Source organism: Capra hircus, chromosome 15 (genome assembly GCF_001704415.2).
Source record: "Capra hircus breed San Clemente chromosome 15, ASM170441v1, whole genome shotgun sequence".
NCBI classification, from domain to species: Eukaryota; Metazoa; Chordata; class Mammalia; order Artiodactyla; family Bovidae; genus Capra; species Capra hircus.
This window is the reverse complement of record NC_030822.1, coordinates 5,010,343-5,073,923: the sequence shown is the minus strand read 5'-3', so window position 1 is coordinate 5,073,923 and position 63,581 is coordinate 5,010,343. Positions and strand designations below refer to the sequence as shown.

General features: G+C 41.8%; 5 protein-coding genes across 5 annotated transcripts; all 5 read left to right on the top strand.

The window, feature by feature from the left end:
- On the top strand, positions 9,034-9,963 carry LOC102175320 (olfactory receptor 4B1-like). Its single transcript, XM_005690178.2, has one exon. It carries the CDS (start codon positions 9,034-9,036, stop codon positions 9,961-9,963), a length of 930 nt encoding a protein of 309 aa, XP_005690235.2.
- LOC102175603 (olfactory receptor 4X2) lies at positions 16,457-17,386 on the top strand. The gene has a single exon (XM_005690179.2). It carries the CDS (start codon positions 16,457-16,459, stop codon positions 17,384-17,386), a length of 930 nt encoding a protein of 309 aa, XP_005690236.2.
- LOC102189977 (olfactory receptor 4X1) lies at positions 26,492-27,421 on the top strand. The gene has a single exon (XM_005690222.2). It carries the CDS (start codon positions 26,492-26,494, stop codon positions 27,419-27,421), a length of 930 nt encoding a protein of 309 aa, XP_005690279.2.
- On the top strand, positions 47,642-48,530 carry LOC102190247 (olfactory receptor 4S1). The gene is given in 4 exon segments (XM_013969846.2): positions 47,642-48,057; positions 48,059-48,198; positions 48,201-48,319; positions 48,321-48,530. Coding segments are annotated over 4 exon segments (885 nt in total).
- Positions 59,170-60,099, top strand: LOC102175879 (olfactory receptor 4X2-like). The gene has a single exon (XM_005690180.2). It carries the CDS (start codon positions 59,170-59,172, stop codon positions 60,097-60,099), a length of 930 nt encoding a protein of 309 aa, XP_005690237.2.

The following is a 63,581-nucleotide window of genomic DNA, read 5'->3' as shown; positions in this document are numbered from 1 at the left end:
CATAACTAATTATCGGGGAAATGCCAATCAAAACTATCATGAGATATTCCTCACACATTTTATAAAAAAAAATGACAAGGAAAAAACAATCAGTAAGAATGTGAAAACAAGTGAACCCTCGTATACTGTTGGTAGGAAATTGTTACGGCCACTATGGAGAATAGTATAGAGGTTCCTCAGAAAATTAAAAACAAAGCTACCATATGATCCAGCAATTTCATCTGTGGATATTTATCTGAAGGAAACCAAACATTAACTCAAACATATACATACCCCTCAATGCTCATTGCAGAATTATTCACAAGAGCTAAGACATAGAGGTGACTTCAGTGTCTGTTGATGGGCAAGTGGATACAGAAAATGTGGTAGATGTATACAATGGGATATTATCCAGCTGTAAAAGGAAGGAAATCTTGCCATCTGTAATAATGTTGATGGACCTAAAGGACATTATACTAAATGAAATAAATCAGACAGAGATGACAAACATCATATGATCTTATTTATATGTGGAATCTAAAAACGAATGAATGAACCAACCAACCCAAGAACTGAATTCACAGAGGAAACAGGCTGGTGGTTGCCAGAGGCATTGGGTAGTGGGTAGGTTTTTCCCACTGAAGGATTTTATTCCAGCTGCAGATTTTTTTCCTCTTTGTCTCTTTTCAAGGGCATTTTCTTTATTCACCTTCTAGGTGCCACTTTGTCTAACCACCATCCTGGACTCATTCTTCTTTTCTCTGCCTCGTGAACATGTCCCGATCCACACTCTGGATCTGCGTCCATGCATTTCTTACAGTAACTCCAATCTCAACAATGGTAACTCCATTTTCCTCGCTCAAATCTACCTATTCAGGTATCCTTGAATTGTCTCTCTCCTCTCTTCAAAACCTCAGCAAATCTTTGTTCTATCTTTAGGATGTCTAGACTCTGACCACTTCCTAAAACCTTCAGTGCTACCATCCTGGTAAAGACAAGCAACTATTGGCTGGATTATTGCAATTGGTATTCACCTAATTGGTTTCCTCGTATTTCCCACCTCCCCTTGCTGGGAATATGACAGATATAACTGCTTTGGGTTAGGGACGTTGTTTCCTCATGGCCAAGTCTTTAGCACCCATGCTTGACACATTAAAGGACACAGTGCTGTTTCTTGAATAAATGCATGCGTGACTGGATGGATGAATGACATCTCTTGCTGAGGAAATTCTTACTCTATTACATTATTATCACTGTCATTGGAGAGGCTGAAACACAGGAAGTCTAAGTGGCTTATCTGTGTGTGTTAGTCACTCAGTCGTGTCCGACTCTTTGCAACCCCCAGACTGTAGCCCGACAGGCTCCTCTGTCCATGGGATTCTCCAGGCAAGAACACTGGAGTGGCTTGCCATTTCCTTCTCCAAGTGGCTTATATAGACATGTTACTATTGGAAGGTACAATGGGGGTAATCTAGCCCAATTCTGTCATTTTATTTAGAAGTGGAAACAGGGAGAGTGAGAGGTTGAAGGTGAAATGACCTGGTTAAGATAGAAGTGAGTCAGTTACTGAGCCTCAGCCAGCGCCCAGCTGTCCTGAGCCAGTGCCCCAGCTCCCTGTCCAGTCCTCACTGTTCCTCTAGTCAGTTGTCCTTTTCATTCTCAGCAGTTCAGTCTGGAAAAGTTTTCCCTTGATGTCTTACCTTCAGCTTTTTCCTTTTATTACTTTGTTTTTGGGTACAAACTTTATGGACATCTCCCTAAGCTAATCGAAAAGATTTTGAATCTCTCCTAAGTCAAGGTTAGTTGACAAAGTTTCACCTGAGAGAAAAGAAATTCCATGGGGAAGTTGTTCCCTTGATTAGAGTGTGTGGATTAATTTATTTAAAGGATCTTAACTTATGCAAGGAACTAATTATAACCATTGGGGTTTTGGTGGGTGGGTAAGTTTCCTTCATGAAAACCAAGGTCTTAAAATTTCTTTTCTGCTTTCTATGACATTTGTTTATTTCCTAGCTATTATAAATCAACTCCGATCCAGATCCCTTGAATTCCCCCCCCCTTTATTTTTTTGTGATTCATCTTAGACATCATCTGCTTTGTGTTCTAAACCTCCCAGGGACACTGGTGCTTTTCTTCAGGGCAAGGTTTGATCCTTGAGTAGCAATAACAACCACCCTCCAGTCCTCAGTGCAGAAAGAGCACTGACTTCTGAATTAGGTACCTGGGAAATAGCTGGTGTTCAGCTTGGGAATCCAATTACCCTCTCTCCTCCTCCTTCACCTCATCTATAAACTAAAGAGGTTAGAGTAAAAGGTCTCTAAATGTTTTCAGCTCTAAGTTAGAGTGACTGAGCTGGGTATGAACTGAACTTTGTTCAGGGGGACTTGAGTGAAAAAGTGAATGAGCTGGTGGTATTAGCAAAGGCACCTGTCTTGCCAGGATTTAGGATTCCAAGGGGGGATTTCAATTCTCTACCCTATTCTAGTTTCTCCAAACCAGATCATCTCCTTGAGTAATGATCGATTCTAGCAGAGTGGCCAACTTCAAGATGACTTGGATATGCTCAGGTGCATTTGAGATCCATCTGACTCAATCCTTTGTTCTGAGCTAACTACACGAGCTATTTTGACTTAAAGGTAGGTGATATGACTGGAAGCCATACGATGTTGGGTGAGTCAGTTTCTCTCTTAGAGCCTCAGTGTTCATTTGCTAAATGAGCTCAGTTCAGCTCAGTCACTCAGTTGTGTCCGACTCTTTGTGACCCCTGGGACTGCAGCACGTCAGGCCTCCCTGTCCATCACCAACTCCCAGAGCTTACTCAAAATGAGCTGGTTGGGTTTAAAGTATTTGCTTTTTTTGGTGGGGGTAGTGAATTCAATTTATTTAATTTATTTTTATTGTGGTAAATTATACAAAACATAAATTTGATGAATTTTAAGTCCTTTACAATTTTGGGATTCTGTGAGGTACCATTCGGGAATTATGAAGTGGGACACTGTGATTGGGATGGGGCTTCCATTACCTCACTCTGCGATCAGCCCCACTGGCACATGGAGATTTCTATTATATTTCCTTTGGGCATTGTCTCCACTCTATCATTACGCTCTGGTCCAGAGTCCAGCAGTTTACCTGATGTACAGTCTAGGCGTTCAAAGACTGATTTGGGCTTTTTTATGCTGATCGCTCCCCCCACCCCTCATGCTTCTAGGTGAGGCAACATTGCGTTCAGAGAGGAGGTATGTTTTACCAGCTCAGTGGGGGAGATGGTGGAGGTGGCTGAGGGGTGGGTAGCAGAGGCAGGAATAGATACTGAAAGGCAAAGATGACAGAAAAGGAAAATGTAGTTTTCCAAGTTACCAGTTATTCTTTCTGCTAGGGATGAAGACTGGAAAAACTGGACCCTCCTTGATTTCTCTCCTGTCTCTGAGTGAGCTCTCAGATTAGCCCTGGAATACTGTCCTTAGTTTCTCTAGTGAATAAAAAACATTGAGTTCATGCTCAAACAAGAGATATTTGTGTTGGGGAATCAGTATGCATTGGATTTCTTTATTTTTTTTTTTTTGAGGTAGGAATATATTTTTATTTTTATTTATTTATTTATTTATTTTTGAGTAAAATAAAGGCTTTTTTCTTTTAATATAATTTGTTATACAGCAGTGTAATCAGGACACTTAGTATGTTGCCTCCACTTTTTTTTTTTTTTTTTTTTTTACTTTATTTTACTTTACAATACTGTATTGGTTTTGCCATACATTGACATGAATCCACCACGGGTGTGCATGAGTTCCCAAACATGAACCCCCCACCCACCTCCCTCCCCATAACATCTCTCTGGGTCATCCCCGTGCACCAGCCCCAAGCATCCTGTATCCTGCATCGGACATAGATTGGCAATTTGTTTCTTACATGACAGTATACATGTTTAAATGCCATTCTCCCAGATCATCCCACCCTCTCCCTCTCCCTCAGAGTCTGCGTTGGATTTCTTATAGAAGAGAATATTTAATTTTAACTCTTCAGTATGTGTTTATGGGCCTAGAAGTTGTATAGGGTAGTGATTAAAGAACATATGATCTGGAGTTAAATTGCTTGGGTTGAAATCCTGGCTTCACTGCTGTGTAATGTAAACCTAGGTAAGTGAATTCACTTACCTGTGCTTCTTTTTATCCCCTCATATGTGAAAAATGGGGTGATAAAAATTTGCACATCACAGGTTTGTTCTGGAAATTGAATTAATTAACGTATACAGAATAAAAAGCCCAAACACAAAGAGACTAGTAGATACAGAGAACAAAATGTTGGTTGCCAGAGGGGAAGGGTGTTGGGGGAAGGATGAAATAGGTGAGAGGGATTAGGAGATACAAACTTCTAGCTACAAAATAAATAAGGCATAGGCATGTAATATGTACATAGGGAATATATTCAGTAATATTGTGACAACTTTGTATGGTGACTGATGGTAACTGTTCTTATTGTATATTGAGTCACTATATTGTATACATAAAAGCAATGTAATATTACATACAATGTAATATTGTATGTTAATTACAACTAAAAAAACCTGTGTGACATATGATGCCATTGAAATACTGCTATTATTGTCAATTAAAATGCAACTAATAATAAAAATTAATAAAAACATTAAACAGATAATTTTGAATACTAGGATATGAATTTCTTGGTAGAGATAAAGAAACAGTATTATAATTGTAAAGAATTTATTAACTGCTGAAAAGAAAGCGGTATGATGAACTACTTACTGTAAGAGGGCAAAGGTAGGACTATGTTATTTCTATAGTGATCAGATTCTTCATGCAATCTAAAAGGAAAGGAATACTAAGCACTGTGAAGGAAGAAAGGACATTTTGGGTTAGGAAATAGCTGTATAATGTTCATTTTGGTGATGACAGATGCAAAAATAGGCAATGGCCAGTTCGAGAAGAACCTGGAATCCATGCTAAGAATTCTGGAATTTGTGCTGTAGGCAATGCGGAGGTGTTGATATATTTTAGGTAGAGTAGTAGGCTGATTTGCTATGCATTTAAGAAAAATCACTGAAGTATTCTTTTAATGCTCAGAGAAGATACATATGAGTTGGAGTGTTAATCATGGGAGGGCTTCCCAGTGGCTCAATGGTAAAGAATCTGCCTGTCAGTGCAGGAGATGCAGAGACTTGGCTTTGATCTCTAGGTTGGGAAGATCCCTTGGAGGAGGGCATGGCAACTCACTGCAGTATTCTTGCCTGGAAGATCCCATGGACAGAGGAATCTGGAAGGTCACAAAGAGTCGGACATGACTGAACGACTGAGCATACACACACACGTTAATCACAAGAGTCATTGAATGCACAGGACTGGAATTAGGGTTAGAAGGTGGATAGGACTGGGAACACGTGTATACCCGTGGCAGATTCATGTTGATGTATGGCAAAACCAATACAGTATTGTAAAGTAAAATAAAGTTAAAAAAAAATAAGAAAGAAAGAAAGGGACAAGGAGAGGGCATTTCGGATGAAGGTGGCTCTGTGGCGGGAATGAACAGCGTGGGCTTGTGGGAGGAGGAGAGGACCCTGAGTTGAATAGAGGTGAGTTGAAGTTTAGTTGGCTAAGAAGGGGACGGTTGAGATGGCTCACTCTGTGAAAGACTTTGAAAGTGAGCCAGAGGCGTCCAGGGTTTTCCCTGGTTATTCCCAAGCAGGGGACGATCTGAGGAAGAAGGATCCAGGAAACAGTTTTCTGGCTGTAGTCTGCAGGATGGATGGAGTGGAAGGTTGTAGAGACTAAGAGGCTTTGCTAACTTTGGCATCAGCTGACAGCAGGTGTGAAGGTGAGGTGGCAAGGTTGGAGCGAAAGTGCACAGGAGAGATGATTAAAGAGAAAATTAATGGACTGTGGTGACTGGCCAAATATGGGAATGAGAGGCACGAATCACATATGACATCAAAGCTACAAGCCTGGGCCTCTTGGAGGCTGATGGTGGCATCACAGTTGCTTGAAGGTCTCCTGTTATTCCGTAGCTTAGTCTTACCAGCTCCAGTCTATCACTGTCCCAATCTTTTCCTTTGTTTCAAGTGAGGATGTGGTAAAAGGAGATTTTTGTGATGTCTCACAATCTTATCTTTTAACCATTCAGCGACTGGATTTTCCAAGGTGTTGTGATGCTGACAGGTATTCCTGATTCTGAGAGCCTCATGTCCACAACACTGCTACCAATGGAAAGGGCGCTGTCCTATGATGAATTTATCAGTATTGCTCGCATTTGGTCATGAGCACCAATGTCATTTCTATACTGCGTGAATCAATATCTTCCAGGAAACTGTCTCTTGACTAGGAAATTTCTTTTTGTTTCCATAAGTGACTGAACCCCCCCTTTTTTTAACCCCTGCAGAAGGAGTTTAGTTTAGTTTAGGAGTTTAGAGTTGAGGAGTTTTGTCATATAAATGACAAAGAAAAATTTCATTGGATTTTAATTGAGGTTGCCTAAATTTGTATATAAAGTTAGGAATAGTCAAAATTATTATGTTAACTTTTACTATTTAAATATAATATGTAAGAATTTGGGGGGATGGATATGTTTTCCATTTGACATATATATTTTCTGGTGTTCTTGTGGTAGTTTTATGGTTTTCTCTACATAATTGTATTACATTTTAAAGTACTTAATATTTTTTCCCTTGGCTATCATAAAAGGAATATTTTTGAGCTGTGTTTTAATTAGTAATTGTATTTAAATTTTTTTGTTGTGTTAGCGATGTTCAGATTTATGTGTGTATTTATTTACTTATTTATTCATATTTTAGGTTTATGTATTAGGAGGTTTTGCTTGCAAGAAACAGAAACCCATTAAACTAGCCTAAGCAGAGAGGAGAATTTATTTGAGGAATAAGGGGCATTCTCAGGTACACAGGGACTGAATCAGGGATGGAAAAGTCAAGGATCATGGATGCTTTCTGCCATAAATTTTTTATTTCAGGTTTAGTGACTTTACATAATCCTAAAATTTTTAAAATATTAAAAAACTTTGGCAAAACCAATACAATATTCTAAAGTAATTAACCTCCAATTAAAATAAATAAATTTAATCAAAAAAATAAAAAACAAAAAAATTTAAAAATTGTATCTATTTCATATTTATCACTTGGTATTTGACGGTCATATACATAATGAAGTGATGACAAGTGTTAAGCCAATTAACATATTCATCTCTTCCTGTGGTTACTCTTGGTGTATGTGGGTGTCAGTGAGAAAACTTGTAATCTGCTCTCAGGAAATTTTGAAGTTCAGCACATCCTGATGTGAGGAATTCTGACATTAATGACTGTTTCCATCTGTCTATATCATTGACTTCTGTTTTCTCTCTTGGTTCTAGTCCTTATTGACCAGGTACAGTTTTACTTTTCCAAAAGTGTATTTCTTGAAAATTTCAGTGTGAAATCAGAGATAAGGGGAAAAGCAATGGGTAAAATTTAAAGCAGAGAATCAAGGTCTTCATACTGTTTCTTCCTTATTTTTCATGGATCCTATGTGGCAAAAATACGCCTTAAACGGCACATTACTCTAAGAGTGTTGTTTTGAATCTGATGTTGTGATCCATATTTCTCTTGTATTCTCTGAGGGAGTGTGTGTGTAAATGTGTGTGTGTGCGTACGTGTGTGTGTGTGTGTGCTCTGTCCCTCAGTAGTGTCTACTCTTTGTGACCCAGTGGACTGTAGACTATCAGTCTCCTCTGTCCATGGAATTTTCCAGGCAAGAATACTGAAGTGGGTTGCCATTTCCTACTCAGGGGATCTTTGAGATCCAGGGATCAAACCCATGTCTCTTGCAGGTTTTATTTTGGCGGGTGGATGCTTTACTATTGTACCACCCAGGAAGCCCACTCTGAGGGTGTATAGATGCATAAAAGGTGCTCGGTTAAGTATCTGCTCAGGGAAAAAACTCGCAGAGAAAATCTTCATCTTGTTATCATATACTTTGCTGCTGGCTGCCAACCGGGACCCGGGACAGGCGGTCTGGTCCTGCACAACAGTGCTCTTGGAGGACCAGCTCTGCGGGTTCAGGATCTGTGGGCCATCGGAGCAGTGTGCCAAGAGTTGTGAGAGTAAAATGATGCAGACACACTACTGAGCGGAACTCTCTACAAAGTGTTTGAACACTTGTTCTATAAGCGCAGTTATTAAAGCTGCAAGGCTGGTGAAGGACTCTGACCTGAGTGAGCTGAGGATTAGAATGGAGTGAAGAAAACGATCCAGAGGACCTTTTGGAAAGGGAAGGGTTAACAATGGGAAGATAGTTCCCTGAAGAGTAGATGAGGGATAGAAGGAATTCAGAATTTAGGAGTAGCAGTGTGTTATGGCAAAGGCAGTGGCACCCCACTCCAGTTCTCTTGCCTGGAAATTCCCATGGACGGAGGAGCCTGGCAGGCTGCAGTCCATGGGGTCGCGAAGAATCGGACACGACTGAGCGACTTCACTTTCACTTTTCACTTTCATGCATTGGAGAAGGACATGGCACCCCACTCCAGTGTTCTTGTCTGGAGAACCCCAGCGACGGGGGAGCCTGGTGGGCTGCCGTCTATGGGGTCGCACACAGTCGGGCATGACTGAAGCGACTTAGCAGCAGCAGCAGCAGCAGCAGCAGCAGTGTGTCATGGGGATTTCCCAATAAGACAGATCCATCAAAATGCAATGAAGATGCTAAAAATATAAGAGCTGAACTTGAATGACTCCCTAAATTCAGAATATCTGTGGTGGGTTAGAAGAAACCCTATGAATTCAACCTGATTCTGAGTCCTACAGTGGGCTATTTTCTGCGTGATCCTGGGTAGATGGCCCATTTCTCTCAGCCCTCATTTTCTAATATATAAACTATTGTTAGATTGGTCATATTTAATGCTCAGTGAGCACATATTGCCTAAATAAATGAGTTCATGATAAATTTTTGTTGTAAACTGATTTACGCTGTCCAACTTGCTATAAATGAGGTGAATGTTATAATCAGTGTTTATTTTATTGCAGATGTCTGATTATCTCTGGTCCAGTACATATAAATCAACTCCATGGCGAGGACCAATAATGTAACTGAGTTAATTATCAGTGGTCTTTTCCAGGATCCAGAGGTGCAGAGAGCGTGCTTTGCGGTGTTTCTGCCCGTGTACTTGGCCACGGTGGTGGGCAATGGCCTCATTGTTCTGACGGTTAGAGTCAGTAAGAGCCTGCGTTCCCCCATGTACTTCTTCCTTAGTCACCTGTCGCTGGTGGAGATCAGTTACTCTTCCACTGTTGTCCCTAAATTCATCACAGACTTACTCTCCAAGATTAAGACCATCTCCCTGGAGGGCTGTGTGGCTCAGATATTCTTCTTTCACTTCTTTGGAGTTACTGAGATCTTCCTGCTCACGGTGATGGCCTATGACCGCTACGTGGCCATCTGCAAGCCCCTTCACTACACAACCATCATGAGCCGGTCTCTGTGCCACCATCTGGTGGCTGCTTCCTGGCTGGGGGGGTTTGTTCACTCCATGGTGCAGATCATTATTACTCTCCAGTTATCCTTCTGTGGTCCCAACGTGATTGACCACTACTTCTGTGACCTCCATCCCTTGTTCAAGCTTGCCTGCACTGATACCTCTCTGGAGGGGGTCATTGTGTTGGCCAACAGTGGATTATTCTCCATCTTCTCCTTCCTCCTCTTGGTGTCCTCCTACATTGTCATCCTGGTCAACTTGAGGAACCATTCAGCAGAGGGGAGACGCAAAGCCCTCTCCACCTGTGCCTCTCACATCACGGTGGTCGTCTTGTTCTTTGGACCCGCCATCTTCCTCTACATGCGGCCCCCCTCCACCTTCACTGAGGACAAGCTGGTGGCCGTGTTCTACACAGTGGTCACCCCCATGCTGAACCCCATCATCTACACACTCAGAAATGCAGAGGTGAAAGTTGCCTTGAGGAGGTTGTGGGGCAGGAAAGTAAACTCAGGGTTGCAATAAAAATGAAAATATTAAAAATTTAGTATGTATAGGGTGACCAAATATGCATTCTGACTTTAGTGAATATGAGCAAGAGAGGAAAAGTTAACCTGTTCATACTTTTTGTTGTATTTTATTTTATTAGTTTTTACAACACTGCCCTATGATGATGAGAGTTTAATTTTCCTTTTCCTTTAGACACCACCAGAAAATTCCAAACTTCCTTGTACTTCAGTGCTGCCATCCTTAAACCCAAATTCCGCACAGAATTCACGCTTGTAAATTTGCAGTAGCTTTCTTCTATTCTATCTTCATTGTCATTAAACAATAAAATATATAATTATTTAGGTACTCTAGATATATGTGGTTGTTTAATTTCTATAAAGCTTATTTTATAAATAAAGATTTGTTGTTGATGATTTAGTTGCTAAGTGGTGTCTGACTTTTCTGCAGCTCTGTGGGCTGTAGCCTGCCAGGCTCTTCTGTCCATGGGATTTCCCGGTCAAGAACACTGGAGTGGATTGCCGTTTCCTTCTCCAGGGGTCTTCCTGACGCAGGAATTGAAATCATGTCACCTGCGTTAGCAGGTGGATCCTTTACCACCTACCCACCTGGGAAGCTCAAATGAAGACCTAGGTACCACTAATAAATTTACCAAATGACTGAAAAAGCTTGTTTCCAAAATAGTAACTGACTTGTTCCTGAGACTCCAACCAAGCTTGTCTGTCTACTGTGAGTGATGGCATAAAGGCACCCTTTTATCAGCCTATGTGGCCTCAGACTTCCCTGGCAATTCCAGAAGACCTTGGCTCCTGCTCTGTCTAAACCCATCTAAGCCTTCACTATCTCAGTCTGGTCAGAACCGGGCCTTAAACTTCTTTCAGATACTATTCTTTTCATAAAACCTGTGCCAGTTTCCTTTGAGTTGGGAAGACTTGACTTCCTCTGAAAACTTATTGCCCTTTGCTTATATGGACAGGTTTTGGGTATTTAATCCTGTGTATTTTATACTATTGCTCTTTCTGGATGTGTATACCTTGAAGTCTACTTGAGGGCTGAACATTACTTACCTTTATGCTCTACTTCAGTGCCAGCATAATTTTATGCACATACTATATCCTCAGCAAAGTTGAATAAATGAATACAAAATTAAATAGATTAATGGATAACAGAATATGTGAATAGCATGTAAACTCTGGTGTCAAGGTTGATACACAGTGATGTGAAGAATAAAGAATGTCCTATGGTCTCAGCATCCAATCCTAAACTTCAATTGCTAGCGTATACTTTTAAAATTATTTTCTTTGCATAGAAATGGTGAAATTTTCACTTGGCATTATAGCATCACTCCAATTAACAAACAATCCACATTAACCATTTTAATGTTAACAGATATGCTATCATTCACTTCAGTTCAATTCAGTCACTCAGTTGTGTCGTTCTGTGACACTGTGGACGGCGGCATGCCAGGCCTCCCTGTCCATCACCAGCTCCCGGAGTTCACTCAAACTCATGTCCATTGAGTCGGTGATGCCATCCAACCATCTCATCCTCTGTCATCCCCTTCTCCTGCCTTCAATCTTTCCCAGCATCAGGGTCGTCTTTTCCAATGAGTCAGTTCTTCGCATCAGGTGGCCAAAGTATTGGAGTTTCAGCTTCAGCATCAGTCCTTCCAATGTATATTCAGGGCTGATTTCCTTTAGGATGGACTGGTGGATCTCCTAGATGTCCAAGGGACTCTCAAGAGTAACACTGATGCTCTCATTAGAGAGTAAAACTTGTTAATACACTTGAGTAATGATGACAGAGAAATATCGCTTCAAGTCATGATTTGGGTGAGATTAAGATAGAATTGCCACTTTGTTAACTTTCTGTATGGAGCATCTGAGATTGTGTTTTCACCCAAAATACTTTTGGTTTCTCATATACCATCTTTTCCCATATAAGACCTGAGTAGTTCATGTCACGTTGTGTTTTAGATAAGCTCCTTGTACTCCTTGGTAGCAATCCTAGCTCTTTCTGAGCTGTCCTTATCTAAATGCCTTCTCTTCTTTGGTGACCCAGAAGGCAAAGTGCACAGATTTTAGGGAGGAACAGCTGGACTTCAATTCCCACCCTGTCATCTCCCGCCTGCACAACACTGGGCTCATTCACTTTTTCTCTTGGTGTCAGCACGCTGTGATGTGTGGAAAGACTGTGGCATGTGGAGAGAGATCATAATTAAAAAAATAATGTTATTTGTTTAATTGATGGCTGCGCTGGGTCTTTATTGCTGCGCGGATCTTCTCTAGTCGAGGTGAGCAAAGGGCCGCTGTCTACTTGCGGTGCTCGGGCTTCTCACTGTGGAGGTTTCTCTTGCTGCGGAGCGCAGGCTCGAAGGCACGGGCTTCACTCGTTGCCTCGCATGGGCCCTTGGCTGCGGCTCCTGGGCTCTAGAGCACAGGCTAGTCGTGCTGCACATGGGATCCTTCCGGATCAGGGACTGAATCTGGAAACAGAAGATTACTGTTTTGTATGATCCCTCCCTATCAGTGTGATAACATAGGAGTACCAGGAAGGCTTTCCTAACTTCCTTGGTGCCCTCATCCCCTTAATATGATTCTAATGTCTGAAATTCCCCAGTAGGAGCTTTGTTTCAGGGCAGTAGGGCTTTGCTAGAAGGGAAACTATTGTTAATCACTAATATCTTAATTTGGATAATTTTACAAGATGGTTTTCTTTTCTTTCTAGATGGTTGTTATCTGGCCCCTGAAATACGGTTCAGTCCAAATCCAGTTCATCGTCTGCTTTTGCTGTGAGCTAAGAATTGTTTTTACATATTAAATGTTTGAAAAAAATTCAAAGTAGGGTAATGCGTTGTGATACATGAAAGTTACACATAATTCAAATGTTAGTGACCATAAGTAAGGGTTCATTCGACTATAGTTGTACCCGGTATTTCACTTCTTATTTATGGCAGTTTTTGTGTTAGTTTGCCATGAGTAGTTGTGACACAGTGTGGTCTATATAGCCTAAAATACTTACCATGTAACCCTTTAGAGAAATTTGCCCATCCCTGGCTTAAGCCATAATGATATTTATTACTTACTCAACAGGAAGTTGGGAGGTCAGCAGTCCCCGGGTTGTTTTGTTATTCCTATGACGCCCAAGCATCTGGCTGGTGCCCCTTGGATTCTGCAGTCTGTCCCATTATGGCCGCTAGGTGTCTCTAGCAGCTCTTGGTGTTATCTGCTCCCATGCAGGGAGGGAGAGGCTCTCATTTTATTGTGGGAAATATTTCCCAGAAGTTCCCCAGAGCATCTCTGACTCCTATTGACCAGAACTAGGTCATATGTCTATGCTGAGATGCAAAGGAGGCTGGAATAGTAAGTAGTGAAAATAAGAATGAGATTATAATATGAGACCAAATATTGTGTTTCCTCTGAACTGGTCACACTGGTGTTCAATAGTATCAGAGTCCTTTCATTAAATAAGGGAAGTCTCCACGGGGAGTTTTGGTAGAGGGAACCCTGGGGGATAGTGATGTGGGCACAGTGAGGTTGTTAAAAGGATTTGAATCTGGTGCCAGAGTCTTCAACTGAAATTGAGTTTAACCTCTTAGAGATTGTGCAACCCCAAGTAAGTGACTAAAACCTGTAATTCAGTTTCTTTAATTAGCATGAACGTTTGGGCCAAGTGCAAGAAGCATTTTATTTTTTTGGCCATGCTACACAGCATGTGGGATCTTAGTTCCCTAACCAGAGATTGAACCTGTGCCCCCTGCATTGGAAGCATGAAGTCTTACCCAGTGGACTACCAGAGAAGTCCCAAGAACCATTTTCCTAGCAACACTGTTTTCCTGACAGCACACCCTGGTTTTTCCCCTGATGAATGATAAAGGATCGAGGCCCTAGGATGAGAGTTCTTTTGTGAAATTTAAAGCATCTCTTGTTACAAGGAATTTAGACCATATGCAGTTGTTATCATAGCATGGTTCCTAGACTCGCCTGTACCAGATACCTAGTTTCAATAACGATCAATTTAGCAGAAATCTTGCTATGTCTCTACCAGGGCATCTCAATGGCAGCATTGCTGACATTTTGGTTCAGACACTTTTGGGAGGCTGTCCTGTTCATGTAGGATGTGTCCTGGAATCCCAGGCTTTGACCTACTAGATGCCATTAGGAACATTCTCCACCCAAATTGTGACCAGGACAAATGTCTCCAGATATTGCCAAATGTCCTCTCTGAGGAAGATTGCCCCCAGTTAAGAACCACTGATTTGTACCAGTTTCTCCTTCTATCCAAAATTAAGAGTGTTCCTGGAACGTCCCTGGTGGCCTGGTGGTTAAGAATCCACTTTCCTACGCCGCTGATGCGATTCCATCCCTGGTCGGGAGTTAAGATCCTTCATGCCTGAGGGCGACTAAGCCCGGGGCCAAAACTGGAGAGCAGCCCAGGCATTGGAGAAAGCCCACGTGCGCAAGGGAAGATCTCGTGTGCAGTTAAGGCCTGACACAGCCAAGCAAGTAAATAAAAACAGGAAACACCCCAGATTCCCAAAACAAAACAAACAAACAAAAAACTAGAGTGTTCCTATATGATCCTCGGTAAACCGAAATGAGGTAAAGCGAAGTGGCAGTCACTTTAGGACGCATCTTGCTAACAGACGCACAAAACAAGATAAACCACCGATGCTCACAGACAGAGCTGAGTTATGGCAGCTTGATGCTGAAATGCTTAGCAGTGTCAGTTGCTTGGGGTGTGTGCTGCCTCTACAATGCTCACTTGTTAAGACAAATGCTGCTGTTTCCCCTTTTTATCTTTTCCTATAAAAGGAAAAATCCTCTTCGGGAAACAGGTATCAGTGGAAAACAGTGGTGGTGTAAAGTGAACCTTTGAAACGTGTGGGATGCCTGTAACCTCGTCCAAACCAAAGGCCAGGAGAAGGGCTATCTCTTTCCTGACACATACCACCCATATTCCTTGGACCCATCCTTTGAATGGTGTCCTGTCATGTGAAGTCACATGACTGAGTTCATGATAAGCAAGAGCTGGATCTAACTGACCTCTGCATGGTATAGGGACCCACAGCCCAAGCGCCCTGTGAACACTGGGTGAAATTACTTTAATATATTCCCTACTGATTCCTGAAGTTATGTTACCTACAAGGAAGTTTGGAATGTTAGTACCCAGGTCCTGCTTCCCACGAGGCAGGTGCCTGATGAGGAAGGGTAAAGCACGCCTCTCTGGGGACCAATCTTCTCTCACTTGATCACCATGCCTTCCCCCTTAGCAGGGTGAATTCAAGGCTGAGCTGCCAGAATTATTCTTCTCTGTGGAACATGGACAGACAAGAGTTTTGTGTTCTTCTTTTTAATCAGGTGGAGTAGACTTAGGCTTAGTAGAATCAGGCTTAGTCTTAACATTCCCAAGCCTAAGGCTGGAAGGGAAACCGATTTCCCATCTGGCAACTCCTGAGCTGTATGAGCTCTGGTTGCGAGCTTTGCCTGACTGCTTTGAAATTGTACAACTCCAAAACCTGCACTAGGTGAGGGATGTTCTCGGGGTGATATTTGCCTCTCTGTGATCAGAGCAGAAAAAAGATCTGGGCTGAGGCACCAAAGGCACAGAAACTCTGGGGTGAGTTTTGTTTTGTGAGCATGTGATGATTACAATTCCACTTTGAAAGTAAAGGGGATGCTACCAGGAAGGCCGTGGTATTTTACAGAGTGCTCTCCCATTGGTCTGGTCTTTGCCTGAAATAAGCACTGAGCTAGATGTGGGATTCAGGGATGGAGAAGGTGTGGTCTTGGTCCTTGGTGACCTTTGTTCTTTCAGTATCTGCTGAACATCTGTGACTTACCAAACCCTGCGCTAAGAAGGCTAGGACGATCTATCTGCACTATTCCTCCATCCTATGTGCATTCGGTGAGTGTGATTTTGGGCAGGTGCTTCAGTTAGCACTGGAGATAGAGTGGTAGTAAGAAATAATATCTGCTCTAGAAAGTTCAGCGTGGTGAGGCAGATGGTCATGTAAAACAGTTACAGTAAATTCAATGTGTGTGTGCATGCTAAGTCGCTTTAGTCATGTCTGACTCTTTGCGACCCCATGGACTGTAGCCCACCAGGCTCCTCTGTCCATGGGCTTCTCCAGGCAAGAACACTCTAGTGGGTTGCCATGCCCTCCTCCAGGGGATCTTCCCAGCCCAGGGATCGAACCCACGTCTCTTGCATCTCCCACATTGGCAGGGGGATTCTTTACCATTAGTGCCACCTGGGAAGCCCCACAGTTCAATGTGCAAAGTGCTGTATTTCCAGAATGTTCTAAGAGAGGAGGGTCACTGAGCCTAGGGGTCTATGGATTGCAGACATGGATTTCCTATTTCTGAGAAGGTTCCAAGTTTGCAGAGTTTGAATGGTAGCATTTCAGGCACGCAAGGGACTATTATATAATTCACGCCTTAAGGAAGGAGTCTTGTTTTGTATCATTTCAGATCACCCTTCCAAATTACTGCCTCCTGGTGGCTACCTCATGGCTAAAACACACAATGTGACAGAATTCATTTTCCTGGGACTTTCTTCCAATCCAGAGGTGCAGAAAGCCTGCTTTGTGATATTTCTGCTCCTGTACACAGCCATTGTGCTGGGGAATTTCCTCATTGTCCTCACTGTCATGAGCAGCAGAAGCCTTGGCTCCCCCATGTACTTCTTCCTGGGCTACCTGTCCTTTGTGGAGATCTGCTACGCCTCGACGACAGCCCCCAGACTCATCTCAGATCTGCTGGCTGAGAGGAAAGCCATCCCTCTGTGGGGCTGCATGACACAGGTTTTCTTTATCCACTTGTTTGGTGGCACTGAGATTTTCCTTCTCACTGTGATGGCCTATGACCGCTACGTGGCCATCTGCAAGCCCCTCAGCTACACCACCATCATGAACCGGCAGGCGTGTGCCGTCCTGGTGGGCGCAGCATGGGTGGGGGGCTTTGTGCATTCCTTGGCCCAAATCCTTCTTGTCTTCCGCTTGCCCTTCTGTGGCCCCAGGGTGATCGACCACTATTTCTGTGACGTGCTTCCCCTGCTCAAACTTGCCTGCTCTGACACTGTCCTCATTGGTCTTCTGATTGTTGCCAACGGGGGGACCCTGTCTGTGACCAGCTTCGTGGTCCTCTTAGCCTCCTATGTGGTCATCTTGCTCCATCTGAGGACCCAGAGCTCCGCGGGGCGGTGCAAGGCCCTGTCCACCTGTGGGGCCCACGTCACTGTGGTCACCTTGTTCTTTGGGCCCTGCATCTTCATCTATCTGAGACCCTCTACCACCCTGTCTGTGGACAAGACGGTGGCCGTGTTCTACACGGTGATCACTCCACTGCTCAACCCTGTCATCTACTCCCTGAGAAATGCTCAAGTGAAGAAGGCCGTGAGGAGGCTGTGGATCAGAGCAGTGAACGCAGAAGAGAGGTAGAGGCTGAGCCTTGGTGTTGATCCTTGGGTTTACAATGATGCTAAGACCAGCATTTAAAAATCCTATTATAGAGGGAAATAAAAACAGAGGAATGCTCACAGTAAACATTTTAATAAAAATATATTGTTTCATTTAATAAAAATGTAAAAGATTATGTCTAAGTAGATGTAAAGACTGGAAGGAAATCTACTCCATCTTTTCAGTAGTCAAAAAAAAAAAAAAATGCCTAGTCCAAACTGAAGGGGCAGAATGGGACGAAGTTCAGTTCAAAGGACTTGTTAGTTCTAGAGTATTCTCACTGGTTTCCATGCTCAACAACTTCATTATAATTACTTGTAAAATATTTCCTCTTATGGATATACTGTTACTTAAGCCAACCAGTCCATTCTGAAGGAGATCAGCCCTGGGATTTCTTTGGAAGGAATGATGCTAAAGCTGAAGCTCCAGTACTTTGGCCACCTCATGAGAAGAGTTGACTCATTGGAAAAGACTCTGATGCTGGGAGGGATTGGGGGCAGGAGAAGAAGGGGACAACCGAAGATGAGATGGCTGGATGACATCACTGACTCCATGGACACGAGTCTGAGTGAACTCCCGGAGATGGTGATGGACAGGGAGGCCTGGTGTGGTGCGTTTCATGGGATCGCAAAGAGTCGGACACAACTGAGTGACTGAACTGAAATGAAAGCCATTGTTTTGGTTCAAATGATAAAGTGTGATAAAATATTAATATTTGGGATATTTGGATCAAGCATATACAGGAATCCTTTGTACTATTATTGCAACATTTTTGTAAGTCAGAAATTATTTTAAAGTTAAAATATTTTCAAAATTAAATAGCTTGTTGTACAACTTGCATTTTTAGTTTTTTTGGTAAGTGAATAGGATAGTTTTAATTATTGTTTAGCTTCGAGTCTTATTTACAAAGTTTTTAATGTTTAAAGCTTTACATTTCCACATAGTAATATTAATCAGTTTTTTCTTTTGATTTTTTGCATTGTGTCTGTTTAGATTATCTTACAAGATCAACTAAACTTACATATTTAAAGAAATTAGTTAAAATTTTAACTTAATTTTGTGGACTAATAATATATTCTTAATATTAAAAATCATCAACAAAATAAAAAGACAGCCAAGTGGAAAGTTTCATTCCATTCTTTTCCACATTCCCACATCTGCACTAGATAAACAATTTTCTTAGTTTTCGTTTTTCTTTTGGTGTTTCTTTAAGCAAATACTAGAATATATATATGACATATATTATATATTATATTTGTATAATATATATTACATATTAATAATAATCCAATCTAATATTATATAAAATTTATGTCAATTATATAAATATAATTATATCATATTATCATATATAAATATTTATATTATAAATATTAAAATATATAAATATAATATAATAACTATAAGTTTAATATATATTATATATGTATGTATATATTATTATATACATATATTATTATGTATTATGTTATATATTATTATATATAATATTATATATTATATGTATTATTATATATTATATACATTATGATCATATACATGCATATATACATATATTATTATATATATACATTTTATATATTATATTAATATATACTAATATAATTATTATGTAATTGATTATTAATATTTAACCATAATTATTAATATAAATAAAATGTAATTAATGATATATTTCATATCATATTATAATTATATATTATATTATATCTATATATATTTTAGTATTTGCTTAATTAAAACTGAAAAGAAAAAAGAAAACTAAGAAAATTGTTTATCTAGTGGGTGTATATATATATATATACATATATATATATCTTTTATCTCTGTGTTTTACACAAACATGCTATGTAAATGAATCTGAAATTTTCTTTATTTACTTAACAATATATCTTGGGAAATTTTTGTGTATTAGTACAAGGAAAACTTCCTCTTTCTTGTAGTTTTTCATGTTCATTGAACAGGTATACTGTCATTACTTGTCCAGTCTTCCACTGATAAATATTTGGATTGTTTTGAAGTGTTGCAGAGAATAACTTCAATTTAAATATGTGCAACAGAACTACTGTGTAGTTCTAGAAATAAAACTGCTTCAGATATTACCAAACTGTCCTTCACCTATTTGTACTCTCACCAACAACTTTGTTTTTCTTGTAAAATGTTTTGCTGAATTTTGGGATTTTGCTAATACAATCATTGAAAAAATGGGAAGTCAAATAATTTTAATGTTCATTTCTCTTATTTGGAATGAGGTTGAACATCTTTTGGGGAACTCCCTGGCAATCCTGTGGTTAGGACTCCACGCTTCACACACACACACTTTCACACGCGCGTGTGTGTGTGTGCACACGCATGTGCATGTATACGCATGGGTCTCTGACTAAAAGGAGTGAGGTAGGGCAGAAAGGAAACTCTGTCTTCCCATGTCTTTGGCCACAGAAATGCACACCGTGGACCACTGTTTATATCACTTCACTTCATCCCATCAGCCTATGTTATTCCTAGAAGTCCTTCCCAGGTTCTGGATGTAAAAAAGCTGTTAAACATACAGTGGTTTTACTACATTTGTTTCCTTTTCAGAGTTATAATGGTGAGAAGGTAAGAAATCCTGAGCCTATTACAGTAGCCAAGGCCGTTTAGTTAAAAAAAAGTTATGGAGATAGGCATTGATGGAGAAAGGTTTAACATAGGTTCCTTTAAGTAGCGAGAAATCCTGGGGCTTTAAAAATAGAGTTTCTGTTCTTGACGCATTTAAGATGAGTTACAGGAAGAGGCCACACGCATTACACCACTGTTTCATAATGTATTTGGCCAAACATACAAAGCTCCAAAGTAGCATGGCTGCAGACTGGGGGCAAATTCTAGTTTTATTTCCTTCTGGCCTCTTTGCTTCATAGTGAGGCACCAGCTGTTGGTGACATATTCTGTGTGGATGGGAGATGCTACAGGAGTCATTGGACACAACGGGGAAATGTATCATTTATATAGGTCTGAACCATTCCCATCATCCTTCTGAGCCCCAGTGACCTGATCTGCCCGGTGGGAATGCTAGTTTCTGTAGTAGAGTGTTACTGTGACTGTATGTGAGATGTTAGGAGTTGAAGGACACAGATGTACTGTGCTGTTACTTATGAGACTATGCCCAGAAGTTAGGGAACTGCAGTCTTTCTGAAGCCCTTGCACATGAAAACCATGTGCTCACAGCGGTAAAATGCTTAGAACTTTAAAAGTGAGTCGTGGTAGGACCTCTGTACTAGGAGTTAGGAAAAGAGTTTAACTATGCTATCAATGGACAGGGTGGCTTGGCACAGTGATTGTCCCTATTTGACTGTTTGGGCATCTTTAAAATGAATGAGCTGGGCAAAATGATCTTGAAGGCCCTTCAGTGACTAGCATTCTGTGATTCAGTAGTCACATGTGGACTATGTGCGTGAAGTGGTCCTGGTCCTCTTGGTTACAGTCTCCCTGGAGCTCACTGACTTCACTGAGCTAGTGAGGGCTGAGGTCAGAATCAGCCGGCAAAAGCCTCTTGTGGATGTCTGGGGTGGGACAGAAGGATGCTGTGATCCTGGATTCTCCTCCATCATTTGCTTGGGATGCAGATGGAAACCTCTAGGGGTCAGGGCAAGAGGTGGTTAATTATACAGGGGCGAGTAGAAGTCCCAGCATTGTAACTGGATTAATTAGAGAGAAGTTCCTTAACCTCTGAAAGGAAACAATTGGGAAGTTGACTTTTGCTCTTCTCAGAAATTCCCCAGACAGGGGATGCCAGAAAAGTTCAGGGAATTCAATTCTCTTGTCTCAGTTTTCCATCTCATGCACTTAAATACATACAGTTTCACCTCCCAGCAAATATTTTTCTAAATCTTCATTTTACTGGGTTTTAGGATAGATTGATCTTGTTCTATTCGCCTGTAACTTTCTTCATGAGAAAGTCATTAAGTGCTGGAATTGACACATGCAGATATTGGCATGGGTGGTGCCTTGTGAGTCCACTGAAGAAGGTGAGCATTAACCGGTGCTTTTTTTTGGGTAGAACAGCTTCTGACTCAGGCAGGGTCTTCACACACATCGCACCATTCATTTTTGTTACTCTAGCTTCCATGTATTTCAGTCACGGGCAGTCTTTCTTAGATTTGTCCCCTCTTCCAGCAGATGGGTCACACTTTAGATATCATCCTATTACAGTCTCTCCTGCCACCTTCAATGACAGGAGGAGAAAGTGACTCTCTAGTTTGACTTAGAGCAGATATGACAGTCACCCTCACCAGAACCACTTGTAAAATGGTCACTGTGGGGGTGTTAAAGCTGGTTTTGATCTCTGCTGAGTCATGTACGAATATCCTTTTGAAAAATTCAAGGGGGCTGGCTAAAACATTTTCATGCCTGAAAGTCTCTGGTGAAAATGAAGGCATTAGCTTCTTTCAGACCTGGGGATAGAACTACACAGAACCTAAATATTGCTGAGGACCAATCGTGGCCCGAGATTCCCAAGTTTTAGATCAGTGCAAACTAACATACTATTTATATTTCATTGTGTCTATGAAACAAAAATCTCTGTCTGCCTGGAGTGACTTGTGCAAGTGAATCAGTTTTCTGACTACGGAAGTTTCAGAAGATAAAGTTAAGAATCAAGGCAATAAGCAATATTCAAGGTAAGCTTATTCACTTAATCTCTATAGGGGCATACTTTGGAATTATTTTCAAAAAGCTTACTTTTTATACTACATACCTTCATATACTTATATATATATTTATAAGATACTTGCAATGATATCTTAGTTTTGAAATAAGGGTAGCAGCAGATGCAGAGTTCAGGGGTCAAACCTCCAGTATTTATTAACTCTGCTGAGTTCCCTAACCTATGTGAGGTGTAACAGTAGAACCCTGTAAAGATGGAAAACTGAAGCAGGAGCCCATTATTGTTCACATCGTTACTGTTATTTGTTTTAGAGCTTACTCTTTAGCCTTGCTTTGCCTTTTGCTATCAACACGACTCTTCTCTCTCCATGCTCCCTATTCAGTGCGGAAGCCTGCTGTCTGTGGGCACCAGTGGGAGGAGTCAGCGGATGAGATGTGTAAGGGAGAGAGTATTGGACAGGAAGCTGTGCAGACCTATCGTAGTCCAGGCTCTGCACCAGCCCGCTGTGTGAGTCTGGGTCTTCTGTAAGAAGAGGAATCCCCGAGCTTCCTTCCAGATCTAACAGTTTATTTCACTCAGTAAGGGACACTAGTGAGGAGAGGCTGGGCATCTGATTCCTCTGGTGACAGAATATCTTTGGAAAACAAGTAGGATAAAATGAGTACTGGAAAAGTTAGTCGGACCAGTTTGTTTAAAATTATACTTTATTTGTTGGACTTATTGAGGACTTAAGCCTGGAATACAGCTACTCAGATAGCTCTGAGGAACTGTTCACACCAATCTTATTTTTCAGAAGTCCCAGGACCTAGAGTGCTATGATAGGAAAATTATAATAAGAAATCATAGATGAGGATGAGAATGAAGAAGCTTCACAGAAGTTGTTTATTGGGTCTAATGTGTCTTAAGCTTCTGTGTTCATCCTTGTTTCAGTTTTCTTAACCGTAAACCCTGGAAATGTGCAGTTACTTACTGACTGATAAGAGTACGTTATCTTATCTTTCAGACTCTCTTCTTTGGTCCTGCCAGTTAAAATGTCGGAATTGAAATTAAAATTACCCCGCAGGTAAAATGTCACTGCCGCTGTCAATAATATACAGTCTGATGACCTCTTTATGCAACTCTTTCCCAAATGTTTTGAAATGTCAACTTATTTGTCTTCCTTCCGATCTAAATACTTTAAAAATTTAACTTTTTAGAGAAAACTTGATTGCACCAAATATACATGTTATTCTGTTAACCTTCAATGACGTTTGTGAAATTAATTTTTTGTGAAAAAATTATCCATTTCTAACACAGCCATTTTTTCCATGAGGGTGAAGCATGCCCACCTATGATTCCTGCTCTTCACAGAAACACCCTGAGGGTGAAATACTGGCACACAGCAAGGGAGTCAGCTGGATACCCAGAGGAGCCTGGTGGGGAGGTAAGGGAAGGGCATGCAAATGAGTACAGTTTATGATGCCTATTTTATACTGAAGGAAACTGAGACTCAGAGAGGTCCAGTCCCCTGCTCGAGGCCACAAAGCTCAGTTTGAACAGAGATCTGTATTTTCCAAAATGAAAAGTGCGTAATATTGATTGCATAGAAGGAAATGGCAACCCACTCCAGTGTTCTTGCCTGGAGAATCCCAGGGACGGGGGAGCCTGGTGGGCTGCCGTCTATGGGGTCACACAGGGTTGGACACGACTGAAGTGACTTAGCAGCAGCAGCAGCAGCAGCAGCAAGAGTGTCATATTGTGGACTTCCTCCAGCTAGTGCTAGTTTTTCAGTTACTCTGCAACCTTTGAAATGAACCAAGTGCCCTAGTACATGTAAGAGAGAAAAGGCAAAGGAAGTGGAAACGACAAAGTTGCCAAGCTTCAGCCTCTATTCTTGGAGGTTGGCATGGGTGAGGGGAAATGTGAGTCTCTTGGGTTTATCTATTTCTGTCTCTCTCTCACCTCTGTCTGTCTGTCTATCTACCTGTGGTAGAACACAAATAACATAAAATCTACCACTTTAACCATTTTTATGTGCGCAAGTGAAGTGAAGTCGCTCAGTCGTGTCCAGCTCTTTGCAACCCCATGGACTGTAGCCTACCAGGCTCCTCCATCCATGGAATTTTCCAGGCAAGAGTACTGGAGTGGGTTGCCATTTCCTTCTCCAGGAGATCTTCCCTACCCAGAGATCGAACCTGAGCCTCCTGCATTGCAGGCAGACGTTTTACCATCTGAGCACCAGGGAAGCCTTGACGTGCACAGTTCAGTGTATTAAAGAGCATACACACTGTTGTGCAACTCACCATCATCCATCTCAAGAACGTCTTTCATTGTCACAAACTGCTCTGTGCATGCACGCACCAAGCACTAACTCCATGTGCCCCCACCCCCGGCCTCTGGAAACCACCATTCTACTTTTTGTCTCTCTGAATTTTACTACCCTGCAGACATCATACAAGTGGTCTCATGCAGCGTTTTACTTCCTGGAACTGACTTTGCATGTCACTTAGCATATTCAGTCCTGTGTTATTCCATAGCCCACTATTCCATAAGCTAGTTCTAAGATGTTTAAGTCAGATCCCGAGGCTGCTGCACACAAAGATGGGTGTCAGACCCGCCTTCTGAAGTGGGGAACATTGAGTCCCCATCAGACTCTGCACTAATAGGGTGATAAGGCACAGTAAAAGCGTAAATCAATTATACTGATATGCATTTCTCTAATAGTGATATTGAGCATCTTTTCATGTGATTCTTGGCCATCTGTATGTCTTCTTTGAAGAAATACCTATTCAGGTCTTTTGCCAGTGTTTTTTTTTTTTTTTTTGATATTGAGCTGCATGAGTTGTTTGTATATTTGGAGATTAATCCTTCATCTGTTGCTTCACTTGCAAATATTTTCTCCCATTCTAAGGATTGTTTTTGTCTTGTTTTGTCTTCCTTTGCTGTATAAAAGCTTGGATTCTCCAGTGGCACAGAAGGTGAAGAATCTGCCTGCAAGGCAGGAGACCCAGGAAGATCCCCTGGAGAAGGAAATGGCAACCCACTCCAGTATTCTTGCCTGGGAAATCCCATGGGCAGAGGAGCCTGGCAGGCTATGGTCCATAGGGTTGCAAAGAGTCAGACATGATTGACAGATTAAAACTTTCACTTTGCTGTACAAAAGCTTTTAAGTTTAATTGGGTTCTATTTTTTAATTTTTGCTTTCATAGAAACTAACGCAACATTGTAAAGCAATTAAACTCCAATAAAAATTATACCTGATATTCTTATCAATAATTCTCTTATACAATTACTGTTTGTTTTAAAACTTGTGAGCTCATTCAATCCCGAAAAACAGCACCATGGAAAAGGTACTTTTATTTCTGTTTTTCAGATGAAATTTATAGGCATGGAAGAAAATCATAGACTTGTTTAATATCACAGAGCTAATAAATAGCTGTGCTGGAATTGAAAACTCATCTCCTGACCCCAAACCCTGTGTTTCTCTCACTGGGTCAACACATAGACACTGACCTGGACTGCAAGCTGGTTGTGAAGTGTGTGAATATGGTCTTAGGATACTGGCCGAGCTTGTTTACCTTGAGAGAACGACGGCTTCAGAAATGTGATTATACATTTTCTGTGTCTGATCACCCTTTGTCAGTTTGTAGAGCCCTCTAAAGACTTATTCACATTTCCTCCGCTCCATAGCCACCTCCAAGGACAGCAGATGAAGCAGGGTGACTGTCTCTTCCCTTTCAGCCTCTCTCCTATGTCTTTTAGGGAGCCAGCCTGCAATTCAGTAACTACAGGGTAATTGAGGTTGAGAACGTCTAGTAGCCACTGCAAACGTTGCTTCCATGTTACCGTGTACGGCAGGACTGACTGAAACGTATTATGGATCCCAATATAAGGTGCACACTTCAGGAATAGAATATATAGTAGCAGCAGCTACATTTTGAGGGATGCAGACCTCAGTTTAAAGACGAGCTGTGTGTCATTGAATTAGTGACTGAATTTCTCTGAGCTTCAATTTTATTGTGTGACATATTCTCCTATTTCCTTGTGAAGATTCATTCGTTAATGTAGGGACTGAATCAGAGAAAACACTTCAAAGAAGCATTATTACAAGCTCAGCTCCTGCTTTGGGAATAATATCAAGATTTTATGACCATTGTCTCGTCCATTTGTCTCAAGGAGAGCATGTTTTGGAGAAGCTCAAGGCAGAGGGGATCAAGAAGGAGGAGAAGGACAGTTTTCCTCAAGGTCTGAAAGGAAAAGGGAAAGGGAAGTCGCTCAGTCGTGTCTGACTCTTTGCAACCCCAAGGACTGCAGCCTACCTGGCTCCTCCGTCCATGGATTTTCTAGGCAAGAGAACTGGAGTGGGGTGCCATTGCCTTCTCAAGGTCTGAAAAGGATGCTCCTAACTATTGAAGAGACCGCTTTGCTTTCTGTGATTTCAGGTGTCAGCCCCTGAGCTTTACAACATGGCTGCTACAAGCAATGTGACTGAAATCATTTTCTTGGGATTCTCCCAGAACCGGGACGCCCAGAAGGTCATTTCTGGGCTGTTTCTCCTCTTGTATGTGGCCGTCCTGCTGGGTAATGGCCTCATTGTGGTGACCATCATGGCCGGCAAAGGGCTCGCCTCCCCCATGTATTTATTCCTCAGCTACTTGTCCTTCGTGGAGATCTGCTACTGTTCTGTCACAGCCCCCAAGCTCATCCTGGACTCTTTGATGGAGAGGAAAGTCGTTTCCCTCAAGGGCTGCATCACACAGATATTTTTCCTCCATTTCTTTGGTGGCACCGAGATCTTTCTCCTGACGCTGATGGCCTACGACCGCTACGTGGCCATCTGCAAGCCCCTGCACTACACGGTCGTCATGAACCGAAGGGCGTGTGGCCTGCTGGTGGGGGCGGCGTGGGGTGGGGGCTTGCTGCATTCTGTCGGGCAAACCTTCCTCATTTTCCAGCTGCCCTTATGTGGCCCCAAGGTCCTCGACCACTACTTCTGTGATGTCCACCCGGTGCTGAAGCTGGCCTGCTCAGACACCTTCCTCGTCAGCTTGCTGATCATCGCCAATGGCGGCTGCATCTCAGTGGTCAGCTTCATGGGGCTGCTTGCTTCCTACGTGGTCATCCTGCGCTCCCTGAGGACCCAGACCTCAGAAGGCCGGCGCAAGGCCCTCTCCACCTGTGCCTCTCACCTTGCGGTCGTGGCCCTGTTCTTCATCCCCTGTTCCTTTGTCTATATGAGGCCCTGTGTCACTCTCCCTGCAGACAAAATAGTTGCTGTGTTTTACACAGTGGTCACACCTCTCTTAAACCCCGTCATTTACTCATTCAGGAATGCTGAAGTGAAAAACGCCCTGAGGAGACTGATGGGGAGGAAAGGGTGTTGGAAAGAGAAATAGATGATTCCATCAGGGAAAAGGACTTCCCTGGTGGCTCAGACGGTAAAGCGTCTGTCTACAATGCAGGAGACCCGGGTTTGAGTCCTGCGTTGGGAAGATCCCCTGGAGAAGGAAATGGCAATCCATTCCAGTACTATTGCCTGGAAAAATCCCATGGATGGAGGAGCCTAGTGGGCTACAGTCCATGGGGTCGCAAAGAGTCGGACACGACTGAGCGACTTCACTCACCGTCACTTCGCTATCAGGGAGAAATGGGGAGCAAGGCATAGGAAATTGGGGTACTGAGATTTCACTGTCTATGTTTAACTGACCTAGAGGTCTTGGCCCAGCCACCATCTTTTTTTTTTAACATATAATTTCTTCCTTTTGTGTTCCTTCCTTCCTTCCTTTTCTATTCTTCAAATTCTTCTCCTATTTAGGTTATTACAGAATATGGAACTAACTTGCTGTGCTGTACACTAGGTCCTTGTTGGTTATCTATTTTAAATATAGCAGAGTTTATATGTCCATCCCAAACTCCCAGTCTATCCCTTCCCCAATCCACTCTTCCCCACTGGTAATCATAAATTCATTCTCTAAGTCTGTGAGGCTGTTTTTTAATCAAGTTTATTTGTATCATTAAAAAAAAATATTCTGCATGTAAGTGATATCATTCAGAGAAGGCACTGGCACCCTACTCCAGTACTCTTGCCTGGGAAATCCTATGGATGGAGGAGCCTGGTAGGCTACAGTCAATGGGGTCATGAAGAGTCGGACACGACTTCACTTTCACTTTTCACTTTCATGCACTGGAGAAGGAAATGGCAACCCACTTCAGTATTCTTGCCTGGAGAATCCCAGGGACAGGAGCATGGTGGGCTGCCGTCTATGGGGTTGCACAGAGTCGGACACAACTGACGTGACTTAGCAGCAGCAGCAAGTGATATCATATGATATTTGTGTTTTTCTGTCTGACTTACTTCACTTAGTATGATAATCTCCAGGTCCATCCATGCTGCGGCAGATGGCATTATTTCACTCTTTTTAATGACAGAGTAATATTCCATTATGTATATGTACCACATTTTCGGACCCATTTGCCTGTTGATAGACATTTAGCGTACTTTCATGTCTTATCTATTGTAAACAGTGATGCTCTGAACATTGGGGTGCATGAATACTTAGGAGCCAAATTTTTCTCTGGATATATGCCCAAGTTTCAGTTTCTTCTTAATGGGACTGGACAGGGTTGAAGGGGTCGCTAGGACGAAGTCTAGGAGGGGTCTTCTGGTGCTGCACTTCCACATTTGACAGTGCTCTTGAGGCAGATTGGCTGATTTGGAGAGAATGAACTCTCTAGAAAACCAGGGGCTCTCAGGGAATAAAGAAGAGGTAGGTGGAAAAGGAGAAGGAGCTGCTTCAGGGAGGTGAAAGTTTAGGAGAGAAATAGTGGCCATTCCAATGCTTAGAAATTTTATTGTTCTGACATACCAAAGATTTGCCCAGTGGGTTCTAGGCAGGCCAAGTTCGTCCTGGAGGTTTTAGTCCTCAGAATAGAAGGCGTTTTAGCTTTTGACAGAGATTTTTTTTTAGCTGCATTCTGGTAAAGCTCATTGGCTTCTGAAGGTCCATAGTGCCGTTTCTTTAAAATATTTTCCTGTTTCTACCTTTTAGCACTTTACCTACTTTACAATGCCCCTCAGAAATGCTGCTACTTTTAGGGAGCTTCCAAAATTATCCAAATTGAATGTGCCTTTTTCCTTCTTTGAACTCCATAATGCTCAGCTGGAATCTTTTAAGACCTTTAATAACTATATTTCAGTGTTCATTTCCCCCGTTAGAATATAACTCTTTTGAGAATATTGCCTGAATCCTATTTATTTGTATCTTGCTCTAAGTGACATAGTGTAAAACTCAGTAAATATTTTGTTGATTAAGTTTCTAGAATTCCATAGTGCTTCAGGTTGTAAGTGAACAATGGTTGTTATATCTCTATTATTTTGGTTCATCTCAATTATCTAAATAATACACCAACATCACACAACTTAAGACAGACTAATAGTTACACCTTGTATTATTTCTGAAGATAATGTTATATACAAAGAATAAATGTGTATATGTGTGTATATTTTATAATTATCCAAGTGATTTCATATATTTTATCTCATTTGATCATATTATTAATAAGAAAACACTTTGGTGAGATGAATACTTATCCTTTTGTTTTACAGGCGAAGACACTGAGCCTTTGGGAGATCAGTGTCTTGATTAAGGTCACAGAGTTAGTAACCTACAAAGCTGGGTTCAAACTCAGGTTTGCCTGATTCCTAAGCCCTTGTTCTCTCTGTACATGCCTCTACTTCTCTTTAAGGATCACCAAAACATACATACATCTAAGTTTCTGAATTCTAATCTGAGAGACCTGATAATTTCTTTACTGTCAGGTATTTCTTTCCAGACAATTCAGGGTAAAAATAAATGTTTAAAAAAAATGCTGCCTGACTCCCTTCATGTTTCTGGGTCCACAGAAAACCTGAGCTGCAGATCTGGAAGTATAGGGCATGAAAACAGAAAGATATGATATTTCTGTCAGCTCAGGCTCTTCTTCTTATGGAGGCAAAACCTGGGCATTGAGCCGTGAGAGTTACCTAACACATGGAAACAAAACTCAATGTGTTGGCCAAGAAGAGTTTTTTTCTAGGGACGTAATTACTGAAAATGGCACAAATCTTGAGACTATCATACAGATCAGACAACAGAAAGTATGACTCAAATGACTACTATGAATTGAGCATCCATCAATAAATTTCCTAAAGTTAGATCTCAGGGGACAAACCTCACTTTGCAGTTGAGGAAACTTCAGGTCGAAGACTCTTCCGAAACCCTTGATTTTTTTTCTCTACCAGTTGTGTGTGGACTGATTTAGAATCCAGAGTTCTTCAGGTACATCAGGGGCTGGTGGGGGAGCAGAGCAGGGGAGGATAGGATGCAGTCTAACAGGCATGTGGGGACTTTCAATCAGAGCAGTGAATTATCTCTTAAAAATCCATTTTATGTAAGATTTATGTTGATAAAAATCAAATATTTTTATCAACATATATCTTTTTGATTTATGTTGATAAAAATATTCAAATCCTTAAAAAAGTTTAAAGTCACCATAATATAATATGCTCACACTTCTTTCTTGATTGGTTATGGCCAGGTTCTGTGGCTTGGTTATGGAGTGGCAGGCTTTAGGAAATTACCTACATGCTGAGCAGGGAAAGCATCTAAAGTTTAAGTCCAGAGAGTCAGGGGAAGACCTTCCTCAATGAAAGTGAAGGCATGCCTCAGAATATGTAGCACATCCAATCAGGGTGAACTCTTCTGAACATGCAGTTGTTGACTCAGCCTGCTCAGCCCTCTTGGGATGATATCACTATTGTCTCTTTCTATTATAAGTGCAGACTGTATCATGAGACTCATAGCATTCAGGGTCTTTTTAAAAAATTAAAAAAATGTGAGACTTGTATGGAACTAGAAGTATTGTACTTTATGTGTGTGGTTAATGTCAAGGGAATTGGGTGAAACATTGTTCAGTTGCTAAGCTGCATTCCAACTCTTGGCGCTCCCATGGACTACAGCATGCCAGGCTTCCCTGTTCTTCACTATCTCCAGGAATTTGCCAAAATTCATGCCCGTTGAGTCAGTGATGCTGTCTAAGCATGTCAGCCTCTGTCGCTCCCTTCTCCTTTCGCCTTTACTCTTCCTTAGCATCAGGGCCTTCTCCAATGAGTTGGCTCTTCACATCAAGTGGCCAAAGGATTGGAGCTTCCACTTCAGCACCAGTCCTTCCAATGAATGGGTTGATTTCCTTAAAGATTGACTGGTTTGATCTCCTTGCAGTCCAAGGAACTCTCAAGAGGCTTCTCCAGCACTACAGTTCGACAACATCAATTCTTCAGTGCTCAGACGTCTTTGTGGTCCAACTTTTGCATCCATACATGACTACTGGAAAAACCATAACTTTGACTATATGGATCTTTGTCAGCAAAGTGATGTCTCTGCTTTTTAATACATGGTCTAGGTTTGTCATAGCTTATTCTTTTTTTAATATAAATTTATTTATTTTAATTGGAGGCTAATTACTTTACAATATTGTATTGGTTTTGCCATACATCATCATGAATCTGCTATGGGTGTACACGTGTTCCCCATCCTGAACCCCCCTCCCATCTCCCTCCCCATACCATCCCTCTGGGTCATCCCAGTGCACCAGCCCCGAGCATCCTGTATCATGCATCGAACCTGGACTGGTGATTCATTTCACATATGATATTATACATGTTTCAATGCCATTCTCCCAAATCATCCCACCCTCGCCCTCTTCCACAGAGTCCAAAAGACTATTCTATACATCTGTGTCTCTTTTGCTGTCTCGCATACAGGATTATCATTACCCTCTTTCTAAATTCCATATATATGCATTAGTATACTGTATTGGTGTTTTTCTTTCTGGCTTACGTCACTCTGTATAATAGGCTCCAGTTTCATCCACCTCATTAGAACTGATTCAAATGTATTCTTTGTAAATTATATTGAGGATTCTAGGTGTTTAGGCTTTTATCAGTTGATAAACCATCTTCAGAGACATCTCCCTGGTTCTCTCACTTCTTGGCCTTGTTTGACATCCACATTTAGTCACATTTCTGGGAAGCAGAGACATAAAACTGAGATGTGGCTTCTTTAGGAAAAGTCTGAAAAGCCAGATGTTGCAACAGAGTTAAACACATTGTATATCTTCTGAAAATGGTGATTTTCTTGTGTGTGAAAACCTACCCTGAGGAATCATAAACAGTGTTAGAGCTGACAGAGTCATAGTCACGTATGACATAGTTGTGGTCATATGCAGGACATCACATAATGTAGGCATTGGGGGAGGTGTTATTACCCCCAGTTTACATAGATTTGGCTAATACTCAGATAATTTTGGCTAAAATTGCAGAGTAGATAGGTAGGGATTGGGTTTCACTCCTATTTAATTTGGGAATGCTCTTTGACATAAAGCCTGGGTACTTTTTCAAAAGGTGGATGAGTTTTCCCACAAGCCTTTAAAGAGCCATTTGTTAGTTTGCTATAGCCCTTTTAATCTTATGGACATGAGCCCTGTTGGTTTTAAAAGCCAGATGTGTTGGGGGCTTGTCTCTTGGGTATATGTCTTAAAAGTTGGGATGCTTGAAGTGGGATACAAAGCCTTCACTGCTCAAGGAGAAGTTCTGGCTTATGAGTTCCCTCCTGATTGGGGGTGTGTTCTGGGGCTGGGGCTCATGTAGAGGTTGTGTCTGAGCCTTGGAGGTATTAATATCTCCAACTATCATTGTGAATTTCATATTGATTTCTTTAAATCTGAGATAGGAAAAAAAATTCAGATGGGAAAATGGCATTCAGGAGATGTTAAGTCACTTGTTAAAAGTTATGTATCTACCAGGTGGCAAAGTTAACCTTTAAACCAGACAAATTGACCCTTTAGCCCTTGCTTTTAGGCATCATAGTATACTGTCTGTTTTCTGTCTTACCCTATTCACAGGGTGGAAATGCTTTTCAACATGTTTTGTTAACATAAGGTAGTAGTCAAGTTGCTAGGTGAGTTCCAACTTGTCTCTGCTGCTTAAGAAAAACAAGGCAAAACCAGACAAGTTCTTACTTAATACTAGCTTTTCCCCTAAATTGATAACACAGTACTGCACTCGATATGTAGTAGTTGTTGTTGTTCAGTTGCTCAATAGAGTCTGATTCTTTGAGACACCATAGACTGCAGCATGCCAGGCTTCCCTGTCCTTTGCTATCTCCTGGAGCTTGCTCAAACTCATGTCCATTGAGTCGGTGATGCCATCCAACCATCGTGTCCTCTGTTATCCCCTTCTAGTCTTGCCTTCAATCTTTCCCAGCATCAGGTTCTTTTCTAATGAGTCAGCTCTTCATATCAGGTGGCCAAAGTTTTGGAGCTTCAGCTTTAGCATCAGTCCTTCCAATGAATATTCAGGATCGATTTTCTTTAGGGTTGACTTTCTTTAGGATTGATTTGTTTGATCTCCTTGCTGTCCAAGGGACTCTTAAGAGTCTTCTCCAACACCACAGTTCAAAAGCATCGATTCTTTGGCGTTCAGCCTTCTTTATGATTCAACTCCTGCATCCATACATGGCTACTGGAAAAACCATAACTTTGACTACATGGACCTTTGTTGGCAAAGTAATGTCTCTGGGCCTGTACTTGACCCCATATGTTTTTAACATTTGTTTCATGGTGTTATTTTCAGTCAAAAAGTCCTCATTATCGAAAACCTTACACATCAGATTTTCTGTTATTTCTCAAGAATTTTGGCACATCTGAATGTTTTCATCTACTCTGCACAGGACAGAATCCCACAATGCAGAAAACACTGTAGATTTTGGAAGCACTTCCAGTGAAGCCTCAGTGGGTGGTAAAATATTTTCTTACACGGGCTCTTCCCCCAATTAAATAATATCTGTAGAAAATGAAGAGAGAATGGAAACCCAGCAGCAAACCTGGAGGACAGTTCCAGAGCCTTCCTGTTATGCAGACAGCAGGGGCCCAGGTGCAAAAGGAGCGGGAAGGTAAGGGATTTTGGACGCAAGAGCCAAAGTGCAGCTCTTAGTGTTTGCGCTCCGGTCACTACGTAACCTGAGTAGCCCCTGCCCCGTCTGGCTAAGGCAGAGGGATGATGGCAGTGCGAGGAGGCGCTGCACTTTGTAAGTAGAAGGGGCAACAGAAAGTGTTCTCTCACTGCTAATTTTAGGCCAACTGCTTCCTTAACACAGGCAGAATCACCTGGGCGGCCTTCTGAAGAAAGGTTCGAGGGTCTGTATGCTTAGACCATCCTAGACGACTGTCCTCCCGTACGTCCCCTGCTGGACCGGTGCCTGCTCCATCTGCACCCTACTCACAGAACTGACCATCCTACAAACTTGCCCCAGGCGCAGCTGATGATTGTTCCCAATAGTTCATCAAAAGCGCGGGAAGGGGCGTGCCCCTCTGCTGGTTTCCCAGGTAACTGATGAGCCGACCTGACGTCATTTCCTCCTGTAACTGGTTACCTAGCCTCCAGAGGGAAGACTGCGGCCATGTCCTGTTGCGTCTGCTGCACATAGTGATGAGTTGCTCCAGGACCTTGCTTCAGACGTGTAAGTTCTTTTTACCTGTTAAACCACTAATGTTTCTGTTACTGACTCAGGACTTTTTCTTCAGTCTTTATGCTGGTCAAGTAAAGGCCTGGTAGGCCTGCAGGATAGAGGTCTTGTAGACCTGTGGGGTAGAGATCTTGTGGGCCTGTGGGGTAGAGGCGTGGTGGGCCTGTGGGGTAGAGGTGTGGTGGGCCTGTGGGGTAGAGACCTTGTGGGCCTGTGGGGTTGAGGCCTGGTAGGCCTGTGGGGTAGAGGCCTGGTAGGCCTGTGGGGTAGAGGCCTGGTAGGTCTGTGGGGTAGATGTATTGTAGGCCTGTGGGGGTAGAGGCCTGGTAGGCCTGCAGGGTAGGGGCCTTTTGGGCCTGTGGGGTAGAGGCCTGGTGGGCCTGTGGGGTAGAGGCCTGGTAGGCCTGCAGGGTAAATGTATTGTAGGCCTGTGGGGCAAAATCTCTTAGGCCTGTGGTGTGCCGCCCAACAGGGCCAGAGACAAAGTCCTGTGAAATATGCTCCTCCCTTTATGTCAATTACAAGAAAATGCAGTTATGCCGTTTGCCTGTTGTCATGCCCTAATTCATTTGACCAGTCCTTGGACTTCTTAGAGTTAAGGCCTTAGACTGATCTGTTAGCCTGGTTCAATACCTTAATAATGATATGGCCCCTGCAGGTCCAAGTTAATGCTCCTTAATCCTTGCGGTTTGCACTATGTACGTGCATGCTAAGTCATTTCAGTGCTGTCTGACTCTTTGCGACCCTGTAGACTGTAGCCCACCAGGCTCCTCTGTCCATGGGATTCTCCAGGCGAGAGTACTGGAGTGGGTTTCTGTGTTCTACTCCTGGGGATATTCCAAACCCAGCTAAGTTTGCATTAGGAGTCAGTATTTTTCCATGATCTAAGACAACCTCATGTCAGCTGCAAGAATGAAAACCGAGAAAGGCCCTAAAACATAGCCTCCAGGTAGAGAGCACTCACTGACTTCTGGTCACTAATAGGAATTATTACAATGGCTTTCGCCATATAGAAATATTGCTCTGAACTCAAGGTCATTTGGCAAGTCCACAAGAACCACAGAATATAAGAGCTATGCCCAGGCCCTTTATGACAGGTGAGGAAGACCACAGAGGAGCAGTGGCTTGCCCAAGGTCACAAAACATAAATGATGGCAAAGCTGGTCCAAGAGCCCTTGCAACATGCCAGGCTTTCCCAGGGCCTCCCTGTACAGTTGAGCAAATTATGCCCTATGCAACCTGGGGGCCATATTCAGAAGCCCTGGCTCTCCCTTGCCCCTGGTGAAGTCTTTTGACCACTTGCTCAAGTGACCTGGGTTTTGCCTTATGTAAGAGAAGGGATTATAAATAGGACTTGGTTCACTCTTGTTTTATGGGAAGCCTTCTCTGAACTACAGATTGGGTTATATATCCCTCCCTTCTGGGTTTCAGTTGCACTCTGAATTGTAAATAGCATTGAGAGGACTAGTGATTCCTTGAGGGCAGGGTCTGGTCTTATTTACTTTATATCTATGGTTTTGTCCTTAGCAAATATCAGGTACTCAATAGACTCTCCTTGTCTTATTCTCAGTAATTCAACTCAATAAGCCTCATTTGGGGCCTAATGTTTGCTTGTTGCCAGCCCATTTCATAAAGCTGTGGGAAGACTTGTTATTCACTAACCATGGTGACCGCTTCTTGGTAGATAAGTCTAGATATGGAGTGGCTGCATCCTAAGACACCTCATGAAAAAAAAACCAAAACAGTACCTTACATTTATTGACTGCCAATACCTTTCTAACTAGGGGGTAAATAGTATTATTATCCCAATGTTACTGTGAAAAAACAGGATGCCAGGAGATTTATCTTATGTTGCACAGCTGATGTTGAGCTGCAGACCTTGACTGTGTGATTCTAGAACTTGTGTATTCTGGAACAGCGTATTAAAGAGCAAGGTCTCTGCAAGATCATATTTCCTAGACAACTTAGGTTCAATTTTTTAAACACCAAAGCATCTAATTGTAGTCTAACATCTATTATGTACTTCATATCCAATATAAAGGTCACCAATCAGAACCCTCTGGGCTATTGAAGTATTGCAGGGACAAAGTTCCCCTTCACTGAATAACTCCAGACTTCCTTGATTTTTGAATGTAACAATTTTATTATTGCTATCATGATTACCTTTTAAAATTGCAAAGTAATACATGCTCATTGCATTAAGTTTAAAAAGATACAGAAAATAACGTATTCAAATGAGGTCCTCATGGTCACATGGAAGGGATTGTTGATGAAGGAATTCTGATGGGCTGTTCTGGATGACCTCTAGGGTTTATTCTAGTACAGTGTTTCCCCGTTGATTCAGTTCCCTGAAACACCTAGCATCTCATCATCAGAGCTGTCTGGTCTTGGCTGTTTCCTCCATTTAATTACATTATCACTTTCCCTACAAGCTACCATGGACTACCACTTTCCCTACAAGCTTCAAGTCCTCCATGACCTGATTGTCTAACTACATTTCCCAGTGTTGTCTTATTTAGGCCTCCAAGACACAGTTGTTTTAGGAAAGCATCTTTTGTTCTGAACCACATATACAATGTTTACTTGGTCTTCTTTACTCAGTGTTATCTAGAGACCACTGGCATCAGATTAATCTGAGATCTGAGATGCACTTGTTAAAAATGGAGATTAAAGAAATTTCACCCAAGACCTATTAAATAAGAAAGTCTAAGACTGAAGTCAGAAATCAACATTTTTCTCCAACCAAAACATGCTTTGTTTTGTGTTAGCAAATTGTCAAACATATTCAAAAGTAGAGATAATAATAAGCCACATGTAGTCATTACTCAGTTTCAACAATTATTAATCCGTGGTCGATCTTATTTCATCTGTAAGTTGAAGTAAATTCCAGACACGATATCATTTGAATGTTTGCAGATCTGTCTATACAACATAACCACAATACAATTTTCATATCTAAAAGTTAAATAATAATCATTAATGTCATTATATTTCTAGGGCAGATTTTCCTTGTTTTAAATATTTCTTAATTGTGTAGTGTCTCACTGCAGATGGTAATTGCAGCCATGAAATCAAAAGATGCTTACTCCTTGGAAGGAAAGTTATGACCAACCTAGATAGCATATTCAAAAGCAGAGACATTACTTTACCAACAAAGGTCCATCTAGTCAGTTCAGTTCCTTTCAATTCAGTCGCTCAGTCATGTCAGACTCTTTGCGACCCCATGAATCACAGCACGCCAGGCCTCCATGTCCATCACCAACTCCCAGAGTTCACTCAGACTCACGTCTATTGAGTCAGTGATGCCATCCAGCCATCTCATCCTCTGTCATCCCCTTCTCCTCCTGCCCCCAATCCCTCCCAGCATCAGGGTCTTTCCCAGTGAGTCAACTCTTCGCATGAGGTGGCCAAAGTACTGGAGTTTCAGCTTTAGCATCATTCCTTCCAAAGAAATCCCAGGGCTGATCTCCTTTAGAATGGACTGGTTGGATCTCCTTGCAGTCCAAGGGACTCTCAAGAGTCTTCTCCAACACCACAGTTTAAAAGCATTAATTCTTTGGCGCTCAGCCTTCTTCACAGTCCAACTCTCACATCCATACATGACCACTGGAAAAACCATAGCGTCTTTTAATTTCATGGCTGCAGTCACCATCTGCAGTGATTTTGGAGCCCCAAAAGATAAAGTCTGACATTGTTTCCACTGTCTCCCCATCTATTTGCCATGAAGTGATGGGACCAGATGCCATGATCTTCGTTTTCTTTTTCACTCTCCACTTTCACTTTCATCAAGAGGCTTTTTAGTTCCTCTTCACTTTCTGCCATAAGGGTGGTGTCATCTGCATATCTGAGGTTATTGATATTTCTCCCAGCAATCTTGATTCCAGCTTGTGCTTCTTCCAGCCCAGCATTCCTCATGATGTACTCTGCATATAAGTTAAATAAGCAGGGTGACAATATACAGCCTTGACGTACTCCTTTTCCTATTTTGAACCAGTCTGTTGTTCCATGTCCAATTCTAACTGTTGCTTCTTGACCTGCATGTAGGTTTCTCAAGAGGCAGGTCAGGTGGTCTGGTATTCCCATCTCTTTCAGAATTTTCCATAGTTTATTGTGATCCACACAGTCAAAGGCTTTGGCATAGTCAAGGCTATGGTTTTTCCAGTGGTCATGTATGGATGTGAGATTTCATGGCAGCAGTTACCATCCACAGTGATTTTTCAGCCCCCCAAAATAAAGTCTGTCACTATTTCCATTGTTTCCCCATCTATTTGCTATGAAGTGATGGGACTGAATGCCATGATTTCTGTTTTTTGAATGTTGAATTTTAAGCCAACTTTTCCACTTCTTCTTTCACCTTCCTCAGGAGGCTCTTTAGTTCCTCTTGGCTTTCTGCCATAAGGATGGTGTCATCTGCATATCCGAGGTTATTGATATTTCTCCTGGCAGTCTTGATTCCAGCTTGTGCTTGCTTTATCCAGCCCTGCATTTCACATGATATACTCTGCATATAAGTTAAATAAGCTAGGTGACAATATACAGCCTTGATGTACTCCTTTCCCAACTTGGAACCAGTTCATTGTTCCATGTCTGGTTCTAACTGTTGCATACATACATGTTTCTCAGGAGGCAGGTAATGGCCTGGTATTCCCATCTCTCACAGTTTTACACAGTTCATTGTGATCCACACAGTCGAAGGCTTTATCATCGTCGATGAAGCAGAAATAGATGTTTTTCTGAAATTCTGTTTTTTTTTTTTTTTCTATGAACCAATGGATGTTGGCAATTTGATCTTCGGTTCCTTTGCCTTTTCTAAATCCAACTTGGACATCTGGAAGTTCTTGGTTCATGTACTGTTGAAGCCTAGCTTGGGGAATTTTGAGCATTACTTTGCTAGCATGTGAAATGAGTGCAGTTGTGCTTTAGTGAGGGATCACACCATCATGGCTATCTGGGTCTTTAATATCTTTTTTATATTGTTCTTCTGTGTATTCTTGCCACTTCTTAATATCTTCTGCTTTGGTTAGGTCCCTACCATTTCTGTTCTTTATTGTGCTCATCTTTGCATGAAAATTTCCCTTGGTATCTCTACTTTTTCTTGAAGAGATCTCTAGTCTTTCCCATTTTATTGCTCTTCTATGTTTCATTGCATTGGCCACTTAAGAAGGCTTTCTTATCTCTCCTTGCTGTTCTTTGGAACTCTGCTCTCAGGTGGATATATTTTTTCTTTTCTCCTTTGCCTTTCACATCTCTTCTTTTCACAGCTATTTGTAAGGGCTCCTCAGATAACCATTTTGCCTTCTTGCATTTCTTTTTCTTGGGATGATTTTGATCACTGCCTCCTGTATAACATTACAAACCTTCTTCCGTGGTTCTTCAGGCACTCTGTCTATCAGGTCTAATACCTTGAATCTATTTGTCACTTCCACTCTTTAATCATAAGAGATTTGATTTGGTCATACCTGAATGGTCTAGTGGTTTCCATACTTTCTTTGATTTAAGTCTGAATTTTGCAATAAAGGGTTCATGATCTGAGCCACAGTCAGCTCCTGGTCTTGTTTTTGCTTATAGAGCTTCTCCATCTTTGGCTAAAGAATCTGCTTTTGGTATTGACGATCTGGTGATATCCCTGTGTCTCTTGTGTTGTTGGTAGAGGTGTTTGCTATGACCCGTGCCTTCTCTTGGCAAAATTCTGATAACACAGATTTGTGTCATCAGAAAAAATTGATAACAGGAAACTGTGCCCTGTATGTAGTGGTGGTTCAATAAATATAGTTGAGTGAATGGGTTTGGGATGATTCAGTACGGAAATCCAAAGTCGGGATAAGAAAGTGGTTTCCATGGACAGAGGAGCCTGGTGGGCTGCAGTCCGTTGGGTCGCAAAGAGTTGGACACAGCAAAGTGCAGCAAGGTGGTGGCGGCCTCTAAAGTCTGTCTGAGCCACTAAGTTCATGCGACAAGAGAGCTGTGCCTGTCTCTGTGGCCCACTCCTCTAATTGGGTTGTAGTGCCTTTGGGGTCTCATTAGCAAACCTCAGGGTGCTCTTGCCAACCATGAATGTGTGTTGCTGACACTTCAGAAGCAGAGGTGTCCAAGCTCTACAGTGGCTTTGCCTGTGGAAATTCTGTGTAAGATTCCCTGAACACTTTGTGCTTCAAAGTTTTCTGAGACCCTTCACTTCTGCAGCCAGAGTCCTTTACTCTCACCGCTCAGCTGGGAGGGTGGAGCTCACTAAGGTCAGTTCTCATGTAGTCATGAGAACTGGGGGCCTCTGGGGGGCCTCTCTAGCTAGAATAAAGCTGAACCAACCAAGGACTCTTATAGAAAACAGATGTTTTCACTTGCTCTGTGCTTTCTCTGTTTTGTTCTCAATACAAAGATAGAAGTCCTGCTGTACAGTATCTTAGTGTTTCTTAAACAACAGCAGTATATCATAGAATTATTTATTTGAGAAAATTTCCTTTTTTAGATCGCTTTATTTTAAACAAAGTTAAATGTATCTAGATGAAAAATAGAAATTTACTCTACTGTAAAGATTTAGAGGTTTAAAAAGAAGCATTCCAGAATTTGTAACATATTTGTGGAATTCATCTGAGTAATTTAAAGAAATAAAGGAACTGAAATTTTCAAGCTTCCTCCCCATGTACTGTCACTGTATTGGTGTAACTGTTCTCCTTTTGTCTTGATTTTTTTTTTTTCCTAAAGATGGGGCATTTTTGTGGTTACAAAGCAGGGATATAACCGATGTAGCCTGTGCTCACCTCTCGTCACTGAGCTCCTGTCTGCTGCCTTCAGTCATCATCTCCCTCCATTTTGGATGATCAGAAGCTCCTACTTTCCTAGTCAGGAGTGTTGTACAGCAACTGAGGGCATAACTTGAGAGCTGTGTACCTGGTTGCATTTCTGGCTGTAACTCTTACTGGTCTGAGAACTTGGCCAAGTCACTCACTTGCTCTAATCCTCATTTCTCTCATCTGAAAAAGAGAAACAAGCCTTATAGCTTCCTCCAAGTACTGTTGAGTGGATTTACTGAGATGATGCATTTTAAGTGCTCCCCGTAGGGCTTGGCATACAGCAATGCTTAATAAATGCAAGCAAATGTCTTCGTGCTTGGGTGACCATTCCCTCTACATGTGGAGGTGTTCAGACTCAGAGAGTGTTTTCACAAGTGCTTTATTATTTAGAGGCTTGCCATATGAATGCCCGGTCCTTCACTGGGGGTTGCTGAAGGCAGAATGGAAGGATCAGAGTGCGCAGAGAAGGCTGAGTTCCCAGCCTTTTCCCATGAGCTGTCCTGGTGTGTGGTCCCTGACACCAGTCAACTTCCTGGAAATCCGAGCAGATTCCACATTTTACCGAGGCACACTTTTAGCACCCTTTCCCCAAAGCACAGCGGGCAAATCATGTCAGTGACTCCTCAGATACCTGAAGTCTGAAAGCCTCTTAAAAGACTTACTGACATTTTAATCTTTTAAGGTAGAAATGTTTCTAAATTGCATTACAAATTTCCTTTCTCTTTCAAGAGAGAGAATATATCTGAAAACTTGTGTGAGCTCAATCAAATTCAATGTAAGGCATGGGAAATATGAAATACATACCCTAACCCCCCACCAATGCCTAAGCAAAGGAGTGAAAGACATGAGTAATCATATAAAGGTATTTACTTGCTTTCTAGTTATTTTAATATTCACCACAATATTGATGATATTTATCAGTGAAATTAATTTGGGGGCTGTGTATTTCTACTTTCCCAGCTTAAAATTGCAGTACTTTTTCATACTATCATTTTGAATAGATGGGGAAATAGGGCACCAGGCAGAGAGAGAAAGAGAGTTGTTTGAGGTGACTGCAAATAACAAAGTTGGAACTAATATTGAGGTCTTTTGACTTCCAGATCAATGCCCTTTTCAGGGTTTCAAGCTGCTGCTTTTGGGCAAAGTCAAGTCTATGTTAATCACCTGAAAATTTTCAGTAGGTTGAGAGTAGGGAAGGTAGGAGTCTGTAGCAAACAAGTACTGTAGGGGAGCGAGTAGGAGGAAATGATGGCAGTAGGGGTGAGGGGACTGTTGTATTGACTGAAAAAAAAGCCTCAACCTGAAAGTTTAGAATTATGTTTTATTTGGTGGACACAACTGAGGATTTAAGCCAGGGACACAGCCTCTCAGATAACTCTGAGGGACTGGTATGAACAGGCAGGGAGGGGAATCAAGATATATAGAAGTTTTTGCAACAAAGACCAGGCAGTTGGAACACCAAAGATCATTGTTAACTAAACCAGATAGCTCCAGTTGACGAATTCAACACTCTTCTCTGTGTGGGAGGATGCAGGAATCTGGGCTCCCTGAAATCGCCCCTTTGATATGCATCTCAGCTCTCTGCGGGTAGGATCCTGTGTTTCCTCATCCAAGTCTCCTCAGGGTGCACCCTTGAGGGTAGCTGCAGCAGGTGGCTGTAGATGTCAGGCGTCCTCTTTCCAACCTGAGTTCCCTCAGGGCTCACTGGAGGGGTGGCTGTAATGTGAAGGCTTGATGGCTGTGGCATCCTTTGCCTGCGGATACCGCAGGCAACGGTTTTCATTCGCAATTGCAATAGGGAGAACTCTCTGACAGTAAGGTCTACAATTGTGTTTCAGATCAGCTTGTAACACCTGTCATGGTGCTTGCTATCGGTGACCTCGAGCAAGTCCCTTAAACACTAAAGTTTTTGAGCTTCCTTTTCCTCACCTCCAAAGTGAGAATATTAATAGTTGTCTTACAGGTTTGTGATAAGTGTGAACTCGGATAATGCGTGAAGGTCATGAGCCGTGCCTGACCCACAGCAGCTCTGCCGCAAGAGGTGAAAAGTCCTTTTTGCACTCCTCGCAGTCTTGTTCAGGTCCTCACAGGCTGCAAGGTCCAAAGGTGTGTTTACAGGTTAAGGGTGGTGTGAGGACTTTGAGGAGAACCAGAGAGGAGGAAACAAGGACAGAAGTGAGTCCGTGAAGGAGAGGCTGAAGGTGTATGAAGACGTTTAGGTTGGGGAAAAGTGGTCTGGGTTGGGAGTTAATGAGCATTCTTGTTTCATCAGTGTTTACTCCCGGGAACAGCAAATGATGTTGCTTCAAACTGCATGAGATTCTAGCTGGACTCTAATCGTCATGCCCTCTCCCTCAGTCTTCCCATTCCAAGAAATTGATCCCAAGATATTTACAGAGGGAGGCCATACACTGGAGTACGAAATAGGGAGCAACTCAAAGCTCATAAATAAGAAAAAAACAGTCAAATAAATTAGGGTATGTGTTTTAAGATGCACCATTAAAAACATCTCTTGAAAACTATCACCTTGAGGAAATGCTGAAAGAAAGTGTCAAGGGAAAATGCTGAATATAATACTATGTATACATCTCATTCAAATTCATAAAAATGTTTTCATAATTGAAGGAAACAACCAAAAGAAACTCACTGTAATAATAGTGACTTCTAACTTCTAATAGTATTTTCACTACTTTCCAAAGTGTCTCTAATGAATATGCTGAACTTGAGCAAATTAGTTAATCTCCCTGAACCTAATTTTCCTTATCTGTAAAATGGGGATAAGGACAGTAAATATATACTCTGGATTAAATAACAAAGGCATGTATTTTTTCATTATTTTATAATACAAATCATAAAAGTAAAGTTCATATGATGAAGATGATGTTCTCTGGGAGAGTCTGGGTCAGAACAGAGTCTCGTGAGTGAAAGGGAAGTGAGAATAAATCTTGACTTGCATCACCCAAACATGTTCCCTCTTTGTCCTTAGAGGAATTGGCTTTAAGAGCAGGTGGATGACCATCTTGCTCATTAGATATCCCAAGTTTAATGATTCTTTGTACTAGAAATTTAATAAAAATGTTTGGAAATTAAATGGCAAATCGCCTTGGCAATAAATCCTAAGACATGGCCCTTGCAAACCAACCTCCCACCCGAGAATGACATGAAACCATTGAGGCCTAATAATACTTGGTATTTACTCAGCACCTACTAAGGGCAAATAACTGGGCTATATGCTCTCCTCTTTAAAAAATTATTTATTTAATTTTGGTTGCACTGGGTCTTTGTTGCTGTGTGCAGATTTTCTCTATTTGTAGCGAGCAGTGGCTATTTTTCATTATGGTGTATGGGTTTCAAAAGTTGTGGTACACAGGCTTAGTTGCTCTGCAGCTTGTGGAGTCTTTCTGGACCGAGGATTGAACCCATGTCCCCTGCATTGGCAGGAAGATTCCTGTCCACTGTGCCCCCAGGGAAGTCCTAAATACTCTTACTTTATCTTATAATGGCAGCCTAGGTGATATGTATTATTATCTGATATAGGAGGAAACAGTTTCTAAGGGGTCAAGCAACTTGTCCAGTGTCATCCAGAGAGGGAATGGAAGAACTGGAAATCAGTTTCACAGAATTTGTCTCACAGCGGCTGGCTGTGATACTGCCTCCCAAAGCAGTTTTCATTTGATGGACTGAACACCAGCTGTGCAAGTCCAAGCATTTGATCTCACATCAGAATGTCCTTTTTTTTTTCTTTTTTTAGCATGACAAAAGACCAGATAGAAACAATGGGTGTATTTTACATTTATTACAAGGCTAAATATAAACAAAATATGGCAGAACTTTTTTTTCATGGAAATAATGGTTAGATTATTTATCTGCTATCAAAGTCTGTTTTGGGGTGTACACAATGATTGTATTATCTTTTTATAGCATTCTCCATCAGTGGCTGGCAGGAGCTGGCTTTCTATTTCCAGTGCTCTCTCTCCTCTCTGCCTTGTGGGTGAATTTAACCATCTGATCAAAGCATTTTCACAATTTGAGCAAGGAGTAGAAGAATCTTACTGTACGATCCTGGATTTTAGGAAATTTCTGGATAAGGGAGATGCTAAATAAGTCTGGGTAATATCCCAGGGCATGACAATTTTTTCCTTGTTCTTGCCTCTGGCATTGTCATTGTTTATTATTTTAATTTTCAGCTTAAAGCAGATTCAGCTGCTTGAAGACAAGCAGTGTGTTTGGGGCCTGGATTTGGAGGTAGGAAGGAGTGGAAGAGGCTCTGAGTGTGAAGTCTTTGTGTCAGCCTCTGTGGGTCAATGTCCCAAGTGTTTCGAGTCTTCCTCTCTGTCTTCTGTGAACCTTTTCCAGGATCCTAAGTCTCCTGGGAATGTAGGGACTGGAGTTTATCACATAAAATGTGATCATCTTTCTAAGACATATTTATTTTATTAATTTATTTGACTGTGCCATTTCTTAGTTGTAGCACTCAGGATCTTTAGTTGTGGCCTGTGCGATCTAGTTCCCTAACCAGGGATTGAACCTAGGCCCCTGGTATTGGGAGTGTGGAGACTTAGCCACTGGACCACTAGGAAAGTCCCCACATGTGATCATCTTTACTGTTCTGCTGGGCTTCACTGGTGGCTCAGACGGCAAAGAATCTGCCTGCAATGTGGGAGACCCAGGTTCGATCCCTAAAAATCTCCTGGAGAAGGGAATGGCTACCCACCCCAGTATTCTTGTCTGGAGAATCCCATTGACAGAGGAGCCTGGTGTGGCCACAGTCCATGGGGTCGCAGAGTTGGACACAACTGGGTGACTATCACTTCACTGTTCTGCTATTCATAAATGTTATTTGCCATTTCTTTTCAACAGCTACAATGACAAGACACTTGGGATAAAAGCACTACTCAAAACAGTCTTGTATGATCTCCCTTCCTTTTTCCCTATCCTCTAACAAGCTGCCCTTGACTGTGAAATAATTACCATCCAGCACTCTCTGGTTGTTACTGAGGTACTCATGGTGGTTTTTCATACTTATTGATTGATGTACACAAAGCCCAGCTTTGTAATGTTGGCATCTCTCACCTTCCCCCTTAAAATTTTTAAATTATGTGCTATACACAGCCCTGTGGTTAAGGACGTTTGATATGGTTCTAGGCACTTAAGGATCAGTGACAATGTTTGTTGGCACTTAGCGGGCTCAACAATTTTTGTTGAATTTAATATGATTTTTTATATCTTAATCATTTATAAATTATTTAGTATCTGAGACATTTGTTCATGCATTCACTTACTCTTTCATTTATTTGTTTTACATGCTTTCCTATTTTCCCAGGTCTGTCTCTGGTCTGTGTTCTGATACATGTATGTTCTAGGGTAGATCTGTGCAGGAAATCTTACAGGTTCTAAAGAGAACAAAATGCTTTCCACATACTGTATTTTAGTTATGTCATAGAAAGGAGTTATGAATGTTAGTTTTAACATCCTTTGAAATAGGGTGTTAAAATCATTATCAGACTTGAATACAGTGTACTGACTCCTGGATTTGGGAAACCATCTTTAAATTTTTTTTTTTTTTGCTATTATAATGTTTTTTACTTCTGCTATGTCTATTTTCTACCATTTTCTTTTTTTTTTCACTTTATTTTACTTTACAAAAAAAGTAAATTTATTTTTTAAATTGTAATTGCTTTGCAAAGTTCTGGTGTACAACAACCATAATTCAGCTATGAGAATGGATATATCCTCTCTCTCTTGAGCCCCTCTGGAGAAGGCAATGGCACCCCACTCCAGTACTCTTGCCTGGAAAATCCCATGGATGGAGCCTGGTGGGCTGCAGTCCATGGGGTCCCTAAGAGTCGGTTATGACTGAGCGACTTCACTTTCACTTTTCACTTTCATGCATTGGAGAAGGAAATGGCAACCCACTCCGGTGTTCTTGCCTGGAGAATCCCAGGGACGGGGGAGCCTGGTGGGCTGCTGTCTATGGGGACACGACTGAAGTGACTTAGCTTAGCTTGAGCCTCTCTCCCATTCCGCCATCCCTCCCCTTCTAGGTCATCACAGAACACTAAACTGAGCTTCCTGTGCTGTATAGCAGCTTCTCACTAGCTGCCTATTTATTACAGCCTATGTCAATAACTCTCAGTTCATCCCGCCCTCCCTTCCCCCCACTGTGTCCACAAGCCCCTTCTCTATGGGAAGCTTTCTTATATCCTGCAGTTTGTGTCCTTGCAGACCGAACCAGATTGTCAGTGCTCAGGCTAGACAATCCATGGGCGTCAAGAACAACGTGACTGAGTTCGTCTTGCTCGGCCTTTTCCAGAGCCGGGAGATGCGGCGAGCCTGCTTCCTGGTCTTCTCTTTCTTCCACACGCTCACGGTCCTGGGGAACCTTCTGGTCATCGTCACCATCAACGCCAGCAAGACCCTGCACGCTCCCATGTACTTCTTCCTCCGCCACTTGTCCTTTGCCGACATGTGCTATCCATCCGCCACCACACCCAAGATGATTGCTGACACTTTGGTGGAGCGCAAGACCATCTCCTTTGAGGGCTGCATCACCCAGCTCTTTGCTGCCCACTTCTTTGGTGGCACCGAGATCTTCCTCCTCATGGCCATGGCCTATGACCGCTACGTGGCCATCTGTCGGCCCCTGCACTACGCCACCATCATGGGCCGCCGGAAGTGCGGGGGCCTCCTGGGTGGCTGGCTTCCTGCATTCCATCCTGCAGACGCTCCTCACGGTCCAGCTGCCCTACTGTGGGCCCAACGAGATCGACAGCTTCTTCTGTGATGTCCATCCCCTGTTGAAGCTGGCCTGTGGGGACACAGCGGGATGATTTCTTTAGTGTCCTTCATCATCCTTATCGTCTCCTATGTGGTCATCCTACTGAACCTGAGAAGCCGGTCTTCTGAGAGCCGGCGCAATGCTCTGTCCACATGCGGCTCGCTTTATTATCATGGTGCTTCTGGTCCTGGTGCCCACCATGTTCATGTACATTCGACCCTCCACTGCCCTGGCTGCTGACAAACTCGTCATCCTCTTTAACATCGTCATGCCACCTTTGCTGAACCCTCTGATCTACACGCTGAGGAACAGTGAGGTGGAAAATGCCATGAGGAAGATCTTCAGGGTCAAGGGGGGTTGGGGGGAGAAGTGAAACTACAAGGCTTCTCATGAGCCTGGACTTGGGAGACTTCCCGTCTTTGTAGCATCTGAGACGGTTTTGCATCTCTGGTCCGATGCTTGTAATGACAACTCTTGTTCTTTTTCTAATAATATTACACTTGCCCCTCAGTCTTGGCAGATATTTATTATCTGCAATGAGTGAGGCACTGGGAATACAAATAAAAGTAAATTGTAATCACTACACTTGAGGTGGGGTCATAGTCCAGAAGGCTCATGTATGCTAAGTCACTTCAGTCATGTCTGACTCTTTGCAACCCTATGGACTGTAGCCTGCTAGGCTCCTCTGTCCATGGGTGTCTCCTGGTAAGAAGACTGGAGTGGCTAGCTGTTCCATTCTCCAGGGGATCTTCCTGATCCTGGGATTGAACCTGGGTCTCCTGCACTGCAAGCAGATTCTCTACCATCTGAGCCATAGTGGAAGCCTTTATGGGGCTCTTAGTGTGATATTTAAAGGCTCATTCAGGAAACCTATGACAGCCTGTGAATGTACAGGTATCTCATCTATAAAATGGATAATAGCACTCAATAACTCCTTTATTAACACAATAGTTGTTGAAGTTCACTTTCTCTTTGGTTATGATATTCAAGGCACTTTACTCATATTCCTCATTTTGTGCTCTCAGGAGACAGCTGAGTAAATAAATGTAGCAAGGTTAAAAGATTTACCCAAGTCACACAGTAAGTCTTGAGCAAGGTGGCGACCAGGATCGTAAATCTGCTTCCAGGGTGCTTACCACCTCCAGAGGACTCCACGACAAAGCCTGAGTGCATGGCTACCAAGCAGGATGGACCGGGAATTTTGGGGACCAACGATTGATGGTTTCCTGGGATGCTAGGGAGAATAGCTTGTTAGCATTCCACCCAGTAGTGTCCAGTCCTTTCTCCAGCAGGACAGGGGCTATTCCACATTAATCTCCTTTGCTTTGCCCTATTTACTCTAGAGAGGGCCAGTTTGTTTAGGATGGAATTTGAGGAGCAGGGTTAGAAGTCCTACTGAAGTAACCATTCATGGATCATTTAATTCATTTGGGTCTCAGTTTCCACAAATACAAACGGAGACAGTAATAATACCAGCTTCAGAAGGTTTCAAGGAGACCTTCAGGGCTTTATACATTCTTATATCAAAGAATGTTGTTCAGGGGTGGCTGCTACCTCTGTTCCTTTATAATGTCTTCTAATTCCTTTTCTCATCCTATTCCCCACTTTGTCCCTGACCTAAAGCCCTCTAATAACCATATTGATTAGTCCTTCCTCACATGTCTGTTGATCACTTAGCATGTGATAGGTTTGTTCTTTTTTTTTTTTTTCCAATCTGTGTTTGTGTTTCTTCAATACAGGCAAGCACCCAGCTCTTTCTCAGAAAAGCAGCTGAGCTGGAGGGAACAAAACAAAGGGTTTCAAGGTGTGAGTGTGGATTGGGGTGAAGCCTGAGATGGGGTGAGGGTGTACATGAGACATGGACCCCAATATCAGTGCCCACCCCTGAATCCTCACTCTTCACACATTCTAGGTAGGGCCAGTGAAGTTTGTCCATGGGAACAGGTCTTGGACTTTCTACCACTTCCAACCTTTTTTTTCATTTCTGCCCTCTCTTTCCTAAGGCAAATGTTTCCTCCCATTCTGTAGGTTGTCCTTTTGGTTTGTTTTATGGTTTCCTTTCCTGTGCAAAAACTTAGAAGTTTGATAGGTCCCATTTGGTTATTTCATCCCAAAGTCACAGTTCAGTTCAGTCGCTCAGTCATGTCTGACTCTTTGTGACCCCATGAATTGCAGCACACCAGGCCTCCCTGTCCATCACCAACTCCCGGAGTTCACTCAGACTCACGTCAGTCGAGTCAGTGATGCCACCCAGCCATCTCATCCTCTGTCGTCCCCTTCTCCTCCTGCCCCCAATCCCTCCCAGCATCAGAGTCTTTTCCAATGAGTCAGCTCTTCTCATGAGGTGGCCAAAGTACTGGAGTTTCAGCTTTAGCATCAGTCCTTCTGAAGAACACCCAGAAGTGATCTCCTTTAGGATGGACTGGTTGGATCTCCTTGCAGTCCAAGGGACTCTCAAGAGTCTTCTCCAACACCACAGATCAAAAGCATCAATTCTTCGGCACTCAGCTTTCTTCACAGTCCAACTCTCACATCCATATATGACCACTGGAAAAACCATAGCCTTGACTAGACGGACCTTTGTTGGCAAAGTAATGTCTCTGCTTTTCAATATGCTATCTAGGTTGGTCATAACTTTCCTTCCAAACAGTAAGCGTCTTTTAATTTCATGGCTGCACTCACCATCTGCAGTGATTTTGGAGCCCCCCAAAATAAAGTCTGACACTGTTTCCACTGTTTCCCCATCTATTTCCCATGAAGTGATGGGACCAGATGCCATGATCTTCATTTTCTGAATGTTGAGCTTTAAGCCAACTTTTTCACTCACTTTCATCAAGAGGCTTTTTAGTTCCTCTTCACTTTCTTCCATAAGGGTGGTGTCATCTGCATATCTGAGGTTATTGATATTTCTCCCAGCAAACTTGATTCCAGCTTGTACTTCTTCCAGCCCAGCATTTCTCATGATGTACTCTGCATATAAGTTAAATAAGCAGAGTGACAATATACAGCCTTGATGTACTCCCATGTCCAGTTCTATTTTTTTTTAGCATATTTATTTATTTTGGTTGTTGTTGGAAATTTATTTTTTTAAAATATAAATTTATTTATTTTAATTGAAGGCTAATTACTTTAGAATATTGTATTGTTTTTGCCATACATCAACATGAATCCACCACAGGTATACATGTGTTCCCCATCCTGAACCCCCCTCTCACCTCCCTCCCCGTACCATCCCTCTGGGTCATCTCAGGGCACCAGCCCCAAGCATCCAGTATCATGCATCAAACCTGGACTGGCGATACATTTCATATATGGTTCTAACTGTTGCTTCCTGACCTGCATATAGGTTTCTCAAGAGGCAGGTCAGGTGGTCTGGTATTCCCATCTCTTTCAGAATTTTCCACAGTTTATTGTGATCCACACAGTCAAAGGCTTTGGCATAGTCAATAAAGCAGAAATAGATGTTTTTCTGAAACTCTCTTGCCTTTTCCATGATCCAGTGGTGGTTAGCAATTTGATCTCTGGTTCCTCTGCCTTTTTTTCTAAAACCAGCTTGAACATGTGGAAGTTCACGGTTCACATATTGCTGAAGCCTGGCTTGGAGAATTTTGAGCATTACTTTACTAGCGTGTGAGATGAGTGCAATTATGCAGTAGTTTGAGCATTCTTTGTCATTGCCTTTCTTTGGGACTGGAAGTCCCAATCACCAGGACTGTTCAGCATACACAAATCAATCAATTTGATGCACTTCATCAACAAAAGGAAAGATAAAAACCACATGATCATTCATTACATACCATGAAGCATCTGATAAAATTCAGCATCCATTTATGATAAAAGATCTCACCAAAGTGGGTATATAGGGAGCATATCAAAATATAATAAAAGCTGTTTACAGCAAACCCTCAGCCAACATAATACTCGGTGGTGAAAAACTGAGTCTTCCTGTTAAAATCTGGAAAAAGACAAGGATGACTACTCTCACCACTTGTTCCACATTGTATTGGAAGTCCTGGTCACAGTCATCAAGCAAACACAATGGAGTATTACTCAGCCATAAAAAAGAATACATTTCAATCAGTTCTAATGAGGTGGATGAAACTGGAGCCTATTATACAGAATGAAATAAGCCAGAAAGAAAAACACCAATACAGTATTCTAACGCATGTATATGGAATTTAGAAAAATGGTAACGATAACCGTATATGTGAGACAGAAAAAGAGACACAGATGTAAAGAACAGACTTTTGGACTTTGTGGGAGAGGGCGAGGGTGGGATGATTTGAGAGAATGGCATTGAAACATGTATATTATCATATGTGAAACAGATCACCAGTCCAGGTTCGATGCATGAGACAGGGTGCTCAGTGTTGGTGCACTGGGATGACCCTGAAGGATGGGATGGGGAGGGAGGAGGGAGGGGGGTTCAGGATGGGGAACAGATGTACACCCATGGCTGATTCACGTCAATGTATGGCAGAAACCACTACAGTATTGTAAAGTAATTAGCCTCCAACTAAAATTAAAAAAAAAAAGGAAAGTTATCCAAATTGGAAAGGAAGAGGTTAAACTGTCATTATATGCAGATGACATGACACTCTGTGTAGAAAACCCTTAAAGCTCCACACAAAAACCATTAGAACTGACAAATGAATTCAGCAAGGCAGCATATAAAACAAAACAGGAATCTATTGCATTTCTTTAGGTGGACAATGAAATATCATAAAGAGAAAGTAAAAAAACAATCCCTGTTAAAATTGCATAAAAAATATCATAGGAGAAAACCCGACCAAGTAGGTGAGAGACGTATATGCTGAGAACTATAAAACACTGATAAGGGAAATTGAAGATGATTCAAAGAAATGAAAAGATATCCCATGCTCCTCGGTTGGAAGAATTAATATTGTTAAAATGGCCACATCACCCAAAGCAATCTACAGACTTAATGTAATCCTTATCCAATGCATGACATTTTTCATGGGACTGAACATACGGAAGTCCTCTGCTTTCATTGTATTATTGTTGATTGTCCCTGTTAGTATTAGCTTAACATATAGGATTGGCCAAATATTAGTATGAGTTTTTCCATAAAATCTTATGGAATGAACTTTTTGGCCAACAAAATATTTAGGTGCTTCAGTGTTAGTTGCATATATATTTACAAATGCTACACCTCTTTGATGAATTGACCACTTTATTATTATTTAGTGACCTTCATCTCCTATTTCAGTTTTTGCCCTAAAGTCTACTTTGTCTGATATAAATATACTGCTATTCTGCCCTCTTTTTGTTTCCATTTTCATGAACATATTTTTTTCACCCCTTTACTCTTGAGTGTGGTGGTGGTTTAGTCACTAAATTGTGTCTGACTCCTGTGACCCCATGGACAATAGCCTGCCAGGCTCCTCTGTCCATGGGATTCTCCAGGCAAGAATACTGGAATGGGTTGCCATTTCCTTCTCCAGGGTATCTTCCCAACCCAAGGACTGAACCCAGGTCTCCTGCATTGCAGGCAGATTCTTTACCAACTGAGCTATGAGGGAAGCCCTACTCTTGAGTGTAGATGTTCCTAAAGCTGGTATTGTGTAACAGCATATAACTGAGTCTTCTTTTTTTTCTTCTTTAAATCCTTCCAGTAATTGTGCCTTTTGATTGGAGAATTCAATCCACTTATCCTTACAGCAATCATTGAAATATAAAGACTTACTATTGCCATTTGATTGTTTTCTGGCTGTTTTCTAGTTGATTTTTAAAAAAATTTTAATATTTATTTTAATTGGAGGCTAATTACTTTACAATATTGTATTGGTTTTGCCATACATCAACATGAATCCACCACGGGTGTACACGTGTTCCCAAACCTGAACCCCCCTCCCACCTCCCTCCCCATCCCATCCCTCTGGGTCATCCCAGTGCACCAGCCCCAAGCATCCTGTATCCCGCATCGAACCTGGACTGGCGATTCGTTTCTTATATGATATTATACATGTTTCAAGTGCCATTCTCCTAAGCATTCCTATACACTAATAATGAGAAAATAGAAAGAGAAATTAAGGAAACAATTCCATTTACCATTGCAATGAAACGAATAAAATACTTAGGAATATATCTACCTAAAGAAACTAAAGACCTATATATAGAAAACTATAAAACACTGGTGAAAGAAATCAAAGAGGACACTAATAGATGGAGAAATATACCATGTTCATGGATCAGAAGAATCAATAAAGTGAAAATGAGTATACTACCCAAAGCAATCTATAGAGTCAATGTAAAGAACTGTCTAGTTGATTTTTGATTCTTTTGCTAACTACATTTTTGAATTGGTAACTTTACGTGATGTTATGCTCTGATTTCCTTGCCTTTATTCTTTTTGAATCTACTGTAGGTTTTGCTTGTGGTTACCATGAAGCTTACGTGAAACAGCAACACAGGATGTTGATGGCAGCTTAATTCAGTTGCATACAAAAACTCTACCCTCTTACGTCTCCTTTGGTGTCTTTAATGTTGTAATATGCCTCTTTTTATATTGCATATTCTTTCACAAATTATAGTAGTTGTGGTTATTTTTGATACTCATGTCCTCTTTATACTAGAGTTAAGCGGTTACACACCATCTGTTACAGTATTAGATTTTCAGAAATTGGCTATACATTTACTTTATTCAGTGTGTTATATATTTTTCAAATATTTTCATGTTCTACCTAATTTTGTTTTATTTTAGCCAAACAAACTGACAGTATTTCTTGTAAGGTAGGTGGAATTGAATTTTTTTAGCTATTTGTCTGAGAAAATATTTTTCCTTTATTACTGAGTAAAAACTTTTCTGGATAGAGTATTCTGTGTTGGAAATTTTTTTTTGTTGTTCAATAATTTCAGAATATCAATGCACTTTCTACAGGCCTCTAAGATTTTGGCTGAGAAATCTTTTGATAATCTCATGGAGGTCCTTTGCAGGCTTCGAACTTCTTTCCTCTTGCTGCTTTTAGGATTCACTCTTGATTTTTACAATTTTATTATAATGTGTCTCGAGAAGGTAATTTTGGATTGGCATAATGAGTTTTGTCTGCCTCTTGCCCCGCGCACCTGTGGATGAGACTCTTCTCAAGTTCCTTGGCATATGGAGCTGGATCCCACATGTCCCACAGATGGACTCCTTCATGGGTAGATGCCAAATAGTTATTGTTAACTGAAGGGAGGAGACAAAAGGGAGGGTGTCTTAAGCCACCATGCTGCTGCTGTCACTCTATATTTTCCGGCATTTGAGGCAATTCAGTCCTTCTGTTTTAAGGCTCCTTTGGCCAGTTTTGCTTAATAGTTTTTGCTTACCAGGCACAGTACTTGGCACGGTATAGCTGCTTAATAAATATTTGTTACATAGATATTGTCTGTAACATAGCACCTCTCCTATTTTTTATGCTAAATATGCTTATATGGTTGACTCTTGAAACATGTGGATTTGAACTATGCAGGACCACTTATATGAGGATTATTTCCAATAAATATATTGAAAAAACTTTTGGAGATTTGTGACAGTTTGAAAAACTTTAGAGGAACCATGTAGCTTAGAAATACCTTGAAAATTATGAAAAAGTTAGGTATGTCATTAGTAAAATCCACATGAATAGATATGAATCTACTTTATCATTTGCTACAATTAAATATATACAAATCCATCACAAGCAGTGAAAATTTGTAAAAAATATGCACATTTAATATTAATATTACTTAAATATTGGAAGCTTTTATGTAATTGTTTGCTAGTCTTCTTCCTAGTGCTTTTTTTCAATATAGAGAATAATGATTAATTAGGGTTTGCATTCTCAAAGCGATTGCATTAAAATCTTTAAAACAATCTTAAAATATGTCATTATAATTTTCTCCTTAATTATTAGTTGGAATTTCTCATCTTGTTTCAGCTTTAGTTTTACTCAAGACTGCATTAATGACATTCGTGAATAGCACTGGTGTAGAGTACATTGATTTTGCAAAGTGCCATTATGGCATTGGTAAAACATTTTGTTGCAGGGTCAAAGCCGATTAATAAACTCATATGCAATCAAAGTCCAGTTTTAATAAACACCAATTCAGATTGTTTTCCCTCTTTAGTAGGGTATCTGAATGGCACTAGTATTGTGATCTGGCTCGGATACGCTATGCTGTGGAGGCTGTCCTGTGCGTTATAGGATGCTTCTTAGCATCTCTGGCCTCTGCCCACTGGATGCTGATAACACCTCCTCCCCTGCAGGCTGGCACAATGAAAAATGTGTCCAGATATTGCCAAATATACTCTTGAAGGCAAAAACTGCTCAGGTTGAGATCTGCTCTTCTGCACCCTCATCCACACCAAAGGCCAGTAGAAGTGCTATCTCAGTTCACTGACACCACCCATATTCCTTGGACTCATCCTTTGAACGGTGTCATTTCATGTAAAGTCACATGACTGAGTTCATGATAAGACCTGGATCTGACTGACCTCTAAACAGCATGGAGCCCCATAGCCTAAGTACCCTGTGAACCCTGGGTGAAATTAATTTACCTTTCCCTATTGATTTCTGAAGTTATGTTACCTGTGAGGAAGTCTGAGATGTTCGTATCCAGGTCCTGCTTCCCATGAGGTAGGTGCCTGATTAGGAAGGGGCCAGGCATGGGTCTCTGGGGACCAATCTTCTCTCACTTGATCACCATGCTTTCCTCCCTGGTATCTCTCAGCTACGTGAACTCAGGCTGAGTCACCAGAATTCTTATATCTCTAGGGAACAGAAGGGAGGCAAGTCTAGTGTGCTCTTGTTTTATTTATTTATTTATTTTTAAAATATAAATTTGTTTATTTTAATTGGAGGTTAATACTTTACAATATTGTATTGGTTTTGCCATACATCACCTTCTGGCTTAGTCTCAACATTCCCAAGCCTGAGGCTGCAGAGGAGCGGATTCTCTATCTGGCTAATCCCGAGATGTATGAGCTCTGTTTGGCCACTTGGCCTTAGTGGTTTTAGACTGAATAACTGGGAAACTGCATACTCTAGGGGATGTTCTTGGGGTATTATTTGCCTCTCTGTGGTCAGAACAGAAAAAAGAATTGTGGTGAGACAATAAAGCTACAGAAACACTGGGGTGAGTTTTATTTTGTGAGCATGTGATGGTTGCCATTTCACTTTGAAAGCAAAGGGAATATTGTAAGACATCCATGGCATTTTACAAAGTGCTCCACATTGATCTGGTCTCTGCCTGAGGCAAGCACTGTGCTAGACACGGGACACAGGGATGGAGAATATTTGGTGTTAATCCTTTATTCTTTCAACATTTAATGAACATTTACAATGTACCAAATACTGTGCTCAGAAGCTAGGAAAGACCTATATTTGCTGCTCATTCTATGCATATTCACTGAGTACTATATTGTGGTGGATACTCAGTTGGCACCAGAGATGGAGTGTTGAGCAGCTTATAATCTCTGCCCCAGTAAATTCACAATTTAGTGGAGCAGGTGATCACAGAACACAATTATAAGTCAGTGTGTAAAATGCTGTGATTTCAAAATGTCTTGAGAGAGGAGGGATCACCGACTGTAAGGGTCTATAGATTGGGAAATGGATTTCCTATCTCTGAGAAGCTTCCAAGGCAGCACAGTGTACGAATACTTAACTTCTCCTGGGATGGGCTAGGAGGGAGATATATGGCATCTGATTGTGAGGTAGGTCTTATCTCCATGGAACAGTGTGGATTTGAGTCTCTGAGAGGGTAAATAACTTTCTAGATTAGTTACCACCTGTAGTAATCAGAATGTGAACCTAGGAGTCCAGCAGTGGTTTCTTCTAAGAGTGATTTGGTAAAATTCTCAAAAGATCTGAGGGTTTAGTGACGGTCTCTGCCCTCTCTTGGTCTCTGCAATCATAAACTCTATTGGTGATTTCCTTATAGTGGTGACTCGTGATAGTCTGTAATCACCTGTTGCCAATGTTCAAGGAAGGATGCTTTGTGGTGTGAGTGGATGTCACGTGACTCCTGGTCTCAGGTGCCCTGGAGTCCACTTGCAGGAGGGACCATGTTGATACACTTTGGTCTCAGTCACCTTGACCAAATCCAGAATGGGTGAAGATGGTCTGCTAACCAGTCAATGCACAGTCGTGGTGATGTTTTGAGGTGTTGGAAGGCCTGCCTTCTTATAAGGATGTGTCTTAGTCGGCATTTTGGGTGGAGAGGTGGTTTGTACCTCTCTTGCCACTGAGGGACAGGAGACTGAAAGAAGTGAAGGTCCTGTAAAGAGAAGAATTGTGAATAGATTTAACTGGAGCTTTTGAAAGGAACCCCTGGTGACCTAATATAGAAGCAGATAGTTAGGTGGAGAAGCAGAAATAAGAGAGCGTGCTGAATGTCCAGGGAAATTTCTTCAGAAGACCCTGAAGGGTATATGGGAAGGTGAGACTCCTATTCTGAAACCCAGAAAGGGAGAGGAGCAAAAGGCAGTAGGATGAAGGAAATCTGCAGGCAAAAGACAGAAGCATTCAGTGGCAATAGAGACAGTTATTGTGGACACAGCAACGCTATACCTGCCGCCCTACATCACCCAGTGAGGCAATCGGTCTCCTAGTAGACTTCTCCTAGTTCAACCTCTAGTCCACTAGTCCAGTTTCTGCAGCCAAGTGATCCTGCCTTTGGGTCCACTAACATTTTTGATGATTCCTCATTGTCTGTTGCACAAACCCCAAAATCCATAACAGTCCTTTGTGAATTGGTACTAGATACTGTCTCCAACTTTATGGTTGCTATTCTTCACTTTACTCCAGCCTCGCTCAAATTTTTTATAGTTTGCACTTCTCCACGGCTTCCTTGGAGTGTTCTTCCCTTCTTTTCTAAATAACCAACTCCTACTTGTTGTTCAGAATCCAGCTTACAGGCTTCTCACACTTAAAACAGATTGTTATGTAAATTTCCCACTTAATGTAGGAGTCTTGTTTTGTATCATTTCAGATCACCCTTCCAAATTACTGCCTCCTGGTGGCTACCTCATGGCTCACGTGCACAATGTGACAGAATTCATTTTCCTGGGACTTTCTTCCAATCCAGAGGTGCAGAAAGCCTGCTTTGTGATATTTCTGCTCCTGTACACAGCCATTGTGCTGGGGAATTTCCTCATTGTCCTCACTGTCATGAGCAGCAGAAGCCTTGGCTCCCCCATGTACTTCTTCCTGGGCTACCTGTCCTTTGTGGAGATCTGCTACGCCTCAACGACAGCCCCCAGACTCATCTCAGATCTGCTGGCTGAGAGGAAAGCCATCCCTCTGTGGGGCTGCATGACACAGTTTTTCTTTATCCACTTGTTTGGTGGCACTGAGGCTTTCCTTCTCACTGTGATGGCCTATGACCGCTATGTGGCCATCTGCAAGCCCCTCAGCTACACCACCATCATGAGCCGGCAGGCCTGTGCCGTCCTGGTGGGCGCAGCATGGGTCGGGGGCTTTGTGCATTCCTTGGTTGATCGCCTTCTTGTCTTCCGCTTGCCCTTCTGTGGCCCCAGGGTGATCGACCACTATTTCTGTGACTTGCTTCCCCTGCTCAAACTTGCCTGCTCTGACACCGTCCTCATTGGCCTTCTGATCGTTGCCAATGGGGGGACCCTGTCTGTGATCAGCTTCGTGGTCCTCTTAGCCTCCTATGTGGTCATCTTGCTCCATCTGAGGACTCAGAGCTCCGCGGGGCGGCGCAAGGCCCTGTCCACCTGTGGGGCCCACGTCACTGTGGTCACCTTGTTCTTTGGGCCCTGCATCTTCATCTATCTGAGACCCTCTACCACCCTGTCTGTGGACAAGACGGTGGCCGTGTTCTACACGGTGATCACCCCACTGCTCAACCCTGTCATCTACTCCCTGAGAAATGCTGAAGTGAAGAAGGCCGTGAGGAGGCTGTGGATCAGAGCAGTGAACGCAGAAGAGAGGTAGAGGCTGAGCCTTGGTGTCTTGGTATTAACATCCATCACCACAAATAGTTACATATATTTTATATATATATGTCTTTCACCTTGTGAGAATCCATTTCCCCCGCCCCCACCCCAGTCCAGCTGTCTTGCTTGTGGGTCTTAGTTTCCTGAGCTGGAATGGAGACTGCATCCTCATCACTGAAACCATGTAGTCCTAACCGTGAGACTGTCAGGGAATTCCTCTTCGTTTTTAAAAATCCATCCAGCAACTCTGTGCCTTTTGATTGGAGAATTCAATCTATTTATCCTTATGGTAATCATTGAAATGTAAAGCCTTACTGTTTCCATTTGATGAAATACTTTCTGGCTGGTTTGTAGTTAATTTTTAATACTCTGTTACCTACATTTGTGAACTGGTGACGTTGCAGGGCGTTATCCTCTTATTTCCTTCTCTTTCTTTCTTGTGAATCTCCTGTAGATTTGCCGTGTGGTTATCATGCGGCTTACATAAAAGATAACAAAGCAGTCTAGCTTATGTTGTTAGCAACTTAATTCAATTACATACAAACACTTGACCCTCTTATACCCCCTAAATGTCTTCAGTATTACAACACGCATCTTTTTATATTGTGTATTCTTTCATAAATTATAGTAGCTATGATTACTTTGCTACTCATGTCTTTTAACTTTTATACTATAGTTATTTGGTTAACACATCGATTACAGTATTAGATTTTCAGAATATGACTATACATCTGCTTATTTTATGTGTTGGATATTTTCCATGTGTTTTCATGTTACTAGTCACTGTTTTTTTTTTTACCATAAGGAATTTTCAGCACTTCTTGTAAGGTATGTCTAGTGATATTGAATTATCCTAGGTGTTTGTCTGTGAAAGCTTTTTTCTTCTTTGTTTCTGAATGATAACTTTTCTGGATAGAGTATTCTGGGTTGGCATGTTTTTTCTTTCAATAATTTCAGAATATCTTTTCATTCTGTTCAGGCCTGCAAGATTTCTGCTATGAAATCTGCTGATAATATAATGGAGGTTTCTTTGCAAGCTTCAAACTTCTCTCCTCTCTCTGCTTTGAAGATTCTCTCTTTGTGTTTGATTTTTACAGTTTTGTTATAATATGTGTTGAGAAGGTCATTTTGGATTGATATAATGAATAATTTATTACTTTCATCACTTGAATGCCCAAATCTCTCTCCAGGTTTGGAGAGTCTTCTGTAATTTCTTCAAACAAGCTGTCTGACCCCTTCTCTTTTTCTTTGGAATGACAATGATATTGATTTTTGTTTTGATGGTTTCCTATAGGTAACATTTCTTCACCTTTTAATTTTTTTCTATTCAGCATTGGATATTCCAATGTTTCTGTTCTGTATCTGGGCCTCCCTGGTGGCTCAGATGGTAAATAATTCACCTGCAATGAGGGACGCATGGGTTTGAACCCTGGATTGGGAAGGTCCCCTGGAGGAGGGAATGGCAGCCCACTCCAGTGTTCTTGCCTGGAGAATCCCCACGAACAGAGGAGCCTGGCTATGGGATCACAAAGAGTCAGATATGACTGCGCGAATAAACACACTCTGTATCTGCTGATTTTTTTTCTGGGTCTACTCTGTTGTTGATGCACTCTATTGCATTTTCTATCTGTTGAATTCTTCAGAAATTCAGCTGCAGAATTTATGTTTGGTTCTTTTGTATGATCACTAATCTTTGTTAATTGTCTCATTTTGATCATGTATTGTTTGCCTGATTTCATTGGATTGTCTTGCTAGGATTTCTTGAAACTCAGTGAATTTCCTTAAAGGAGGTTTTGAATTATCTAGCAGGTAAACTGTAGATCTCCATGTCTTTGGGTTTGGTTACAGGAAGATTACCGCAATCTTTTGGTGTTGTCTTGTTTCCTTGGTATTTTATGTTCCTGGGAATTTTGCATTGCTGTTCTTGCATTTGATTTAACTGTCACTTGCTCTGTTATTTACCAACTGCTTTAGGATAAAATATCTTTCATCCGTCTTGCTATTGATTCTAAGATGTTATAGATTCTAAGGCTTTGTCATACCTTGTATAGATGTACCTGCTCTAAACCTCTTGCTTCCTTTGTGGCATAATTCTTAAGATTATTTGTATTCTTTTGAGCCTACAGTGCATCAATGGAACTGTCTCTCTCCTTTTCCCCTGAATACAGTGTACAGTCCGGGTTTATGCCCGCACACCTGGGGCTGTTTCTACATCTCTGCCTATCTGTTAGAACCTGCTCTTGCTGTTGCCCTTGGGAGTATGCACTGGGAGTTGGCTGCAGAAGAGGGGAAGATGGGAGCTTGCATGCAGTGTGTTGGGGATGCCAGTGGTTTAGCTGGGTGTTCCTGGGTGAGATTTGCTCCATGACTTGTGAACAATCTTCCTGATGGAATCTAGAATTCAATCAGTATGAACTTGTTGTTCAGTCACTATGCTGTATCCAACTCTTTGCGACCCCATGGACTGTAGCACACCTGACTTCCCTGTCCTTTATTATCTCCCAGAGTTCACTCAAATTCATGTCCATTGAGTTGGTCATGCCATCCAACCATCTCATCCTCTGTCACCCCCTTCTTTTGTCTTCAGTCTTTCCCAACATCCGGGTCTTTTCAAATGAGTCAGTTCTTTGCATCACGTGGCCAAAGTATTGGCGCTTCAGCTTCTCCAATGAATACTCAGGACTGATTTCCTTTAGGATTGACTTGTTTGATCTCCTTACGGTCCAAGGGACACTCAAGAGTCTTCTCCAACACCACAATTCAAAAGCATCAATTCTTCAGTGCTCAGCCTTCTTTCTGGTCCAACTATCACATCTGTATATAACTACTAGAAAAAAACCATACCTTTGACTATATGCACCTTTGCCAGCAAAGTGATGTTTTGCTTTTTAACATGCTGTCTAGGAATGTCATAGCTTTGCTCCCAAGGTGTAAGCATCTTTTAATTTCATGGCTGCAGTCACCATCTGCTGTGAATTTGAAGCTCAAGAAAATTAATTCTGTCACTGTTTCCATTGTTTCCCCATCTATTTGCCAAGAAGTAATGGGACCAGATGCCATGATCTTCGTTTTTTGAATATTGAGTTTTAAACCAGCTTTTTCTCTCTCCTCTTTCACCTTCATCAAGAGGCTCTTTAGTTTTTCTTCACTTTCTGCCATTATAGTGGCATTGTTTGCATATCTGAGGTTGTTGGTATTCTCCCGGCTATCTTGATTCCAGCTTGTGATTCATTAAGCTTGGCAGTTTGCATGATGTACTCTGCATATAAATTAAATAAGCAGGGTGAACCTAAGTCTGTTTGATAAATTAAAGAATCCAAAATTCCTCACCACCCATCTGCTTCCTCCTTCCCTCCCTATTTGTGCTAATCATGAAACCCCCAATACAATTCTCTGGAAGCTGGGAGGGTGAAACGAGCCTTCTCAGCAGCATCCTGCAGAGCTGGTGAAGTCATATGTTCACACACCAGCTCTCCTTTT

Coding starts and splice junctions, on each gene's coding strand:
- LOC102175320 (XM_005690178.2), top strand. CDS start 9,034: ATGGCGAGGACCAATAATGTAACTGAGTTAATTATCAGTGGTCTTTTC.
- LOC102175603 (XM_005690179.2), top strand. CDS start 16,457: ATGGCTAAAACACACAATGTGACAGAATTCATTTTCCTGGGACTTTCT.
- LOC102189977 (XM_005690222.2), top strand. CDS start 26,492: ATGGCTGCTACAAGCAATGTGACTGAAATCATTTTCTTGGGATTCTCC.
- LOC102175879 (XM_005690180.2), top strand. CDS start 59,170: ATGGCTCACGTGCACAATGTGACAGAATTCATTTTCCTGGGACTTTCT.